This window comes from Narcine bancroftii, chromosome 7 (assembly GCF_036971445.1).
Source record: "Narcine bancroftii isolate sNarBan1 chromosome 7, sNarBan1.hap1, whole genome shotgun sequence".
In the NCBI taxonomy this organism is placed as follows: Eukaryota; Metazoa; Chordata; class Chondrichthyes; order Torpediniformes; family Narcinidae; genus Narcine; species Narcine bancroftii.
Genome location: NC_091475.1, coordinates 58,517,488 through 58,589,576, shown reverse-complemented (window position 1 = coordinate 58,589,576; position 72,089 = coordinate 58,517,488). Strand labels below are relative to the sequence as shown.

At 40.9% G+C, this 72,089-nt stretch overlaps 1 long non-coding RNA gene across 3 annotated transcripts; it reads right to left on the bottom strand.

Moving 5' to 3' along the window:
* Positions 1-46,060: 46,060 nt before the first annotated feature.
* Positions 46,061-63,838, bottom strand: LOC138738962 (uncharacterized). 3 transcript variants are annotated; one of them, XR_011341904.1, is made up of 4 exons: positions 63,680-63,694; positions 59,373-59,515; positions 48,210-48,420; positions 46,061-46,323 (listed from the first exon to the last, which is right to left on the bottom strand). It is a non-coding gene; the product is annotated as an uncharacterized lncRNA (long non-coding RNA). The 3 variants fall into 3 exon arrangements; XR_011341903.1 differs by lacking the exons at positions 59,373-59,515; positions 63,680-63,694 and adding an exon at positions 63,757-63,838; XR_011341905.1 differs by lacking the exon at positions 59,373-59,515 and having other exon boundaries at positions 63,680-63,704.
* Between the last annotated feature and the right edge of the window lie 8,251 nt (positions 63,839-72,089).

Genomic DNA, 72,089 nt, shown 5'->3' with positions numbered 1-72,089 from the left:
TCCACTGGCCACCGTGACAGATGTGCACCAAAGAAGAGGTACAAGGATTGCCTAAAGAAATCTCTTGGTGCCTGCCACATTGACCACCGCCAGTGGGCTGATATCGCCTCAAACCGTGCATCTTGGCGCCTCACAGTTCGGCGGGCAGCAACCTCCTTTGAAGAAGACCGCAGAGCCCACCTCACTGACAAAAGACAAAGGAGGAAAAACCCAACACCCAACCCCAACCAACCAATTTTCCCCTGCAACCGCTGCAACCGTGTCTGCCTGTCCCACATCGGACTTGTCAGCCACAAACGAGCCTGCAGCTGACGTGGACATTTACCCCTCCATAGAGTTAGCAAAACCCCAAAACAGAGGAGCCGATGAGGTCAACACTGCCGTACACTTGTGAAAGTCCTGAATTTCCTGCTACTCAGAGGAGGAAGTTGTTGGTCATTAAATGAAGGGCTGCCATTCTTCACGATATTTTCCTGCCCATCTATTTCAGTAACAATCGTCACCTGACCTATCAATTGGAAACTGCTAGATTAACATTCATCAGGGACATAGTGGACATTTGGAATCATTTAAAATTGCTTGACTCCACCTTTCAATATTTCAATACAGCACTACATAACAGATGGATACTTAATAATTTTTGATTTAATGCTACCATTATCTTATTAATTTTAATGTGACCGTTCAGACATGGATGCAATGACGAAAAATAGACACTTGATTACTTGCTCAAAACAAAACCACAACTTGATTTTGTCATCATATAGTTAATTGTAGTCCTTTTAATAGTGGTGGTACTTAACTTATCTCTTAGCTTTCAGTTTCCATGGGTGAATACTTCAATGAATTAACATTCAGCCTATTCTGTCTGTGGTATAGATTTTCTTTATCCCATTTAAGAAATACATTTCTTAAAGCAAATAAAAACTAAAAGGTAGAAAGATTTTTCATGTTACAATAGGAAAGTCAACTGAGTTGATAATTTTTATAATACATGTGTTAACTGATGCCCTTGTCGACTAGATGGTGAATTATTAGAAAAGTAATCAACAGGGACACATGGTTCTAAAAATATCTTTATTTCAACATGCCAGGTAATTTCACATCTTGTCTTTGGGTTCGTCCCTCATTTAAATTATTGCTAAACAAATCTGAAGCACTTTGAAATGCTGCAGATTGAACAACAAAGAAGAACAGAAAATAATGGAGGAGAAGAGCCTGAGTGTCATCGCTCATTATATTTCTCAGAGTTGGATTTATATCAAGAAAATGGTAGCGTGTGACAGTTCTCATAATTGCATCGGTGAAATGGCCCCGCTTGTCACGTGTGATCAGTAGGGCAGCCGCGGCAAAGATGGTGTCACGGGTCCTTCTCTTCTGGTACAGACCGGAAGTGCATGTAGGCTCTTAAGTCAGTATGGCACGAGTTCCAGTCATGAGGGGCAAGCTCCGGACCGCCTTAAAGGCTGCAGCACAAACTTCAAAGTAAATCAGTGGTGCTAATGAGCTCATAGATTCAGTTCTTTTGCTGTGTTCACTCACTCACAGCCCACTACAAGCACAGCTTTTGAGGCCAAGTAATACTCCTATCACATGACAAATATACTTTTCAGAGAATTTAAACCTGACGTCGGATGGTTGAATAGAAGCTCAGAATGAACTGTCCCATAGCTGGGTATTTGAATTATATTTTTTATTAGATTAGTTCACTCCAAAGAGATACTGGGGTACAGTTGCTGCAGAGAAATGGATTAGAGGTCAAACCATAGGACTATAAGAGAGGCAGAGAGGATCAATGGAGTCTGCCTCCCTTCCATTGACACGATCTACCAGGATCATTGTCTGAAGAGGGTGTGAGATATAATTGAGGATCCCTTCCACCACGCACACAGCATCTTTCAGCTCCTCCTGATGGGGAAGAGGTACAGGAGTATCAGAGCCAGCGCCACTCGTCTGAGAAACAGCTTCTTCCCACGGGCTGAACACCAAAGGAACTGCTCACAATAACCATCTGAGACTCTCATATTTATGAAAAAATGTTAATGAATTTATTTGTGTATTTAAATTTATTTGTTCTGCAGTTGGTATTGTTTGTCTGTATATGTGTTAGGTCTGGCATGTTTTATACCAGTGGTTCTCCACCTTTTTCTTTCCACTCACCTACCACTTTAAGTGTTCCCTATGCCATCGGTGCTCTGTGATTAGTCAGGGATTGCTGAAGTAGGAAGAGAAGGTTGAGAATCACTGCTCCATACCCAATTGTTGCTGAAATATTTTGCAAGAGAAAAATTACCATTGGCCCATTTCCTTTGGAGTTATGCAACAGTGCACATAATGAGTCAATTAGGGACGATTAAAACAGTGTTTTTCAAAAGTTTTTCTTCCCACTCACATACCACCTTAAGCAGTCCCTTACTAATCACAGAGCACTTATGGGATAGGGAATACTAAAGTGAGTGGAAAGAAAAAGTTTGAGAACCACTGTGATCAGAAAACTCTGTTTCATCGGGTTGTACTTGAGCAATCAGAATTTAATAAACTTTGCTCAAAGACTTGAAGACCTGAAATCACCACTGCCCACACAGGAAACTAATATTATGGATTAGCTGCCTTTTTGGCGATATCCCACGCAATAGGATTACACCAATTGGATATTCAAATAAGAAATAAGACAAAATGAGACAAAATTGAAAATAAAATGGACTTCTCAGTGGGGTCAAGTGGGCCCCATAATCGTCAAAGGTCTCTAGACATTTCGTGTTTTTTTGTTTACAAGATCAATAAAGGAAACTCATTCCTTTTCATAAATGTCATCTGTGCTGTATATCTGTCAGTTGAAGGTTCAACAGCTGAAATCTACTTCAGTAAATTGATTGTTTTAGCTTGCAAAGCCAGCAGTACAAATTCAATCCTCATAAAGGTTATACAGAATGATAGATTGTATTTGTCCACCTGATGTTGCTGGATGATGCTGGTTGTGGTCATTCAAAACTCCTGCTCGGATATTCCATTGTCTTTGCTGTGATGGTCTGTGAATAAGGAGGATATATGTTGTATGAATTGCATTAAAGTGAAGTCTCATGTTTTTACACTCTGGCTCAGAAACTCAATTGGATCTTATCAATTTACTGAGTGTCAAACAGGCTCATAAACCTTCACTGTTGTAGAACAGACATTCTCTCATTTTGAGCCTAAAGTCCATTACCTATAATTTTGGACTGAGCTCCTCTGATATCAAGAGTTTATGGCTGAACCGTGAAAATCTCAGATCATCTTTTCATATCTTGCTTGCCATTTCTGAATGCTGATCAACCTGTATGCTTATTGTTTGCTCTATTTTATGTGAAGTGCATGTTTTATTGCAGAGGAGATACTGCTGGTGTTGCTAAAGCACACCAAATGTAAATGTCAAACACAAATGTGTTGGAGAAATTTAGCAGATTATCTTTAAAAAAATAAGAGAGTAACCAATGTTTCAGGCCTGAACAAAGGTGCTGATGAAGGGATCAGACCCAAATATTTAGTTACCCTGTACTTCCTACAGATGTTGCATGACCTGCTAAGTGTCTCCAGCAACTTTGCATATTTTGCTCGACCCCAGCATCTGCAGAGTTTCTTTTTTACATATAAGTATGAAAGACTGAGTACAAGTTATTCCTCTCCAACTTGAGAAGTTTCCACTTCCTCAATACACGGTTTCGCTGTGACCCTTGCAGGTCTGTTCTTACTTGTCACTCTTTCGTACTGCACAAAGATCCTCTCAACTCCAGGCCAATCTGGACAACAATATCCAAGCACAGCCGATGAGTGCTTTCAGGAATCAATACAGGAATGAAGAATTAAAGCCATAGAGTCACAATCAAGTTAAAGTTTATTATCATCTGACTCTACAAATACAACCAGACGAAACAGCACTTCTCTGAATCGTGGTGCATGGATGATACGCACATAATACATTTCTCAAATTGCACAAATGAATCAGATACATCAATAAAATACAATAGAAAATAAATATGCATAAATGTTCTGGAATAATTTACTTTGTTTCATTTATAAGGGAACAAAGGTTGCAGGATACCATTCATCAATCTCACAGCCTGTGGGGAAAAGCTACTGCCCAGCCTGATTTTCATCCTCCTGTACATTTTTTCCTGATCCTGTGTGGATGAAAAGGGTTCTCAATAATTATTGCCTATTTAAGCAATGCTTCCAGTAAATGTTGTCAATAGAAGAAAAGGAGACCCTAATGATCTCAGCTGTTTTGATGATCCTCTGTAATGAATTCTGGTCCAGTGCTTTGCAGTCACTGTACCACACATTGATGCAGCCATGCAGGAGGGGACTCTTAAATCAATAGGGAGCACCATGGTAACCTTGGTTGAATTGCTGCTAATGGAGAATTGAAGGCTATGTAATGGTCAATGTGTGAATATGAAGAAGTTCAATAGAGAACTTTCAGTGATTCCGGGCAAATATAAGAAAGTAGTGGGGAGTGGAGGTGGTGACTAGTGAGTAATGAGGCTTGAGCTGACGGGGATTTGAGCAAAAAAGAACAAGATAGCAGCATTTTTAATTTGGTAAACTGATGAAGAAATTTAACATTTTGCACCTCAGCTTCTGCAATTGACCTCAGCAACATCTTGCCTTTCCTCTTTGCCCACTCTACCACCCCAGCAGTGGAAGATTACTCTTTAGGCTAAGTAGAGTGAAGCCTAGGGGACAGAAGTAAGGGGGCCTGTCTGTGATTTGATTGCTTTCCGAAGAGGCCATTGAAGTGGTGGCATCTGCATGGAGGGCATGATGTACGGTCAATGAAAGTAGAAGTTGGAGGGTGCCATGGGCCGCCATGCTCTGTGTTTACTGCATCCACTTGGTGTATCTGTGCAGTAATAGACTGAGGGAAGGGTTCGTAGTTAGTGTCGGGAGCTCAAATGTGTGACTCTAGCTCAAATGTCGAGGGAATGGTTCGGAGTCAGGCGTAAGGAGCGCTGGTCACCTCCCCTCGGCCTATACCGGAGCTCCCGATGCCTGTGTCCTGATTGTGAACCTTCCCCTCAGCCTAAACTGGAGCTCCCAATGCCCGACTCTGAGCCTTCCACTGTCCTGTCCCCTGTTGGAGCCAGGGCTGAGGAGGGTGTGCACTGAAGGATGAGTTTGAGCATGTGTTTTGGCATCTTCCTGCATCTCTCCTACCGGACGCTCAGCACTGAGAGTCATTGGAGGTAAGAGATGGTGCCCGCAGAGTCAGTGATAGCCACTCAACACTTTTAACTTTGGCCGGTCCACTCCAGCCCAGGGAACACCGCTCACTGCTTTCATTCAGCGAATGCTGGTGTTTGAAGGTTTTTTAAAAATTGAAACGACTGTCATATTTTTTAAGGTGTAGATTATTTTTCAATATTTCAATATATCCAACACAATATTGGATATGAGTATTTTCGGGTTCAACAGCCATAAGGACAAGAAGGGAAGATGAAATGGATGGCGTGGCAGTGGAAAGGGATGGTTGCCGAGTGAAGGGTTGAAGTATATAAGTGTTAACGGGGAAGGAGGTGCAATTTCAATGCTTACCAGAGGTGCTATTTTCCCTAGATACGCCACTATAAGGAGGCTTTACTAAAGGACAGCCTAGGGCCCGGATGGTAGTTAATCTGCCACTGACCCCAGCACCTTCACCCCTCCTCTGACCTCCCTGCTCTTTTTCAATGCTGTAGCATTGTGGACTATTGCCGACCTTTGAACTATACATTTAAGTATTCTAATTTATATAGAGTCTCTGACCCCTCCTGCAGATAGGTTGCCAATGGACAGTTTAAAAAAGTACAGTAAAACCCACTTTCAACTATTCAAGCAATCGGCAATTTCAAGTAACCGGAAAAAAAAAACGGAAAACAAATAAATAGATAAAATAAGAAAACAGAAACATTTTAATAAAAGTTTAAAATTGTAAAATTAAATGTTCTCTTAAATAATAAATGAGCCTTTGGTGAAAATGGGAGCAAATATCCAGCCAGCAGGTTGTCTTGGATGTGGTTTGCTCATAGCAGCTGTTTGAATAAAGTTGTGTTTGAATACAATAGTGTCGCCCAGAATGAAGAGCTGGTTTAGACAATTTTCTTTGACCATGTACTTTTGAATGTATTAATTTCATATTGTCAATTTATTAATTGTTTTAAATATAGTTTATTGTTTAGAATGCAAATAAACTCAATGCTATTGGAATAGGCCTTTTTATTAATGAGTCAAAACAATGGGCTACATGTTCTCAAGTGATTATAAAGGAAAACGGTCGCAATATCATATATATTTTTTAACAGATGGTGCCTTTTCCAGGATGTACAACAAAGTTATTGGAAGAAGTCAAGTTTTCAGCCAGCATATCCTGTGAGTGATGAAATCGCCAGTGGCTTGTACCACGTGCTCAATATTTATGTGTTGCTGAAGCCTTACCAATAGATTTATTTTGTTAAAGTAATGGATAAGATCAGAGCTCTTTTAGATTTTGCAACATGAAATATATAATACACAGCTGTTTCTTATATTTTAACCTGGACAAAGTTATCAACAACTGAGAGAAAACGGATTGCCTTTCCAAAAATAAAATAGAGCCTAAAGGGTGTTTACAGTGCCTGCACTATACTTCCTCAAACCATGATATTTATCCTAAGTATGAGCAGAAAAATCAAAACTCACTCTCCATGGTCCCACATGGATTTGCAGTTCAGAAAGCTATACCCAATGGTGGCCTCAGACATTTCAGGTCCTCACATCATTCCTTATTTCACAGCAGTGATCTCTTCAAATCAGAAGTCTCTACCATTTGGTCAGAATACAATGTCCATTAATGAAATGTTGAAGACTGGGGGGCTTGCTGTGCTTGGGAAAATTGTTGTTTGGGGACTGTGCAGCAGTTTCAAGGTATAACACCAAAAAAAACCCATGTAAGTGTTGTTTTCCAATTCATGCCCCCACCACAGCAACAAAGCTGCTAAAACAACTGCATCTGAAAGTTTGAAATGGTAGAAAGTTGGAAATAGATTCAAAAAATATATTTAATTGAAAATGAACATGTGCTTTTTTTATCCATGAAGTCTTTTCTGAACTTATTCTAAAGTTAATTTTCCTCACTTGGTAGCATTTATCATTGGGTTGGAAAGTTTCTAGTTTAAGCTGAGTTCTTGCGGCTGAGTGGATAACAGAGCTATGCTGAAGGTTGCATCTTTCTTTGCACGATGGTCAAAAGGAACCTTTAATGTCTATTCTTATTTAGGATCATATAAAGATGTTTGACGCAAGATCAATTGCACAAAGACTGAAGTAATCGAAACTGAAGGCCTTTATTTCCGAGTGATTGACAGCATCCCCTGTGTTGCTCACTCACACTGACCTGGACTCAAACTGGGGGCAGCCTTTATGGGGGAGGAATCATGAACTGGCCAGCGAGAGCAGGGTCAACCAGGAAAGGCCAGGTCATTTACATATGACAAATATGTACAATAGTGGTTTCACCACATAGCCCTTCCATTCTTTTCAGTGGATATTTTCCTGAAGTTTCCAAACAATTTCTACACAATAACACTAGAAAGAACCGCCCTGGCCATTTATTTCAAACTGGTATGGGACTATCCCAGCTAAAAAGTAGCTGCTACATTTTCCCAGTAGTTTTAGTAAATGTCTCAGAGATGAGGTAAGTTGTGATTTAAATGCAAGTCCTTGTTTGTTTTTCATTCTCTAAATGCTCCCTCTTGAATCACAATTATTTGTTACTCTATCACATTTTTGGAAATAAGGAAGAGCTACTGCCAAAACTGGAGATGTATACTCCCATATGTAATCAAAAAACACAGTATTAGACCAATTTACTGCAGGGGAAAAATGATTCTATTATTACTGCAGAAATTCTGAAACTGTTTACTTCTTATTTCATTTCCAGACAATACCTATGAAAAACAATTTTTCCAAATTGCCAAAGAATCTCATAATAGTGATATTAACACACTTTTATTGAAAGGCAGGACTCCTACTGTGAAAGGAAATGAATTGGTCTTGGTCTGGACAAGAAAATTTTAATTACTATGTCAAATATGGTTGGATTTTTTATTGCAAAATCTTTCTGTGCAACAAAATTCACAGGAAAGCTTGATGTGTACAATTCCATGGAAGATAGGTTGGAGGAGATGAATGAGGATGTAGAAGAGTGACCAAAATCAGTTTCAGAACTATTAGACATAATCTGAAATGAAAAGATGTGAGGGAAATCTAACAAGTAAGACAGCATCTATGGAGAGGGAGAACATTTAGTTCCCATTGATGGACAGTCCTGCCATACATTGGAAAGACAAGCTCTCTGAAATTATTGAATTTATTATTTGGCTCTGAGTATTGTGATTTCCCTGGGCAGAAGATAGAACCACAGAACACCAGAGCCCAGAAGCAAGCCTTTCAGCCCATCTAGTCCATGCCAAACTAGTCACAAGAAGCAATGTTTGAGCTCTCATTGGCCATTGCAGGACTTTCAAACACCTACATCATGATGTCACCACCACATATGTCTTCTCACTCCCTCCCCATTCTGAATTCTGAAGGGATGTACCCTTCTGTTATGTCATGCTCCCATTTCCATCTCCACCACCATTCCCTTGTTCATGGTACTGTTATGAGCCCAAAGGACTCCAAAACCCAGCAGCAAAAGAAATTTGTCAAGACAAATGGTCACTTAAACAAAAGTTGCTTTTAAATATTTTTAAACAAGAAAGCAGGATCAAACTTTAACTTATCATGATTAACTTAACTTAATCTAACTTAACCCCATTCTAATTCTAAGTGCACATGTTCTTAATGAAAAAAGTTCTTTGATTCACAGTCCAATCTTACTTCTCATTCCTCCGAGTTCACTGGTTGCAGGCAATTCTTATACTCTGCACGGAATTTAACATTTATAAAGTTCACCAGGCTTTGGTGCTTGAAAAGTAAATAGTTACTTCTGAGGAAGGTTTTTGTCAGTTTTCAGAGATAAATTTGTTGCTCGTTGGACACCCACAACTGATTCCTTTAGATCAGCCACTTCAGTGTCTTGCCGAAGAAACTTGCCCTCTCAGGGTTCTCCAAATGATAACCTCTTTCTTTCAGCTCCTTGAATTCCTTTCTGTTTCCCTTATTTCAAGTGAAACATTATGTAGCCAGTCCTCTTCTCTTGTACAGACCACAAAGGCTGAACTAAGAACTCACAACCTTCAAAATGGGGTTTTTCCACAAGTTTGCCAGCTTGTCCTGTTCCAGTCCCAGCTGCTGCTGCTGAACTGCAGAACTGAGTTCTCTCTCTTTCTCTCTTTCTCAGAGAAAACCCCTCATGACCCTTTTAGAACAGCCAACTGCACTCAGACAGATTGCGGCTCCGGACCTAATCTTCCGAGTTCATTCATCTGTTGCTTTCCAAGACAATTACTCCATTACTCTTACCTATCATCTCAGCTTTTTTATTTCTATTCCAAATTCCCTCCTACGATCTCTTACCTGTTAGCCTGTACACCTCCCACTACCCCTCCTCTTCTCTTCCCACCTTTTCATTCACACCCCTGCCTGCTTTTTGCTTACACCTTGACCAAGGGCTCAGGCTCAGAATGTTGATCACCCTTTCCTTGCTATGGATGTGGCGGGACCTGCTGAGCTTCTCATGCATTTTAATGTATTGCACTACAATCACCACATCCCTGTTTAACACCTGGAAGCTCCACAGCTCACAGATGCCTCCTGGTCTCCTGCATATTTCGAAGCTTGTCTTTTATTTGGATTTTCCAGAGTGTGCATGTTTTATATCTCACCATTCCAGTCTTAATATCTTTTTTTTTTTACCTCTCACGCAATTCCTTTCATTTCTATCTCCCAGACAAACCAGATACAATGACAGGTCATCACTTCCCTCTCACAGCTGACATCACCACTTTTTATGACATTTGGTCCCTCAAGATCACCAACTGAACACAGAGATCTGCTCGCTTCCCTCCACTTACACTGCAGCTTCAGTCACTCAATTTCCATCATGCTTTGCTTCAGTGAACGGTTTATTCATCTGAAACATCAACTGTGTATTGCTGTCGGACGTGATGGTCCAGAATGCTACAGAATCTCCAGCTTTTATTTCATGTCGCTGCTGACAATTACGTAGTGGTAAGTCACTTTCCAATTAAGGTCTAAATTAAAGTTTGGAGTTACCCTAATTCCTGGACAATTTTGTAATTTTACACAATGCCACACCGTAGGTCAGATTTACAAAGGCTCGTGGAAGTGACTGCAGAAATACTAAATCTGAGAAGATAAAAGAATTCACTTGTTTAATTCAGGAATTCATATAATGAATTAACATTATTCAAAATTGTAAGGTTTGCATTTTTTTTTACCTTGCCTGAAAAGTCTGAACCACAAATGTCAGTCATTTAAAATACTTGACAGATATTACCAAGGGAATATCCAAAGAATCCAATTGACAAGCAGCACTGGCAGGAGAAATTCCTGCTTCTGACTCTTGGAGATGCAGAAATGAGAGAAAAATATTTTGATTTCCATGCAAGCAAAAGCAGAGGAAGCAAATAGAATGCCGAAAAGATCACTTTGTTTTTCTTTATATAAAAGCTAAGATAATTACAGCAGCATGCAAAAAGAGGTTGAAGTGGGTGGACAGCTTTGGTGCTTGGAAGCTCCTGTCTGTCATAGTGAAACATCCTTTTTTGCCAACCCACCTGCTTTGTATGAGGACAAGGAGAAGCAATAAAATAAAAGCAAAAGAATATTTTCACCCTCATTTTCTAACATCGTTTACAGGAGTGAAAACAGGATGTAGAATATGCAAAATCTGGGAGCACTTGAATAAAACCCAGGTCCACGATGCAGCCAAACCCAGGCCTGAAATCGTTGGTATGATTTCAGGGACCATTCAGGGCACACCATGCTTCTGATTGCTGCAACACCTAACAAGGTTTCTGAGTTGCTGGCATGGGTTTCATCTGATTCATATTGATTGAGACTAGTGTGACCTTCAAAAAGTGATTAAGGTGGCAGATGGTGCAAATCATTGGAGAAGTCAATGCAGCTTGCTGAAGACCTGGCAAAAAACACAGCAAGAGTGGACACATTGATTTCTTTTTGGCATTGTGCTTGGTTGACAAGAGGGAAAGGGGAAGTGCGCAGGTGAAAGCCTAGAAGAAATTCAGTGACCATATTAACATAACCACTTTCAAAGTCAACGAACACATCTTCAAAAAACATCACTTGCACTCTGCACCATCCGCCATACACAGTATTTCAGTGCTTCACATGCCCAACAGTCATCTGTAAACAACCTCCTTGCTCACACACAAAGCCTCGTACTGGTATCCCTAGCTTGAATATCTTTTCTTCTCTTTGGCTTGGCTTCGCGGATGAAGATTTATGGAGGGGTAATGTCCACGTCAGCTGCAGGCTCATTTGTGGCTGACAAGTCTGATGCGGGACAGGCAGACACGGATGCAGTGGTTGTAAGGGAAAATTGGTTGGTTGGGGTTGGGTGTTGGGTTTTTCCTCCTTTGTCTTTTGTCAGTGAGGTGGGTTCTGCGGTCTTCTTCCAAGGAGGTTGCTGCCCGCCGAACTGTGAGACACAAAGATGCACGGTTTGAGGCGATATCAGCCCACTGGTGGTGGTCAATGTGGCAGGCACCAAGAGCTTTCTTTAGGCAGTCCTTGTACCTCTTGTTTGGTGCACCTCTGTCTCGGTGGCCAGTGGAGAGCTCGCCATGTAACGCGATCTTGGGAAGGCGATGGTCCTCCATTCTGGAGACGTGAACTACCCAGTGCATTGGATCTTCAGCAGCGTGGATTCGATGCTGTCGGCCTCTGCCATCTCGAGTACTTCGATGTTGGAGATGAAGTCGCTCCAATGAATGTTGAGGATGGAGCGGAGACAACGCTGGTGGAAGCATTCTAGGAGCTGTAGGTGATGCCGGTAGAGGACTCATGATTCGGAGCAGAACAGGAGTGTGGGTATGACAACGGCTCTGTATACGCTAATCTTTGTGAGGTTTTTCAGTTGGCTGTTTTTCCAGACTCTTTTGTGTAGTCTTCCAAAGGCACTATTTGCCTTGGCGAGTCTGTTGTCTATCTCGTTGTCGATCCTTGCATCCGATGAAATGGTGCAGCCGAGATAGGTAAACTGGTTGACTGTTTTGAGTTTTGTGTGCCCGATGGAGATGTGGGGGGGCTGATAGTCATGGTGGGGAGCTGGCTGTTGGAGGACCTCGGTTTTCTTCAGGCTGACTTCCAGGCCAAACATTTTGGCAGTTTCCGCAAAACAGGACATCAAGCGCTGAAGAGCTGGTTCTGAATGGGCAACTAAAGCGGCATCGTCTGCAAAGAGTAGTTCACGGACAAGTTGCTCTTGTGTCTTGGTGTGAGCTTGCAGGTGCCTCAGATTAAAGAGACTGACATCCGTGCGGTACCGGATGTAAACAGCATCTTCATTGTTGAGGTCTTTCATGGCTTGTTTCAGCATCATGCTGAAGAAGATTGAAAAGAGTGTTGGTGCGAGAACGCAGCCTTGCTTCACGCCATTGTTAATGGAGAAGGAACTGTATCTTTTAACATCCACGCAACGCGTACATAGTAGCCGTCTAATATTAGTATACTGTTTGACTCTCAATGCCCCAGCTCTGCATATGGGACATATACTCTGCCTGGTAAAGAGAAATACTTTTTATAATCCTAAACTGTCCAAAAAAGGTAAATTACCTCAGTACAGACCAGTATCTTCCTTCTTGCTGCCTTTGTAACATATTTAGAAGAACAAAGAGACCCCAGTTCAATTCCCACAGATGGTGAATTTAAAACTTTGCCTTCATGCAGTTTGATGTACCTGCACACTTCAGAAGATGAGAAGGACAAAATTACCCTTTGGGGGTGAAGCTTGTGTATTGTCTTCTGAGCTCTAGATTAAGTCGCTGAAGCTGAGTCATTCAATTCTGATGAGTACATGGAACATGAGGTGACCTGCAGCTATCTCTGAACATGGCACAGGCAGGACAGCCCAGTTGGTGAGGCTGTTAGTGCAATTCTGGTACAGTGCCAGCAATCGGGACTGGGATTCAAATCATGTGCTCTCTGTAAGAAGTTTGTACACTCTCCCCGTGTCTGGATGAGGTTTCTTTGGGGACTATTACATCCTCTTGTTTCATATTCAATTGAGTGGGAGTGCACGTTAAGAGAACAAATCAAGCTGCAAATTTGGGAGTTTGACTCTAAGCTGGCAGGCTGAAGACAGCGTGTTCCTAAATTGGATATATCTGAAGAGAGAGGAAGGGGCCCTGGAAAACCCAGGTGCAGAGACCCTGTGACCAACAGAATCAAGAGACAGGACACAGTTTTGCTCGGGGGGGGGGGGATTTTTCAGGGAGCAGCACAGGACCAACAGCTATTCGAATTATATTGGGCTGAAGTGGCTTCCTGTGGCCAAAGGAAAGGTCACTTTGAAGGAGACTTGTTAAATCCCATCGTGGCTAAAGGGAACTTGTTGAATCCCATCATGGCCAAGGAAAAGTCACTTCTGAAGGGGCCATTTTGGAGAGAGCAGTGCTGTGGAGCAGAGCTCTTGGAAGTAACACAGTACTGAAGTGACCTCGTATGTGGTTATAGACAATCTGTCTGATTTCCCCATGTTATCGGGGAATGAGTAGTGGCCATTTTAAGGAGTCAGCACTTGGAGAAGCATCCTTTGAAGGGATACCATGCTGAATGTGGTCTCGTATGGGGATATACAGTTTGCCTGATTTCTCCGCGTTTTAGAGGAATGAGAATACCACGCTGTGACTCTGATCTTGCTGACCCACAGAAAGGGTTCTGGAATCACTTCATGTCCCCTATGCCAAAGAAGAGAAGAGTTTTGGTTGCCACTCATCTAAAAAGGACATTGCTATTGAAGTACCTTGACAAGGATTTTGTGAGTTTATAAACAATCTGTCATCCCGGTCTACTGCGTGAATTTCTTCACATCCATCTAAAACTTTGGTGTCGTATCCATCTGAAACCATCTAAATCAGCGGTTTTCAAACTGCCTCCCTAAACTCACATTTCAGCTTCAATAATCCCTGTGCCATTGGTGCTCTGTGATTAGTAAGGGATTGCTGATAGTGGGATGTGAGTGGGAAGAGAAGGTTGAGAACCACTGCTCTAGATCTAATTGTGACTGAAATATTTTGCTTGAGAAAAATTGTCATTGACCCATTTCCTTTGGAGTTCTGAACCCATGCACATAATGAGTCAATGAGGGATAATTAAAACAGTGGTTTTCAATCTTTTTCTCTCCACTCACATATCACCTTAATCCCTTACTGAACACATATGGCATAGGGATACTTAAAGTTGGATGTGAGTTTAGGGGGCAGTTTGAAAACCACTGATCTAAACCCTGCATGTTGCAACCATCTAACACATGCATATTGCATCCATAAAAAGCCTGTGTGTCTCATCGATTTGAAATCTACGTGTCAACATTAGAAGTTTGTGAAATGTGTGCAAGATAGTTTTTTACAACAATATGTAGAGGTGCCAACCAGAGAAGGAGCAGTGTTAGATCTACTGTTGGCAAATGGGATGGGTCAAGTGACGGAGGTTAGTGTTGGCGAGCACTTCGGGTCCAGGAAAAAGGCGGTCAGCGACACCCAGTGGCTTTCCATTCCAAAATGATGGACCCAGTGTCTCGCGGATGGCCGACGTGTATCCAGGGAGTAGCGGCTGCTGCTCTGTTGGTAGAGGAAGCACGTAAACTTACTTTTGGAGGAAAGATGACTGTGTACACCTCCCATTCTGTGAGTGTTTTATTAACACAAACTGCCCATCGATGGCTAACTGATTCTCGCATATTAAAGTATGAAACCATTTTAATGGTCGGAGAAGATCTACAGTTTGCAAAGATTAATAGCTGCAACCCAGCTCAGTTTTTATACGGCAGTGAAACAGAGAGGGAGGTGGAGCACGACTGTGTCGAGTTGACAGATCTTCAGACCAAGACCTGAGAAGACCTTTGCGATACTCCGCTGGGAGAAGGATATGAATTCTACATTGACGGCTCCGCCAGATGTGTTGACGGAATGAGAAGAAGTGGGTATGCTATAATAGAAGGAAATACTTGGAAAGTAGTAGAATCCACGAGACTACCCGGAAGCTGGTCAGCACAATCCTGTGAACTATATGCCTTGCAGAGAGCCCTCAGAATACTGGCAAAGAAAATTGGAACGATTTACACTGATTCCAAATACGCATACGGGGTAGTGCATACCTTTGGTAAGATCTGGAAGGAGCGTGGTCTAATTGCATCAAGAGGAAAGGAATTGGCACACAAACAGATGATTACTCTGACTTTAGAAGCCTTGACATTACCCCAGGAAATAGCAGTGGTCTACATACCAAGCCATCAAAGGGGAGATACCCCGACAGCAATTGGAAACAGACTGGCTGATGAAGAAGCCAAAAGGGCAACCATGCAACAAGAAGTCCGTTTGCTGACCTTAATCCCAATAAGACAAGGCATAAAGAAGGCTCCCATTTTCACTGCTAAGGAAGAAAAGGACATGGCTCAGCTGGGCGCAAGCCAGCTGCCTGATGGAACATGGAAGACACCAGATGGAAGAATGGTTCTAAATAAAGAAATAACTCGCAATATTTTAAAACACCTGCATCATCAGAGCCACTGGGGCACCCAAGCCTTATGTGACAAAGTGCTTCGAGAATATGTGTGTAAGGGAATCTACACCTTGGCCCAACAGGAGGTGCAGAATTGTCACCTATGCACAAAAATTAATAAAAAGGTGATGAGGACAGGGACCATGGGAGGTCAACCATTAGCCATACGCCCTTTTCAAAGTATCCAGATCGACTTCACAGAGTTACCTCAAGTCCAAAGATGGAAGTATCTGTTGGTGGTAATAGATCACTTTACCCGATGGGTGGAAGCCTTCCCAACAGTAAATGCTACAGCCTCTACAGTAGCTCGCCTCCTCCTAGAGCAGATAATCCCCAGATATGGTATAATGGATTCTATAGACTCAGACAGGGGTCCACATTTTTCTTCAAAAATCCAGCAATTGATTTGTAATACATTACAGGTCTCTTGGAAATTGCATACCCCTTGGCATCCACAAAGCTCAGGGAGGGTTGAACGTATGAATGGAACCCTAAAAATGCAATTGACAAAATTAATGGTGGAAACTAAAATGCCTTGGATAAAGTGTCTGCCCCTGGCTTTATTGAGAATTCGTACTGCCCCACGAAAAGATGTAGGGTTGTCCCCTTATGAAATGATGTTTGGGCTTCCCTTCTGGAGTACAGTTGAGGGGTGTCCCACCTTGGGGGAAGGGGATATATTTGTTAGGAACTATTTACAGGCACTGTCACGCTCTCTTGCAGATTTACGAAAGAGAGGACTATTGGCACAAACACCGCCTCTAGACTTTTCTTTACACAAAGTGGAACCAGGAGATTGGATTCTCATCAAGACCTGGAAAACTGAAAAACTCCAGCCCCAGTGGGAAGGTCCATACCAAGTTCTCTTAACTACAGAGGCTGCAGCACGAACAAGAGAGAAGGGGTGGACGCACGCATCCAGATTTAAGGGACCTGTAGAGGCGCCTCAGGACCCTGATACGAACTCAGATTGGACTTGTGTTCCTGGAGAAAAACCTCTTACCTTGCGATTTCGCAGAAAGACTTGATTCACAATGTTATTGTTATGTTCTTTGATTTTTCTTAGTTTGCCTATGTCTTTATCAGGTGTGAAATGTAAGAAATGCAGAGACACAGTGGTCCTGTTTCAGGACCACATTTGGGGAAGAAAGGAGGGTAATTTTATTTCCCATACCTCAGTTCCTGAGAAATGCTGGGCAGAAAATACCACCCAACATCCATATACCCCTTGTGTGGAAAAAGAAGGAAATAATATGGGTCATTATATACAGATTCCTAATACCACTCCTTTCCCTCTTAACGGTTGGAAGGGTGACTCAGGCCCACCATGCCCTGATGGACTCTGGTTTTGCATACACACATTTTAAAGAGAGAAAGGGGTGGATTGTTATATATAGAGAATTTAGGTTAAAATGGCTTAAGTTAAAATGTGATGATTAATCATAAAAAGGGAAGCCAGAACGGACAGGGAGCTTACTAGCAGCCAAGGACAAAAGGTTCAGCTGGATATGTTTTTTTAAACATATCTTTCCATGGTCATAGTGAGAGACATGCAGGAGACAAAAGATTGATAAGAAGGGTGAGAAACAGAATTTAGTGTATGTAGAGTTCGCAGCGTACGTAACGAACGTGATAATTAAAAATGCAGTTGTACTTAGAATGCTTTTGCAATAGTAACCAATTAAAACAGTATTAATAAGTAGGGGAAGGGCAAACAACAAGGGTATAAAAATCAATGCACTGTATGTATCGGGGCTTAACTGGTGAGAAGCCAGTTGAGTCCAACTCTGCAGACTTGTAAATAAAGCTTGTCGTGTCATCAGTTTTAAAGAGACTCATGTGTGAGAAGTTTTATTTCTGACAAGTGGTACACTCCTGCAGGTACAGAGTTTGCCCCTGCAGAAGGCTGGTGGTGTACCACCACAGGGCAAATGACAGAAGATATCAGTATCCGTTAGAAACTTAGGATAGAAGTTGCAATGATTGGTAGAAAAAATCCTTAAGTATCTCTCCACCAGGAAGTCACAGTTTTCCTTTACAGTGCTTTTGAATGAACATGAATATATTAAAATTTTTAAATTAAATTTAATTTTTAAAGTTGTTTAAATTTAGACATACAACATGGTAACAGGCACTTTCTGCCTACAAGCCATGCCATCCAAATACACCCAATTAACCCATATTTTGAAGGGTGTGAGTAAACCTGAGCCCCCCCCCCCCGGGAAAGACCCACACAGACATGGGGAGAACATGCAGACTCTTTACAGATAGCATGGGATTCGAACTCCAGTGCTGATCACTGGTGCTGCAACAGGTTTGCGCTAATCGTGAAGCTAATTGGTTTGCCCAGTTATGGTTTTATCTCATATTCCACTGAAAAAGAATATTCTAGGAATACCCATCAGGTCAGGCAGAATCTGTAAAAAGAGAAAGCGAGTTTAGATGATGGAGCTTTGTCTTGTTCTCTGTTCCTCTTTCCACAGATGCTGTCTGATCTGTTGAGTATTTCCAACATTTTCTGCTTTGACTTAAGAATTGGAAATATTGTAATTGGAGCTCAGTTTTCGTGGATTGAATTTAAAAAAAAGAAACATAATGAACATCCGGCCAGGCAAAGACCACTGAAAAGATTTAGAAATCTAGAAGGCCATTGCATGAAGTTAAACAAGAAAATCTACATATCATGGGATCCAGTGCAATACACAAGAATGCTGAAGAAACTGAGCAGGTCACGCAGAATCAATAGGAATAACCAACGTTTTGTTCCAAGACTCTTTGTCAGGTGCATTCAATACACAAACATGCTGGACAAACTCAGCAGGTATCATAGCATCCATAGCTCAAGCCGGAAATGTTGGTTACCCTTACCTTCCTTTGGATTCTGTGTGACCTGCCAAGTTTCTCCAGCACATTTGTGCATTGCAGATCATTTCAGGTCATTTGTTGATGACTAGTGAGACCAGGAGCAGCAGGAGTTCTCTTTATGTTCCCGCAGAAAGGTGAGTGTTTCACTGCCAAAGCCACATCTTCTGTAGTCTCCTCATCAGCCTTTAAAATATCTCTTGCTTCTTGAAGTTAAACAATTTCCACTTTATATCCAATCTCAGTGTGCCTCCGAGGGATCAAAATGTTAATGAAGCCTGATGATTTAATTTTTTAAATAAAGTTAGACCTGCCCTCTGGCCCACAAGCCTGTGCCCTCCAAATTAACCGACAATCCCCGTGTGATGCTACCACTATGTGTACGGATGTACATATGTGCTGTATGGGCTGACCCACCCCCTGAACCTGTGACTCCTCCCTCCCAGATATCCCCATAGAGGCTGTTATGCCAAAACCACTCCCTCAGTACCTGCCTAGGTACCACGCCAGCAGCATGCAAGCGGTGCTGGCACTTTAAGGTGATTAAAGCCTATTAATCGCGACTATCTGTCTGACTGTGGTTGATTGGTAGTACGCCTCGTACATTTTTGAAGGGTGGGATAAATCCGATGCAGTCTTGGGGAGAATGTACAAACTCCTTTCAGACAGCGCCTGATCGATCCTGGGTCTCTGATGCTGTCATTCTACCCAGGTTGGCAGAAACTTAAACTAATTGGAATTAAACGCTGCAATTTCTGAAGATTTGAAAGAAAAAAAATGGAAATGCTGGAAAACTCAGCAGATTAAGCAGTGTATTTTCACAAAGAAGCAGAGTCAATGTTTCAGGTCATCATCCGAACTGTGAAAGAGAGAGAAAAAAATGAGCATCTTATAAGCTGTGGAGGAAAGGGAAGAACTATTTTTTTAAAATTTAGACATACAGCAGAGTACCTGGCAATTTCAGCCCATGAGCCCGTTCCACCCAATTGACGAACAAAATCGGTACTTTTCAAATAGTGGGAGGAAACCATAACCCCCGGGGGAAACCCACGTACAAACTCCTGATCGTCAGTGCAGGATTCTTGCCTCGGTCCCGATCGCTGGCGCTGTAACAAGGTGGCACTAACTGCTGCACCAACCGTGATGAGAGCAGGTCAACAGCTTTGAGACGAAAAGAAGGAAACAAAAATGGAACTGGGAAGTGCAACCACCCCTGTTTGGAGATAACAGAAAGGTGGTGCCTGAAATTGTAAACTTCCTCAGATAGTTCTGAGGGCTGTGACATGCCTGGGTGGAAGATGAGATGCTCTACCTCAAGCTGACATTGGAAATAATTGGAGAAAGACAAGTGACTGTGACAGGCAGGACACATAGATTAAAATCCCTTAAACCAGTGGTTCTCAATCTTTTTCTTTCCACTCACCTACCACTTTAAGTAATCCCTATGTCATTGGTGCTCTGTGATTAATAAGGGATTGCTTAAGGTGGTAGGTGGGTGGAAAGAAAAAGGTTGAAAAACACTGTTTTAATTGTATGTCATTGACTCGTTATGTGCACGGTTTCAGAATTCCAAATGAAATGGGCCAATGGCAATTTTCTTCAAAATATTTCAGTAACAATTGGGTCTAAAGCAGTGATTCTCAACATTCCCTTCCCACTCACCTACCATCTTAAGCAACCCCTTACTAATCACAGAGCACCAATGGCATAGGGATTACTTAAAGTGGTAGGTGAGTGAAAAGAAAAAGGTTGAGAACCACTGCCTTGAACTGAATAAAGGTGCACACTCGATTTGCATTTGGTTTCTCCAATTCAGAGAAAACCACATTGATGAAAATGCCCAGTTAATTCCATCTCATCTGATAGGATGCTTTGAGTCCCTGGATGGCAAGAAAAGAAGGGATAAAACAGCGGGAGTTGTAGCATCTATGGCCCACTTTCAGTCCACAGAATTGACCGTGAGCTTCCAGTCACCTGCCATGTTAATTCTTCATTCTGATCTCTCTCTCCAATGTCTCTCACTTTGGCCTCCTGTAGTACTTCACTGATGCCCCCTATTAAGGAGGATCATCACTGTATATTTCAATCCAAGCCCGCTGCAAGCCTCGAGTTGGTGCTATATTTAGGAGTTATTTTTGCCTCTGTAAATGTTACTCTCAAGAACAATTCATTTTTTTTTAGTTTCCGTGCTGCTTCTAAATGCCATAAAAACATTTTAACCTAAATCATTTTGGTCTGTGTCCCAGCACAGGCATTCTATTTGCTCTCACCACGTCCTCCCTCTCTGCAACTTAAATCAACCTTTTCTCATCTTTTTGCCAGTCCTGATGAAGGATTATTGATCAGAATCATAGACACGGTGCTCTCTCCTCATGGCCGCTGCTTCAACTCGAAACAAACCATTTCCTCGTGATGACCATCCTTCCATCTTTGGATTTGAATTGTGTAGTTTGGTTCCTTCTTCAGGAATGCCACCTGGACACAAAGAGTAACCTAAAAATCATGCATCAAGTGAATCTGAAGCATAATTACCAAGTGTGAAGCTATTTCCAATTCTTTACTTAATGCAGCTAATTAAAGAAGTCAAAGGCAAGGTAAAACAGAAAAATATAATCAATTTTTTTGTCACACTCCTGTGGTGATTGTAATTGAACTGCCACAATGACTAGAATTAAAGTTCATTGCCATTGGTTTCTATAATGGAATTTAAAATAATGACATTCCAATGAATGCAACTCATGGAATCTCTTATTGCCATGCATTCTTTTCTATTAGTGAGGGGACAAGAGGATGCTTATGTAGACCTGAAATCTATTAGAGGTACTCCAGCAATGGTGTGTATAAATGGAAAACCGCTGTTGGGCAAATTTGAACGATAATCATGAACAATAAGCTTACATTTAAAAAGTGCCGTCTTCATGCCACAGTTATAAAATCCCCATTGTTTACATACCAAAGGCACAAAGACATCTTTCCCCAGATGTAGAAAATGAGATGAATCTACCTACATTAAATATTAAAAACTTTCAAGTGACTTCTTTGATTTTTGTTGCAACTCCTTGGTTCAATATATTAGAATATATGTTCTTTAAAAAATAGTTCCAATACAACCTTTTGCATATAATTAAAACAAATTCCAATGGCCCCGTGTAATGTATCAAATACATAAATGTTTAATGCCAATTAAAATTGTCAACCTGTCTCATTGTTAATTTCCTTTAATGCTTACCCTGAAAAACTTTATCTTCCGAAGTGAATGTCTTAACTGTCCAAATTATTAATGAGTGGATCCCATTGTGTCTCTATTTAATTCTTTCCAATTAATTAAATCCCATAGTTCAAAGGCAGCCTCTAGTTACAGTATCATTTAGTGCGCGTGGAGCTGACATTAGTAACTGGAGCTGCAATTCTTTACTGTTTGAAATGATTGATTCACAATACTTCTTTTCACTTGTGCTGTGTTTTCTTTCTCTTCATCCTTTTCTCTTCCTGATGACCCTCTTATTTTTTCTGACCCTTATTTTCTCTCTCTTTCTCATTAGGCTCCCTCGTGACTGATCCCATGAATTAAACTCTCTCAAGTCATCCAATTTCCTTCTGAATCTTCTTCATTGACAGATAGCCTGTCCCATGGCTCCTTTATTCAAAGACTGATTACTGAGTTCCACACTATTTTTTGTCATTTATTGAGAAGCAGGATTTTGAACCTTATGAGGGAAATGACAATCTTTTGAGGCATCTGCAGCTTGTCGATTAATATTTGACTAGTTCTAGAATTGGGGTACATTTCGCATCTCCCACATAAAGCTCATTATTTCTCCAAAAAAATCTTTATTGAATCAGTTTTGAATAATAATAATATTAAACTTTCACTAATAACAATGCTTTTTGTATATTTTAGGCACAATTGATGTATGAAATATTAATTAAATGACACACACCCCATCCATTATTGACTATATTTGGCTCCTGATTCATACATTCAAGTTGAATTGACATGAAATAGTTGTCTAATTTTCATTTTTTTCTGCTTACTTTATTAAAAGTTATAAAATCATTTGTTTATATTATTCATTTTCTGTATCACACAATTTCAGTAATAAAATATATATATATTTTGTGTCAGTCCCTATGTTCTGGACAACTCTGCTATAAATTTGCATAAAAATCTCCCAAAGCCTTCACATAAAAAAACTGTGACCTGCACCAGGTGATGTCACTTCCCCTGGCCAGAAAACTATGGAAGGCAGTAAGGTAGGGCATGCTGCTTCTCTCATTATTTTGTACAAAATGTTGAGGATACACCAAAAATAGATTAATTATTTGTCAACTCTGTTATTGTAATATTGCAGTGAATCTCTCATTCAATCTAAAAAATACAACAATATGATGAAAATTCTTTTTAATGTAAAGGGTACATTTGCAGAATACCATTCCAGGTTAAAGAAATTGAATAATTTCTGTTCTAGGTCGATGAAGCTGTCAGCAGCAGAAAGGCAATGACAATACAGGGCAGAAAATTTGCAAAAAGATAAAAGTAGATGGCACAAAAGGAGAAATGCAGGGCAGACAAGCACAGTGGATGATCTGGGTGAAAGGGAGATAAGGTACAAGCACAGGTATTGGAGAGAGGTGCAGAGCAAGAAGGAAGTGGCTTGTAGAGATGACACAAGCATAAACTCATGAACCAGACCTTGAACCACAAACATCCAGGTTAGAAGAGTGCATATGACCATGAGTCTATAATTATGTAGAGTAACCGTACAGTAAGTCATTGGTAGATTGAGAAAAATGTGGTTCTGTAGCCGCACGCAACTCAAAAGAAGACACACACACAAAGAGTAATCAGGTTAAGCTCTGAGTTTTATTACGGCTCAGGCCCCACTTTTATACTTGTACCGTTCCCACTGTGGTCCCCCTTGGAAGACGTCACAACCTGCATAACAAAAGCAGATTTCCCACATGCGGGTACTTTCCTGCACAACAATGCTTTTCTTCCTCACGCGCTGTCCTCGTCTGTTGGCTGTGCAGCAAGGCCAACACCATTTTGGGGCCACTAGCCTTAAGGTGTCCTTGCTGTTCACCTGCCAGTTCGCTTGTTGGGGCCAAGGCCACTGCATGGGCTGCTGGCCTTTGGTTGTGCTCGCTGCCCGGACTGCCGGCTTGATCCCTGCCATGGTGGGGTACCCCTAACGCTCTATTTTTCTTCCATCCATGTGCCTGTCTAAGAGTCTCTTAAATGCCCCCACTGTTTCAGCCTCCACCACCATCCCTGGCAAGGCATTCCAGGGATTCACAATTACCCCTGATGTCTCTCCTAAACTTTCCTCCTTTAACTTTGTACACACGTCCTTTGGTGTTTGCTGATCCTGCCCTGGGAAACAAGTGCTGGATGTCCATCCTATTTTCTTTAAGGTTTTGCTTTAAAAATGATAATTAGATATGTTTTATTGTTAACGAATTAATCAGAAGCTCCCCTTGATAAACGTTTGGACCCGCCTTTGTAATGCTTAACCCCGCAAAGCTTTCTTCCCTCCACCTTACAGATATTCCCCATTGATGTATTTAAAATTTTATGTATCTATGTGTTTATTATGTGATGTGCATTGAGTTTGTGTGTGTGTGCACTGTGGTCTGGAGAAACGGGAGCCATTTTCAGGTGCACGGACACAGATAATATGCTGGCAGACGCAGCTGGGGAGTGCAGCTGGGATGTTCAGGTGGCCACGGAGAAGACTCCTTTCTGTCACCTGAATGTGCCAGCTGATGGAGAACCGCATCTGAGCAAATGCCGACTCCTCAAGACTGTGGCCTAGTCCCGCCCATGCTGCCTTGACGTCATTTTCAGCGCGTAGCGGCTGAGAAACCTCCTGAAGCCATCTCCCAAAAGGGATGGATGAGAGGCTGGAGACAAAATTGTAGCCGTTCTTAAGCCCACGAAGGAAAGCTGAGAATGACTAGATAGGAAGACAAGCGGGATGGATTTGAACGAGTTCATTGAGAAATAAAAATATGACCCCTACTCTGCACTTATGTTTTTTTGCCCTTGAACATCAGAGTGAGTCTAGCTCCAATCGGGCGCAGCCTGGGCTGTTGGCCCGCCTACTCCAGCCCGGATCAGCTGCCCGGGCCTGAGGGGAAGTTTAAGACAAACCATACTGAGCCAACGAGGAGACCTTTCTTCTTGCCCCCAGTACACACTGCTTACTTACCATATACCAGGGAAAGTGGGTGAAATTGAGTATTTAATATCAGGATCATATTTCCTGTGCACATGTGTTTTAACCTCTGCGGGAAAGCTCTGGCTGTTCCAATCTTATGTTGAGGTGTTCCGTGGGGAGCAGCGACCCACTTGTCTCCCCCCCCCACACCCCCAGATTTCAAACTTGCGTCCTAAAGGCAAGGAGCGCAGAAGGTAGAGTCTTGTGAAAAATTACAAACTTAATTCTGACAAAGCAACCAAGAAGCACCTGGCTCCCTTTGGGCACAGAATGTATTATAGTGGCCAGGTATTTTTGTTTCAACTACACGTCTGCACTTCCATTCAGCACCTCCATTAAATACTAATGCATTAAAATTAAAGCTTTAAAGTAATATTGTTTCTGCAGACTTTCTTGTCTGCACATATAGGTGTGCTGTGCATTTTTTTAAAAATCCCTCAGAAACCTTGGTTATCTTTGATTTTTTAACAGTTCCACTGATATCATTAACTTGCAGTATAATGCAGGCCAGAGTTGATGACTGATGACATCACTGCGATGTCATCAGCCAGCTCCCGGTGCCACGGGTGATTCTCGGAGATTATACCTACAGGAGAAGGGTTATGTAGCTGTTCATCCTGGCCGGGTTCTCCACATTCAGGTGGCCACCCGACAGCCACATTAGAGTATAATAGGCGGCTTTACATCAGGTTATTGTGGACACCTGAAAGTGGCTGGGGTTTCATTGGGTCAGAAGTTGATTCTTTCAGATGCTCTCCTGCATACTTTTCAGTACTTGCAGTGAAAAGCCTTCCTAACAATAACTCAGTGTGCATGGGCTTAGATCCAAAAGTCTGTCACATGCTCAGTGACCTCTGTGCTTTACACCAGAAAGGAAATATTGGAGCATGTGCAGAATTTTGCCTCTATAAGCACTGTTCCTCCAAAAATATAGCTTGCAAATTAAGCTGGAATAGCAGACATGTGTATCAGTCTTGCAGGACAGTCTCAAAGTTTCCTGAAAGTTGTTCTGTAAGAGATCCTTGGAGCCATTTAGATTTTCAGTATTGCCTGCAGTATGTAGTGGACAGAAATAGATGCAGAATACCTTTTTGCAAAGAAACAAGCACCATCGATTGCAGTAGATTTTGCAAGTGATGCAAAGATGTGGGCATCATGGTTGACCAAGGGGTAGCTGAGAACTGTCACATTGGGTGGAAGGAGAAGCACGTGCCAGCTGCTGGAAGAATCTGATGTGACCGTTGTGTCATCGTGCGGCCAATATAGTAACGCCTTTCTCATTATGAAATTGGGCAGTTTATTCCCAGGACCTGCTTGTCATCAGTTTCACAAATAAATTTGATGTAGGTGTCCCTGCATGGTATGTGAGAAATGACCAGCATGTACAGTGAATACTTTCTTCCATTGCTGAGGTTGAGGATAGGACTGAATGTAAAACTTGTCGCTGCGCCAATCAGAGAGTGGGGAAAAGAGCCCTGGTTTTGGAAGAACCTCTCATAGTAGAATGTCTATTATGAGAGTTGGAGGTATTTAGTCTGCGCCTGTTCTGCTTCTGGGATTGTCATTTTCAACTGGTGTTCTGCTGAGGAAAAAATCTTTTTCATAATCTTCGAGAGCCCCAAGACAATATCTGAAGCACAGAGGAAGAGTTAATCCGAGTGTTTTCCCTCCCATGCCATCAGAAAGACAGGCTATTCAAGGCAGTAAATGCTCTGTACCTGGGTCATTTTCTTATGGTGTAAATACAGACATGCAGAGGGAAAATACAGCTACACAGTATTGAGCACAATTACATAAAATAATCTGCCATCTCATCGCTGGAGGGAAATCAAAATGCCCAAGGCGAATTCAGAAAGAAGGATAATCTGGGAAATTCCCCTTTTATCTCAGCAGGCAATGAAAATGGGAACAGTACCCACAATTCTCTCTGTGCAGTGAAATGAGCATCAAATTGAATTTTAGCCAAAAGAGTGCAGCATTCTTTACAAAATCACAACCAGACACACCACGTTACAGACCATCTGTGAAAAGAACATCCCTGGGGCGGCACGGTTAGTGTAGCAGTTAGGGCAATGCTGTTACATCATCAGTGATCAGGACTGGGGTTCAAATCCCATGTAGTCTGAAAGGAGTTTGTACGTTCTCCCCATGCCTGCATGGGTTTTCCCTTACCCATTTCAGCGAAACCACCTTCATCAAAATCCCGTCATTGTTTTAAATAGTTCTGTAAAATTGCACCTCGCTGGCCATGGAATGACTTTGGCACATTGCTTTTACCTTTCCCAAAGTGCAGGACAAGGGAGGATTCAATTTTCATTGACTTCTGTCATGCCTTTTCAAGGTTCTAATCCCTTTGTGATCTTGATGTTCTGCTTTCCACCTGCTCCCTGCTCTCAAAAGTTTTCACTTTTGGTGATAGCAAAGCTTGATTTCCACCCCCCCCCCCCTTGTAGGGAGCATTCCCCTTTGTCATATGGATTATATTTATTTCTGAACAATAGATTTGAATTTTCTGCTGCTAAATAATGCAAGTCATTGAGCAGTAATGGGTCCCTGCTTGTGAAAGTCATTACATTTCTGCTTGAGGGTATTGAGCGAGAGTTTGGAGTGGTGACTTATCTTTGAAATCCACTTGTCTTTATGGCATCATTTTATTGGGGTGGGTGGGCTTACATTTTGGTTCATGTTTAATTTAACTGATACATTGGGTGGCACGGTTGGTGCAGTGCTTTTACAGCACCAGTGATCGGAACCAGGCTTCGAATCCCGCACCGTCTGTAAGGAGTTTGCACATTCTCCCTTTGTCTGCGTGGGTTTCCTCCGGGTGCTCCGGTTTCCTCTCACCGTTCGAAACGTACCAGGGGTTGTAGATTAATTGGTTGTAATTGGGCTGAAAGGGCCTGTTACCCTGTTGAATGTCTCGATTTTAAAAAAAATTAAAAAAATTGAGAAAACCTTTCTTGTGCTAGTGCAAATTTTTCAATTCATCAGATCAAAAAGTACTCGTCTCAACTGACGATGAGCTTTGATTGTTGTAAAATAGTTTATGCTCCAGCTGTACATGAGCAAAGTTACAGAAAATCCATTGGCATATGTGTGTGCTCATGAATAGTGTGTTGGGTTTTACTCTTGCAAAGTACAATGAATAATACCTTCAATTTATCAGGACTTGCATTGCTTGTGTCATGCCATGTGCAAGCTGTCTCCACTGCCTGATTTAAACTATTGATAGAAATATTTATTGTGTGTGCTGATTCCTTTGTGTACTTTATATAAGAAATAATAACAATGGAAAATGTTCTGACCATAACATTATAGTTACTGCATGTACTATTAAGGCATTAACAAAATTACTTCAAATGTATTTTGAAAGTTCTTCCAAAGTCCTTTATATTGCAAAGACTTACAGCATTTCTGGGATTGTGATCCCTTTCAATGTAATTTGCAGTAAGATCTAAAGGTTATAATTAGTTTGTAGATGGTCTTCAATTTAGTTCTGGTCCTGTTTGACCTCTCGCATAAGACCTTGGTCGGATTGCCCAACCAAAGTGATAGATTGCATTGCAAGCTTCCATGGACAATGACATTAAACACAAGATGTTAAGTCCCTTATATTTACTGCAAAAGAGGTTGAAATAAAAAAATAAATATTCTTGCACAATTAGAATTCCTAAAGACTTCAGAAAAATCTGGATGAAAGTACAGAGTTTACAATAAATATTGCTTTTGGCTCATTTGGACAAACTGTAACTTGAAGCAGTACAATAGGAAAATAAAACTAATCAAGATCAATAATTCCAGCAGTAGAATCCTTTCAAAGATCATGAGGAAATCCTCTGTAGTTTGAAACTATATGGTCATATTTTGTAAATGCTATATTACATAAGTAACACATATGCTCACAGATGTTTCCACCAGGATTAAATATGGAATTAAATTCAGGTATGTGAAATTGATGTCAAGTGCTTAGATTATTTTTTTCCCTATGGTGAAGGCATTATGTTCCAAAACCTCTTGGCAAGTTCCATGGTTTAGAAGTGTAGAACTATAGAAAACTATAACACAGAAACAGGCCCTTCAGGACATCTAGTCTGTGTCAAACTATGACGCTGCCTAATTCCACTTACCTGCACCCAGACTTTTTTTTTCTTTGGCTTGGCTTCGCGGACAAAGATTTATGGAGGGGTAATGTCCATGTCAGCTGCAGGCTCGTTTGTGGCTGACAAGTCCGATGCGGGACAGGCGGACACGGCAGACATCCCATCCATGTACCAGTCCAATGGTTTCTCCATCTCTCTCACTCCTTTTGAGCCTCTCTTTATGCAAATGTTTCAAATGTATTTTTTCCCATTTCAACCAATTTTCATCTTCAAACCTTGCATTTCTACTTCATTCCCTTTCTCTCAGAATCACAATAGTTTTCCTCAATGCATATCGACTATCACACTCGCATGTTGCCATCGCCAAACCTTGGCTATGAACTCTTCTTTCTCCTGCCTACAGGCAGAAGGTACAGTACATGAACATGAAGTCCAACACCTCGCATAACTACCCTAACTCTAAACTACTTCAAGTCCACCAAAACCATTGAGGGATCATTTTTTTTTTCACAAACGGCCATCATGATTTTTTTAATATTCAGTTTTGCTTTTTCCATCTTGGTGCATTATAGTAATTTAATTTATATTGTTGTTACTGTGTCTTGAAAACCTGTGTGACTGAAGCAAGTAAGAATTTCAGTGGGTCGCTATATTGAACTTATTTACATGACAATAAACTGGAATGTCTCATATTAAGCAATATCAAGCAAAGCCGAATGATGTCTTTTGAATGCATAAAGAGGAAGAGAATAGTCATAGAATGGGACCTATTTAGAACAATAGAATTCTACCCACCCCCTCAATTTCAGCATTTCAAATTGCCACATCCTAGGTTCAAAAAACCTTCCTCTTCACACCATCCCATCCTCGGCAACAGCTTGACATAATGATGAGAGGTCGGAACCTCAGCAGGTCAGACATCATTCATGTGTCATCGCTGCAGCTCCGGATTCCAGCATCTGCGGGTTTTTGTGTTTTCCCCCCAGCAGCCTATTGAAATTGTGGACACAGAATGACACTTCGCAGACAATGTATCGGCCACCTCCATCATAAACCCTGGCACGCTTATAGAAATCTATAGTTAACAAGAAGTTGAATGGAATGAGCAGTGGAACAAAAAAAGAAACAAATTTACTCCTGGTATATGATTGACCTCCAAACATTCAAAAGGAAGTAGAAGTCAAATAACATAGTACATTTCTAAGAAGTGTAAGGCAACAGGTCAGTAAAACTAGGGGTTTCAACTACCTAACTTTAATTCGGGACTGGAATAGTGTGTATATAAAAAAAAAAGACAAGAGAGGTGAGAGTTTTAAACATCTGTTTTGGAGAACTGTGTCAATCTGGAACTGTTATTGGAATTAAGTTTCAGAAAATTAAGCTTTGGAGAAAGAAGAATTATCAAATGGGTTTATTCATAATTTTCTTAGTTTCGGTGTGCTTATGGCCAAAGGTAGATTACTGAGAGTTTGGATTCAGCTACGTGAAGAAAAATCAATGACACTGAAGAGAGGAAACAAGGCTTAGGTAATGTAAGGTCAATGTAAACATTCTCCGATAATTAGACGGATCTCCTGAATCTAGTGCTTGCTGAGTGTCAATGTGCAGGCTGGTTTGGGTAAATGGAAAGCATGTTTCGGGGCATGAATGCAAAAAAGTGCGTGAAAAATATCGGTAGGCAATATCACTAAGACGGTCTCTAACCTTGGCTACAAACTCATCTTTCTGCTATCTACAGGCAGAAGGTACAGAACATGAACATGAAGTCCAACACCTCGCATAACTACCCTAACTCTAAACTACTCTAAGTCCACCAAAACCTCTGTCTTCACCACTGAGGCATCATTATTTTTTTCACAAATGGCCATCATGATATTTTTAATATTCAGTTTTGCTTTTTCCATCTTGGTGCATTATGGTAATTTAATTTATATTATTAATGCTGTGTCTTGCAAACCTGTGTGACTGAAGGAAGTAAGAATTTCAGTGGGTCACTATATTGAACTTATTTACATGACAAGAAAATGAAATATCTCATATTAAGCAATATCAAGCAAAGCCGAATGATATCTTTTAAATGCATAAAGAGGAAGAGAACAGTCATAGAATGGGACCTATTTAGAACCATAAAATGCCATAGCAAGTAAAAAAAGGACTTTCAGCCCTTCGAGTCTGTGCCAATTATTATTTCACTCGTCCTGACCTGATCCCATTACATAACCCTCCAGACTTCTCCCATCTATGTATCTATCCAATTTATTCCCAAAGCACAAGATCGAGACTGCAACCACCACATCAGATGGCAGCTCATTCCATACTCCCACCACTCTCTGAGTGAAGAACTCACTCCCCCTAAACCTTTCTCCTTCCAGCTCAAAACTATGACCTCCCACATTTATCTCCCCCAATCTCAGTGGAAAAAACCTACTCACATCCACTCTGTCTATAACTCTTATAATCTTGTAAACATCTATCAAATCTCCCCTCATTCATCTTCGCTCCAAAGAGTAAAGTCCGATCCTCTTTAATCATACCCTGTATCTCAACTCCTGAAGACCTGGCAACACCCGAGTAAATCATCTTTGCACTCTTTCAATCTTATTGATATCCTTCCTGTAGTTGGATGACCAGAACTGCACACAATATTCCAAATTTGGTCTCACAAATGCCTTAAACAACATCAACATTACTCCTATACTCAATACTTTGATCTATAAGGGCCAAGATGCCAAACGCTTTCTTCACAAGTCATAAGGTTAAGCATTGATTTGAGATATTTGGACTTGAAATGATTTATTTTCCACTAAGAAGGTGGTGGGAGTCTAGAGCTCACAAAATGGTGCAAGGGTCAGAACACCCGCAAGACAAAGTATGTGACAGGGACAATATCATATAATCTTCAAGCTGAGAACTGGAAAGTGGGATTGTTTTGAATTGTTCCTTCTCAGTCCTCATGGGTTCATTCTCCGTCTGCTCTGTGACTTCCTGTGCACATTATGCATTTTGCTGAATTTTCTTTGTTTGGTATTTCAATCCATCATCCTTTCACCCACAATTGCAAACACCAAACCTAACACAAAGCCTTACTCTGTTCCACACATCCTCCCAGCAAAATCAGATACCTTCCACTCAAATTGTTTTCCTCTATTAATAGTTCTGCTAGAGGTACAATCTGACCTCCACCACATTCTGCAGACCAAGCAGTGGGAGATCTCTGCTGTACATTATTCAACTGTGTTAACATGACACCATAGCACAAGAGAAGATTATCTGAAGAGTATCCTTTAGCCTTTTTAATCTCATTTTCCAGACTAACCTACATAGGCATACTTCATACAAATGGTCTGTTTGCATTGTAATTCAAACAGAAGCATTCTGGCTGGTTGCATCCCTCGTGGGTACTGAGGTGCCAATGCTCAGAGCAAGAAAAAAAAGCTCTAGAATGTTGTTAACTTGGCCTGTGACATCACGGGCACCAGACTTCACTCCACCGAGGATATTTACGAGAGGTAGTGTCTTAAGAAAGCAGCCTCTGTCCTCAAAGACCCCCACCACCCAGGCTACCATCAGGAAAAGGGTACAGGACAAGCACTCAACAGCACAAGGACAGCTTCTTCCCAACTGCCATCAGATTCATGAATAATCAATGAACCAAAGACACTACCTTACATTTTGTGCACTATTTTTTTTAAGGTGGTTTACACTGTGATACTGCCACAGAACAACAAATTTCATGACTTGTTCATGAAAAATACTAATTCGGAAAACAATGTTTGTAGTAACCCCAGTGACTCTACAGGACATATATCATCAGTATATGCTTCTATTTCTCCAAATAGTGAGTAATGTCCCATTCCTAGATTGTAGGAATACATAGTCCAAAATCCCCAATATGCAGTTTACCCACCCTTTATAGTACCTGGAATTTCACTTCATAATCTGGATTCCAGTGAATGACTCATCTACATAAATCCAGGAATATGTACGGAATCTTTAAAGGGCTTATTAAATGAAATAATTTCAGAGATTAGCGACTTATTATGATGACAGATCTAAACAGGATAAATATATGGTCAAAATGTAATTGAATGGGCACAAAACTATAAACAGAGAAAAATGTATTTTTGAACCTAATAGTTCCTGATCAGTTCAGCTAAGAAGGATAAAAATTGCTTGAGAATAATTTAATGTTTTAATTTATTTAGAAAAACTTTAGAAGTACAGCACGGTAACAGACCTTTCTGTCCAATGAATCTGTGATGTCCAAAATACACCCATGTGAACAACTAACCCGCTAACCCCGTATACCTTTTGGAATGTGGGAGGACACCAGGGCACCTGGAGGATATCCACACACTTCATAGAAAGTGCAGAGGTTTGAATGCGAGTTGCTGGTGCAGATTTGGCATTGCTCGAACCCCTATACAACCATGTGCAAATAACAGAATGTGAGCACTTCAGGTACCGTACCTTGAATTTTGAGGCATGACATGGAAACATTTTAATGACCTTTTACATAAAGATTAAATATGGTTTTTTTTTGCTTTGTAATTCTCCTTATTTGTACTCACTCCTCGACATTCAGGGAATGTGGAGGCGAGAGTGAGACAGGAAGATGCTAAAAGCATGATTAACAGGCTGTTTTGCAAACTTATGCAACCACCTACATATTCTAAGCTAATCATCTGGATGTGAAAACTGTGTTCGTTGATACACAGACATCTTAAGATGTTCCTGATTACAGGGGAGCAATAAAATGATTTGTGTGTACAGCGACTCCACTGTCCTTTATCCAGAACACATTGTTAGTTCTGCTCAGAGTCCACATCTCGCAAAGTAAGAGGTAGAGAACTTTTCTTTTGATGATGCACCTGCAGGTGTTCACAGCATTCGTGATGTTTGAAAACACCAGTCGTTCAAATTTTGTAGTCCTTTACTATATTGTTAACAGCCTGTCACAGTCTAGCACATGTTTAAATATTTATTTCAAGACATAATTTCTTTCCCTTTTCGGATTGGAAAATTCAAGTATTTTAATTAATATGTCAACAATTACTACAAAAATTGCATTCATCGGAGGTGAATGGAAATAAATTGGGGAAATGGAGAAAGTAAGAAAAATGTAATAATATCTAGTCAGTTATGAAGATGTTCACAAATCAACAGCTCATGGCAAGAGTACAAAAATCAGCTATCTTAAACAAAACCAGGGAATAGCACACTGCTGATAAATTATCTTGATTGGTGAAATCAATAATAATAAAGATTAATTTGAATAGCCTGCAGAGTTTTTAGAAGTCCATTCTCAATTTTGTTTTGTCTGGATTTATTTCATCATGAAACATTTCTTTTCATTCAGATTAACTCCTGTATTTCAAAATTGACAGGCGACAGGGTTCCTTTTCGTGCAAATCTTTCCACACTGATCTTTCATTGTCATGGGGTAAAATAACTTTCAGACCAAAGGAAGTAAAAAAAAATGGTAATAGTTTTTTTTTGTATGGTGCATGTGAGTTCAAAGCAGACAAGCAATGGGTGTACATTCTTTTCTCGCTGGCCATTAAATGCGGACTGGGTATAAGATGGAATAACAGGAGTGAGAAAATAAAGATACTGATATTCGGTGTTTAAATTTCATTTCTCACACTGGGGAATGCAAAGCAACAGCAGTGGCCAAGGCTCTCAGGTTAGCAAAGTTGTCCCATGAGACTCTGGCAATATACAGTCAGGAGCATGAAGCCTGGTGTTGAAATGAATTGAGGAGATGAGGTGTGGCCATTATGGATGAAATAGGAAAATACATATACATGAAAATGTGCATTTTCTGTCAACAAAGGTAAAAAAAAACATTTTTCAAATGTTTTATCTTGCCACTTGCAGGAATGCTAGAGTGATATAGCAGCTTCCTTGAATAACATGGGAATTCTGCAATCCTCTTCTTGTGCTGTGGTGAAGCTGAACAGCGATAGTGATGTGTAGAGGCCTTACCAAGAACAGGAGGGGCTTCAAAACTCCCTCCCATTACATAATTGTAATTGTATGTTTACTATTAAAATCTTGGCCTGGAAGTCAGCCTGAAGAAAACTGAGGTCCTCCATCAGCCAGCTCCCCACCATGACTACCAGCCCCCCCACATCTCCATCGGGCACACAGAACTCAAAACGGTCAACCAGTTTACCTACCTCGGCTGCACCATTTCATCTGATGCAAGGATCGACAAAGAGATAGACAACAGACTCGCCAAGGCAAATAGCGCCTTTGGAAGACTACACAAAAGAGACTGGAAAAACAACCACCTGAAGAAACACACAAAGATCAGCATGTACAGAGCCGTTGTCATACCCATGCTCCTGTTCGGCTCCGAATCATGGGTCCTCTACCGGCATCACCTATGACTCCTAGAATGCTTCCATCAGTGTTGTCTCCGCTCCATCCTCAGCATTCATTGGAGTGACTTCATCACCAACATCGAAGTACTCGAGCTGGCAGAGTCCGCAAGCATCGAATCCATGCTGCTGAAGACCCAACTGCGCTGGGTGGGTCACGTCTCCAGAATGGAGGACCATCACCTTCCCAAGATCGTGTTATATGGCGAGCTCTCCACTGGCCACCAAGTCAGAGATGCACCAAAGAAGAGGTACAAGGACTACTTAAAGAAATCTCTTGGTGCCTGCCACATTGACCACCGCCAGTGGACTGATATTCCCTCCAACTGTGCATCTTGGCGCCTCACAGTTCGGCGGGCTGCAACCTCCTTTGAAGAAGACCGCAGAGCCCACCTCACTGTCAAAATACAAAGGAGGAAAAACCCAACACCCAACCCCAACCAAACAATTTTCCCTTGCAACCGCTGCAGCCGTGCCTGCCTGTCCCGCATCGGACTTGTCAGTCACCAACGAGCCTGCAGCAGACGTGGACGTACCCCTCCATCCGCGAAGCCAAGCCAAAGAAAGAAGAAAAAAAGGATAGTATGGTGATACGACCACCAGCCAACTGCAGGGGGAGATCTCTGTATCTGCAGGAAGACCACCTAAGGGGCTGACTCCACCTGGCCAGCTGTCAATCAGCTGACCTGAATATAGAGCTGAGCTGGCCCCTCCTGAGCCAGTGACATAGGGAACCACCAAGGTATAAACTGGTGTTCTGACTTTTAATGGAATAAAAGTCTTTCGAGTTTTGTGCTTGCTTGCTGTTACCTCAGCGCACCACAGATAGATACATGGATGGGAGAAGTCTGGAGGGTTATTGAATAGGAGCAGGTCAATGGGACTAGCAAAATGATGGTTGGCACAGCCAGGAAAGGCTGAATGGGCTGTTTTTTGGTACAGTAGCATCCTTTTATTCTATTTCCTCATCAGCTCATTTCAGTCTGGTCATCTCATTACAGGAAGGATGTGGATGTGAAGGGAGAAGAGGAGATTTACCAGGATGTTGCCTGGATTGGAAAATAAGTCTTGTGAGGCAAGGTTAGCAGATCTGGGATATTTTTCTTTGGAGCGTAGAAGGATGAGAGAAGATTTAATAGACACCTACAAGTTTTTGAAAGCCATAGATAGGGAGAACAGCCAGCATCTGTTTCCAAGTGAATGAATAGCCAACCCCAGAAGACATCTGTACAAAGTGAAGGGAGGGAAGTTTAGGATAGACATCAGGGGTAACTTTTTTTTAAAAACACAGAGTTGTGGGTGCCTGAAAGGCCTTGCCAGGATGGTGGTGGAGACTGAAACATTAGAGGCATTTAAGAAACTCTTAGACATGCACATTGATGGATGAAAAGTAGAGGGTTATAGGGGAAGGGAGGGTTTAGTTTTTTTTTAACGAATAAAGGGATTGGCACAACATTCAGGACCAAAAGGCCTGTATTGTCCGATGGTCTTTGTTTTAAGTGGGATGAAGGAGAGACCAATCCTGTAAAACTGGGGGGAAAACTGCAACCATAAAAATGCAACCATAAAAATGCAAATGCAACCATAAAAATAAATTATAAAGCTAACACCTTTGCTTCATAGTTAACTACCAGGTACAATTTGAAGTAAGCCCCATAAATGGCCGCATGAACGGCAGGATGTGGGATGCACAGAGAGGGAGAGATTTTTTAAAAAGGGAGGTGGGTATAGTGGGCGAGGCCATTTATGTGTGCTAGAGGTCAGGGAGCTGTTGTGGAATTAATCCGGTGGACTTCAATGAGGCCAAAGCCTCGGTGAGTAGTGATGAGGTAAGGTGATTTTTACTTTGTTTCTCAGCAGAAAGGACAAGGGAGAAAATAGATAAAAATAGGGCAGTGGTACACTCATCCATCAGGGATGCTGAAAATGTCTTTGGTCTGCAATATCCAATGTCCCTTGGTGATTGCACCTGTGGGAAGTGTGTCCAGTGGCAGAGTTGGGACGCTACTCAAACTTGTTTGAGTTAGATCAAACTGAATGGGTAGTGGATCAATTGGTTGTGGGACACTTTGGGAGTGGTGATCACTTAATTCTGTTAAGTTTCAAGTCAGTTACAGAAAGAGATAAGGTTGGATTTCAAGGTAAGGACCTAAAGTGGAGAGATGACTGTTTTCAAAAGTGTAAGGGAGGACCTGTGGAGAGTGCATACATGAAGGTAAAATTGCTTCTTATAAGTGAGAGACTTTTAAAGGAGTGTTAGTGAGAGATTTTAGTCAGCATGTTTTGATATGGTGAAAGACAAAGATGGCAAAACTGGGGAACCTTAGATCAGTGGTACTCATCCCTTTTCTTTCCACTCACATATCACTTTAAGTCATCCCTATGCCATCGATGCTCTGTGATTAGAAAGGGATTGCTTAAGGTGATCTGTGGGTGGAAGAAAAAGTTTGAAAACCACTGTTTTAATCGTCCCTCATTGACTCGTTATGTGCATGGTTTCAGAACTCTAAAGGAAATGGGCCAATGACAATTTTTCTCAAGCAAAATATTTCAGTCACGGTTCGGACCAGAGCAGTGATTCTCAACCTTCCCTTTCCACCCACATACTAATCCCAGAGCACTGATGGCATAGGGAATATTTAAAGAGGGATGTGAGTGAAAAGAAAAAGGTTGAGAATGACTGGATTAAATGATGAAGGACATTGAAGGTTTGATTAGGAATTGAAAGGAAGTCTGTGAGATGCATAGGCAAGTGGAATTTAATGAGTTTCTTGAGGAATAGAAGGTATACACTATGTACTTTATGAATTATATTTAAATACTTCTACATTTATCTCATGTTAGGCTGGACCAGTAGGTTAAGGCACTTAGGATCCAAAGTTAGCTGGCCAATTGGGTTATCAGGTGCAGAGAGTGAGTGGAAAGGATGCCTTTTTGATTGGAAGTTGGTGAGCCCTGGTGTATCATAGGAACCAGTGCTAGCATTCTTGGATGTGAGTGTTGGAGGAATGATTAAGTTTGCAGTTGATGAAAAAATGGTGGTATCATGGATAGTGAAAAGAGTTGTTTAAAGCTTGAAAAGGATGCAGATCAGTTGGAAAGCTGGGCAGATAGAATTCACTTCTCTCAAGGGTGGGGTAATGAATTTGGAAAGTCCATTAGGGAAAGGGAGCATGCAGAAAATGGCCTTGAAGAATATGAATCAAGGGACCTTGTCATTCAAGTATGTCATTCCCTATAAGTGTCAACAAAGACAGAACGGCGACTGGTGTGCTTGCCTTCATAGTTAGGGCCAAGAATATAAGAGTAGGAATATTGTGATGCAACTTTACAAAACAGCAGTTAAATCACACTTACAACACAGAGAGCAGTTCTCCACACTGCAGGAAGGATGTTTCTGCACTGGTGAGAGTGAAGATTTACCAGGATGTTGAAGGACTTCATTTATGGGAAGAGCTTGGATTGACTGGGTTTGCTTTCTCTAGAACGAAGGAGGCTGAGTGGTGTCTTGCAAAGGCTTTATAAAATAATGAGGTGCAGATAGGGAGGACAGTTAGAATCTCTTTCCCATGACAGGGTTAACAAAAATAAGAGGACATCGGTTTCAGGGAGAGGGAGGAATTTTAAAGGGGATTCAAAGAGTAAGATTTTGATCAAAATGTGATATCTGCAATTTGCTTCAAGTGTATGTGTTTTTACACATACACTCCTCCTCAGCGACACAGGTTATATATCACACCACAAAATATTTTTTTTTAAAAAATGGGATCCAACATTATCAGATAGATGCTTTCACTGTAAGTAGGAAATAGGAACAACAGTGCATGCAATTTGGGCATGTGAGAAAGTGAAAAAGTTTTGGGAAGATCTAAATCAGGTATTAAATAAAATCACAAAAAGCCACATACCAAAAAATTCAGAGATCTTTCTTTTAAGTAATATAAGAAGTAAAGAATTAGGGCTTAAAATGGATGAAGTGCAAAAAATATTTATTATGATATCCTTAGCTGTAGCAAAAAAATGTATGTCAACCTGGAAATCAGAAGAGAGCCTGAGAGTACAGCAATGGTACATGGAAATGAATAAATGTATTCCATTGGAAAAAATAACATGTAATTTAAAAAATAAAGTCACATTATTTGAACAAATTTGGCGACCGTACATGGAGCATAACAGAGAAGGCTTGCCTTGGACCTCCACCCCCTTTTATGATAAAATGATAAGAAGACAAAATGACTTGATCCAGTGTGTAAAAGTAGATGACACAATTTTCTTGTTTATTTTCATTGTGTGATGACATTGTTTAATGGTTTTATTGTATTATATATGTTGAACATTAAATGGGTTTGGAGGGGGTTGGCAAGGTAGGGGGAAAAAAGGGGAGAAAATGCCACTGTGAATATTTGAGAGGGAAATGTTTGTATGTATTTTGATTGATATGGTTCACAGTGTGAAAAATTTTTTAAAAATTTTAAAAAGAGTATGTGTTTGAGTCCCATAAAATCAGGGACATACATGAGACAAATGTAATGCACATATGTGCTGGAGAAACTCAGCAGGGCATCCATAAGAAGCAAATGGTAACCAACATTTTGGGCCTTGGCCCTTCATTAGGAATAAGAAAAAAAATATGCCCCCACCTCTTTATTCAGACTTTCCCTGTTTTATTTTTCTTCTTCCTGATGAAAGGCCCAATCCCGAAATGTTGGTTATGGATGCTGCATGACCTGATGAAATTCTCCACCACATTGGCACATTACACTCGATCCCAGCATCTGTAGACTTTTTTTGTCTAACATTTAAGAGTCATTTAGGCAAGTATTTGAATAGCCAAGCATATCGTCCTAAAAAATGCAAGCAGACTTAGTACGGATGAGCAAACAGGTAAGCAAAGACATTCTGCGATGTGCCTTAATCTTCCATGTGGAACCTTGCCAAATATATCTAGAGACAACATCTATATTCCCATAGACAACATCTACCACTTCATCACTCTTACTCACTATCTTCTAAAACTCACACCTCTAAAACTCGCTAAATTCAGCATCTGTGTGATAACTTCAAGGTTTTCTCTGCATCGTTTCTGCAAAAAAAAACCAAGTTGTGATCCCGTTTCCATTAGTGTCGTGAAGAAGGTAAACAAAAAAGTCTGCAGATGCTAGGGTCTGGTACAGTGCGCAAAAGTACAGGAGAAACTCAGCAGGTGGTGCAGCAAAAAAAAAGTTGATGGTTTGGGTCTGCACCCTTTAATGGGAAAGGCTCCGTTCTGAAATGTTGAGTCTTTTGCTTCCTATGGATGCTGTTGAGTTTCTGTAGTGCTTTTCCGCACTAAAATGCTCTTTCAGGAGAGGAGTGATGTCACATTGGAAGGTGTGTCTTACTGTTGATGTCATGATCCCCCTCTGAAATAAGTGGTGGAGAGCAAGCAGCATTTCCTGCCAGGGATGACCAGTCTAGGCTCTTGAATCGAGAAGAAAGGAAAACAAAAATCTCTAGCTTTTGATGTATGTTGGAGCGTTATATTGCAAATGTTTTAAGACAGGCAGGGATGGCTCACAGTACGATAACATTTTATGAATTTGATGATAGGAAGTATAAACAAGTCCCTTGCCTCCTCTGAGAGCAATAATAATTTTATTTGATATTGAATTGCATTTTGTTGATCACTGAAAACTCAGGAAAGATCATTCTCATTGGCCTTACCCAGCAGATTTTATGATGCTGTGAATGAAGACTTGTTTGACTCAATCTGAAAAGATCATCATCCTACATTTGCGAGACTGTCATTTGGTCTGCAGATTTTTTTTTTAAAACAATGTGACACCAATATGAGTGTTTGTTATTTGGCAAAAACCAAAGGAAATTTAATGCTCTTTCCTTGGCAACAATTTGAGATCAGAATTCTTGGCTGATGCAACCAATGGAAACTGGCAGGGCTTTTGTCGATTTGACACGGAAGACATAATTGCTTCCAGTTGAAGCTTTGCCATGTGCAGAAAATAATTGGGGCTTTCTCATCAAATCAGGTAGAGGACCTGGAATGAGAAGAGAACTAAGGAATTAGATTCGTAATTTCCTCATTTTACTGATGTAATGATTCCTCGGGCCAATGAAGAATGTTTGGCTCTCCTTCCATTGGGGTTCTTTCTTTCACCGTTCCCTGATACCTTTTGAAATTCCCCTTTCTACATTGCTACACATCATTGAATTAAAAAAGGCATAAGGAGGAGGGATAATGTCCGTTTCCCATGGAAATGAGAAGGCATGGGTTTAATGTGAGAGGGAAGAAAATTTGAAGCTTAAAGTTTATGCAAAAGGAGTAGTTGGTCTCTGGAATGAAGTGCAGAGAAGGTGGAAGCAGGAACAGTTACATTTATATGACACCTTAAATTATACTTTAATGGGCACAGAAGGATATGGAATTAATTCAGACAAGTGGGATTAGAATATCTGGATATTTTGGTCAGCATAGATGTGATGGGCCAAATAGCCTGTTTCTATGCCATCCAACGTTATCCCTGGAGGCCATTTTCAATGATTTGAGATTGCCTCATTGTAATGTGTGGCAGAATTGCCCAGGATCATACAGACGAGGTCGAGGATCGGCCCTTAGGCCATCAGTTGACACATTCTGCCTGATTTTCAATTTCATATTTGAAAATAAAGATTTTATGAACTTTTTCCAATTAGGAATATATTATCTGTCATGTTTTGTTTTGTTGCTGCTATTAAGTGTGAAATGGAAAGTTTTGCCTAATACCTGACATCCCTGCCCATTTCAGGCAGGAGGATGCAGGAGGTGGTGTCATTTAAAGACTGCCTACTTTATGTTATGGGGCAAAGAATGGATTGCTCTCATGAGATGAATAAAGGTAAGGAAGGAACAGAAAACAAGTGTCCTTGTGGATCCTGAGAGTGATAACAGCTGTTTAATTGCAAAATCAACATTGTGAGCCTTGTCTTCCCTTCTCTTGCGGAGGAACAGATTACATTCACTGGGTTTCATGGCCAACAAAGAAATATGTTGCTTCTCAGATGAAGGTTAATCTCTCCATTTCCTTCTTCCCATGCAACTGTGTAAAGTGGAGCAACTCTGGACATTTTCCCTGCATATTCTACAATTGATATTCAACTCTGGGAGAAAACAGAGGTGATGAGGGATTGTCTGTTTTTAACAGAATACAGTTCGGTTGATATCAGGAGATTTTTCCTTTTTTTCCACGTTTATCGTAGATATTTGAAGAATTGATTATTTTTGGGTTGACAATTGTCTGGTCCCATGGTTACTTATTGTGTGTATGATGCACCTTTGAAATTAGTAATAAAGTTCTCTGATTCCTCACTGTGGAGATTTAATGTTACATTGTTGCAGGATCTAAAGTTTGTAAATTTTATTAAAGAACAGTCTCACAAGTTTTCAAATTAAATGTTGCAGAGGGAATGTCAAGTTTGATTATGTGGGACACGATGAAATCTTAGGGGGTCAAGTAATTTCACACTCAGCCGGTTTGAGAAAGAAAGCCAAAGTAGAACTTGTGTTGATAACTAACAGAATTAAAGAAAAAGATCATGTTTATTCAGTGACTTCTAATGAGGATCTTTATAACGTAAGAACTCCAAATGCAGCCTGACTTGCTCTTGACCCAGCCTATTGAGAGTCAGCTTCTTAAATCTAAACCAGTTTTACATACACAGAGATGCATCAGGTAAATTGTTGGCTGCTCAACTAAAAGCAAATATCGTTAGAAGACAAATTGTGAAAATACATAAAGTTGATGGAAATGTAACTTTAGATTATAATGAAATTAATAATACATTTTTAGGTTTTTATTCTAATTTGTATAAATCCAGATAACTACTGTTATGAATCAATTTTTACAAAAATTGAACATGCCAAAAATCTCTATTCAAGATATGAATTTATTGGATGTACCTATTAAGTACGAGGAAATAGAAAGGCCAATATCTTCCCTTCAGTCAAGTAAGGCTTAGAGGTTTTTTTTAAAGTCTTTCATTTAGGTAAAGTCTGCACTAACTCTAGATCCTCTGGGACCTTGCCTAACATATTTTATGAGGCATCTATTTCATTAATTCCTAAAAGAGATAAATACCTAACTGCTTGTGCCATTATTAAATGTAGATTATAAATTCCTTTCTAAAATTTTAGCTAATTGACTTGAGATTATTCTGAGGATCAAACTGGTTTCATTAAGAATAAATATTCTCCTTTTAAAATTCAAAGATTATTTAAAATTATTTACTCTTCTCCTGGAAAAACCTGAATGTGTTTTATCCCTTGATGCTGAAAAAAGCTTTCAATAGAGTGGAATGGCCCTATTTATTTGAGATTATAAAATGATTTAATTTTGGTCCTGGATTTATTTCTTGGATTAAAAAGATTTATCAAGCTCTAATGGCTGCAGTTATTACTGATAATCAAAGTCTCTTTATTTTAGGCTGTACAGGGCCACTCAGCAGGTTGCCCTTTTCGTCCTTAATTTGACCTTGGAGCATTTAGCTATTGCCCTTCGAGACTCCACAGTGACATTCAAAGTATCAAGAGGGGTGATATGATGCATAAGGTTTCAATATATGTAGATGATTTATCTGTTTATATTTCTGATCCTAAGAAATCTATTCCTTTTATGCAGTCCCTACATTATGAATTTATTAGTTTTTCAGGATATAAATTGGATCTTTATAAGAATGAACTTTTTCCTATTAATAGTCAGATGATCAAATACCCTTTAAAGTTGTTAAGAACTAATTTAATTATTTGAGTATTAAAATTACAAGAAATTTTAAGAATCTGCATAAATATTATTTTCTCCCCTTGAAAGAATATACAAAACAAACACTTTCCAGATGGTCCCCAATGGCAGTATCATTAGTTAGTAATTATAACGCAATTAAAATGATAATTTTACCAAAGTTTTTATATAATTTTCAAGCAGTACCTTCCTTCATCCATAAAATATATATATGTATGTATTTTTTTTTTGACGGCACACTCTTAATTTTGGAATAATAAAAATCCTAGATTGAGCAAACCTTTATTGCAGAAACAAAAGAAAGATGGACGAATGGGTCTCCCTAATTTTAGATGTTGTTATTTGGCTATTAATATCTGATATATTATCTTTTGTATCTATTATTCAGACGTACATGAATGTCCTTTATGGGTAGATTTGGAGAGGAATTCAATTGGGGGGAGGGGAGGGTACTCGGCCTCACAATTAGGAGCTTCTCTACCCTTTGCGTCATCCAAAATTAATAGACAAGATTTTTGCCCAGTTCTTAAGCATACAATAAGGATTTGGTTCAAGTTTTGTAAATTTTTTGAGATTTATCTTTTAAAATACATCTTAATTTCCTTTTTGAAGCATCATTAATTGATCAATATCGAAAACTAAAGGAGTAATAACCTTTTCAGACCTATTTGCAGGAGACTGTTTAATACATTTCAATCAGTTAGCAGACAAGTATGTTTTGAGAAATGCGCAATTTTAAAGGCATTTACAAATTAGGGATTTTCTGCGTACTTCCAAACTATCCTTCTGCTTACCCATCTAATATGATAGAGTCCCTTTTTCAGGTGTATCCACTTCAAAAAGGGTTCATAGTTACAATGTATAATTATTTACTTGCAACTGATATCCAATGATAAAATTAAAGAAGTATTTGGGATTTGGAATTTCAAGAATTGCTTCGATCAAAGGGATCATTTTTTTGACTAGAAAATATTCCAATTTGTGCCGTCATTCCTTACTTCAGTTCAAGGTGATACATCAGGCACATGTCTAAAAATAAGTTGGCCCATATTTTTCCCAATGTAAACCCTACTTGTGATAGATGCAAAGGTGAGGAAGCCACTTTTTTCTGGTCATGTTCAAAGCTAGATAATTTCTGAAAAGGTGTCTTTGAAGCCCTAGCAAAAGTTCTAGCATTAGAATTGCAACCAAATCTATTAACAGCTATTTTTGGAATCATACCAGAGGAGACTGGGCCTGTCTCCACATAGCGAATAATTGCCTTTTCAACATTATTGGCTAGAAAACCCATATTACTTAAATGGAAGGATCTGAACCCACCTACTCTACTTCACTGGCTCTCAGCTGTCACATCATGTTTAAGTTTGGCGAATGTTTATTCAATATTTCCATATAGTTGAAGAATCTTAATTTTATATTGGATACTCTCCTAGTTCCTTACAGTAAATTTGATTTTAACCAGGACCCTCAGAATGGACAGCCCAGTCCCTCTCTTTTTTTTTTTCATTTCCTTTTTTTTCCTTTTGGTTTTACAAGAGGAGAAGAAATTTATGCTTAATATATATTTGTTAAATACTAAATATATTTTTCCTTACACACTTGTACATACATGAATATATATGTTCGATATAACTCAAACAAATTGAAAAGACTTTGTTTCTTTGTTGCAAATCCCTCTTGGATTTTTTTTCTTTCCAATGTCTCATTTGGAAAGGACAATTGGACAGAATATTTAACTTACTACCTCAGTCCTTTGTTCCTACCAAGGCTAGCACAAGTATTAAAAGTTTGGTAAAAATGTTAATGAGTCACACACTTGTCAGTTTGTTGATTGGCTGCCCCTTTTCATCAGTGATGTGAAGAGTCAATAAAAGCAATTTCTGATTGCTAGAAAATGCAATTTAATCTTAAGAGTTCTATATGTTGATTCCTATTGGTTCCTGATCATCCTGCATTTCATGTGATGCAATGCTATGTCATTTCATATCCTGTTCACACCCATCTTGCTCTGAGTCAAGTTTTCTGGTCACCAGCACAGCTTGCAATGCATTTATTTTGCACAGGAAAAATTTCAGAGAATTATGAAGCTGTTAAGGCATCATTCACAACTCCATAGTTTCCAGAGTTTTTACTATCTCCCATCAATAACCATGCTAACAGTATTATGGAACTTTGATTTTTATAACTCTGGTCTGGCAATAGAATGCAGCTTTGGAGAAATGGCTGTTGAAGGTTCACCAGCATTTATGCTGTCAAATCAGCTTTTAGATCCTGTGGAAATCTGAAATGGAAAGCAAAAAGAAAATTAAATGGGTTATTGTGGGATATTTTAGACCTGAAATCTTTATTAAAATTGTAAAATATTTCTGCTAAATTGGAAATAGGCATCATCATATTGTAATTGTCCTGATTTAGAATAAAGTGTAGAAGCCCATCAGAATGCAAATAATTTTTTTTTCTCTCAATATCAATATTAAAAAAAACCCAAAATATAGCACAAAAGAAGGCCCCTCTGTGAAACCTATACAACCTAATTTCACCCAATTAACTTACCAACCCTGCACAGTTTTATTTGGAAGATGGGAGGAAACCGAGCACCCAGGGAAAAACTACATAGATCACTGGGAGATGGAACATACTCCTTGCAGACAGGGCCGGGTTCGATCACGGGTTGTTGGCACTGTAATAATATTGCACTAACTGCTATGCTCACCGAACTGCCCAGCAGAGATTTTATTTTGACTCAAAATAGTATCAATTCTCTGACACTTTTGAAGACTCTTAGATCTGAAACATTAACACTACTATTTTGCACATATTGCCTGTTCTGCTGAGAGTCTCCACCTGCTTCATCTGCATTTGTGTACCTTAAATCATGCATGCATTATTGATTCTTTTCTTTTCATATCTCATCTGTTGAGGTTCTATCCCTATAAATATGGCATCAACATAAAAAGCTATTTTATTAGGTTAAGTACATATAAAAACAGAGCACAAGTATGCATTTCAAGATTTAATAGGGAATCACGAAGAAGGCTCGCCAGCGGCTATACTTCATGAGGAGCTTGAGGAGATTCGGTACATCTCCAAAGACTCTCCAATTTCTACAGGTTTACCATGGAAGCCATATTGACTAGTTGCATCACTGTCTGATACTGAGGTGCCAATGCACAAGAGAGTAAAAAATATTCCAGTGAGTTGTTAACTCGGCCAGCGACATCACGGACCTCAATCTTCACTCCATTAAGGGCATCTACAAGAGGCGGTGTTCTTAAGCAAGCAACCTCTATCTTCAAGGACTCCCACCACCCAGGTCATGCCCTCTTCTCACTGCTACCATCAGGAAGGAGGTACAGGAGCATGAAGACAAATACCCAGTGGCAAAAGGGCAGCTTCATTCCCCTTTGCCATCAGATTTCTGAATGGACAATGAACCACAGACACAACCTCACTTTCTCCTATTTTCTTGCACTATTTATCTAGTTTTGAAATTTAATTTATAGCAATATTGGAACTGTAGCATTGCCACAAGCAATGAATTTCATGCCATGTTCATGACAATAAATTCTGTATCTGAAACCCATTTTGGATTTTCAGTTCAAATTAAAATATACACCACCTATTTTTATAAGAATTCATTTTTTTTTAATTCATTGTTTCTGGTTCATGAATATGTTTTATAACAACCTATTTTAATCCCCATGTCTAATTAATACCATTAATTAGAAGACTTAAATTGTTGACTATCCAGGTTTTGGAAATATCAAGGGGTGCCACGTCCCCTCACTATACAGTTAGCAGGACACTTGAAAGGCTTGCCTGATATTAATTCAGGACAAACATTCCAACAATCCTCATAATCTCTGATTGTTTGCTTCATAATTTTCTACTCTGCATCCAGCACCACTAATCGTCACAGAGGCTGAATTAGGCTTTATTCTTTTACTGGCCAATTAGCTCTGTTGTGAAAATGAGGGATCAGTGTGTCTGTGCAAGAATCCCTTTGCAGAGCAAAAGATGGATGGAAATTATTGTTCGAGTCTCCATTCTATATATATATAGCGTAATTTTAAGAAACCTGAAAAATCACATCACTCTGATTAATTCTAATGTAATATCACTTAACCAATATTAACATGTGATCATAATTAATTTAAGCATATTTACTTTTGTTGCTGTGATGGAATATCTTTATTTCAGTTCCTTGAGAGTGCTTTCTAAATCTTGATATTATGAGCTGTAATTTTTTCCTCCATGGAGTTCATATCTTTTCCTTGTTTGACAATGCTGTGCACTGTTACTCAGTAGTTACATCACATGGTATCACAATGTCTTGCAATAGTGCAGCATCTTGAATGAAGAACTGCATTTTTCAGAACTGCAATTAGACATAAATAAATCCCGGACTGAGGATGATATGAGAAAATAGGCCCAACAATTTGGTAGAGTACATCAGTTTTAAGGAGGATTGTTAAAAAGATGTGCAGAAGCTGAGAGATCAGAGCGTATGATTTTTGATGTTTGTACACATGCACACCGCCAAATTCATCTTCAGATCGACCAGGGAGTTGTTGGAAGTGTGAGGAAAGAAATATGAAATTAATGAAGGATTATTGTTAATGAATGCTGGATATTTGGCATAGAGTCAATGGTCCATCTGGCCTATTTCTATGCTGTGGGATTCAACAATATCCAAATACCACTGGAATATGGTATCGCTGACCCAAGCCCGGGTGGGTAGTCTAGTATATCCACAAATCTGGAACCACTTAAGAGGGAACACCATCAAAACGCATTACATGGAATTGTTCATCTTTGCTGTGGTCCCAGCACAAATCCTCACCAGAAATAGAGGTGTCAATTAAGAGCAAGAATAATTTATCTTAGCTGAGGGAACAAAATGTTTCACTGATGATAGAGTTAATTTGCAGCTTCGTAACCCAGTAATAAAATTTGTCCAGGTCTAGCGCTCGGTTGCAGGGTGGCCACTGTTTGCGCACTTCGTCTTTTAATCCTTCATCTGCAACCTCTAATGATACTATTTCAAGTCAATATAATCTCACTCTGGAAGGGCAAGGTATCCACCTGCTTCACAGGCCTCAAGAAGAGTGAGGTAACCTGTGCAGATGACTACCAACCAGTGCCACATCAACAGTGATGCAGCGTTTGGAAAGGCTGGTGTTGAAGCAGATCAGCTCCTCTTTGAGTGGAGACATGGATCCATTCCAAGTTGTCTACTGTAGCAACAAGTCTACAGCAGATGCCATCTCACTGGCTATAGACAAAGCCCTGGAACTCCTGGACAGCAAAGATGCATACATCAGGATGCAATTTTTATCAAGTCCAGTTTGCAATTTAACACCATCATCCCCTAAAAACTGATCAGCAAACTCCAAGACCTGGACTCAACATCGCACTGTGAAATTAGATCCAGGATTTCATCACTTCCAGACCACAATCTCTATCATGTGGTTGTATTTTTATCCCCCTGCTCTACTCACTTCACATCTCCAACTGTGTAGCTTGGTATGACAACAACACATCATTTACAATAGTGGCTTGTATAAAAAGGGATGATGTAGCAGCATACAGCATGGAGACTGAAAATTTGGCTGAATGGTGCACCAACAACAATCTCGCACTCAGTGTCACCAAAGCCAAACAGCTGACTGTTGACTTCCGGAAGGGAAAACCAGAGATATACGATCCAGTGATCATTGGGGGACCAGAGGTGCAAAAAGTGAGCAAATTTAAGATCTTGAAGTCACTATCTTGGAGGATCTTTCTTGGACCCACCACACTAATGGCATTGTGAAGAAAGCAGGTCAGTGCCTCTATTTCCAAAGAAGTTGGTGGCAAATTTCTAGAGATGTTTGGTGGAAAGTGTGCTGACTGACTCCATCACGGTCTCCTATGGGGATACCAATACTCTTGACCATAAAGCCCCCCAAAAGGTGGTGAACACAGCCCAGAACTTGACAGGAAAATCCTTCCCCCACCATCAAGAACCTGGGGAACACTGCCATTGGAGAGGAGCAGCAATCATCAAGGATCCATACTGCCCAGCACAGGCTCTGTTCTCATTGCTACCAGCAGGAAAGAGGTATAGATCCCACAAGACTCGAACCACCGGGGGGCGTGGCAAGATGGCGTAGAGGACAGACGTGTGGTCCTACTCCTCCCCAGCCAGTATTTTTAAATACCCATTTTTAAACTTTAATCTAAGCATATAAATGCTTTATTTCTACTTCTTAGTACATTATTTGTCTATAATGGTGGCTAATATTAAAAAAAAGACTCAACTACAGAAAAAAAAACTTTTTAAAAGTGTTGAAGAACCAGAGTTGCCATCGGAACTTCCAAGCCACAGAGTACTCTGGCTAGGTTAAGTATTACGCTGGTGCCGGTCTTGTCTCCGCAAGCTGGTGCCGGCTTGTTGATGAAATTGTCTCACATTGACCCACACTTTCTTGATGTCAAGCATGCAGACAACCCAACTGAACAAAGAGCCCTTGTTCTGCGCTACCATCAGGGAGATGATGACACACAGGAGGGCATTGGAGATCGCCCCTGCGTGGCATGTGGCCCTGCTGGGCATACGTGGTGCCTCCAGGGTTCACAACTTACTGGAGTATGTGTGGTCTGTTGGGGGGGGGGGGGGTGTGCAGACCCGCAGCCACACGGGAAAAGGCCTGACAATGGTGGCACAAGACGAAGAATTTCCTTTAACAACTAATTCACAGGAACAACTGGAAGAGGAGTTTATAGAAGGTGGGTCCCAAGATGTGGTACTGGAATATGGACTGAACTCTATTTTTACTGTTTTGGAAGGGATTGCCTACCATATAGATAATATGTCTCACCAAATGACCCAAATGCAAACTACAATGTTTAATGTGTCTGAAGATATATCCACACTTAAGAGAGATGTTAATAAATGCCTTACTTCAGTGGATGTAGTACAGGAAAATTTAAAAAAAACTTGAGACAGCTTTCTCTGAATTTAAAGAGCAAGTCATACGTAATAAGGATAAAATAGAGAAAGTGGAAGATTCATTCGTGGATTGGGGAATTCAGAAGAGAGATTTATTGAAAAAGATTGATTCATTGGAAAGTCAAAGTCAGAGAAATAATATAAAAATTGTGGGCCTTCCAGAAGATATTGAAGGAGCAGATCCAATAATTTTTTTTAAGAACTGGATCCCCGAGATGTTGGGTAAAGAGTTCTTTCCGGGTGGTTTAGTATTGGAGAGGACACATAGAGCACAAAGGAAGAAACAATAAGGAAGACAGCCATCACGAGCAGTTTTAATTTGGTGCCTGAATTATCAGGATAGAGAAATGATTCTACGGTTGGCGGTACAGAAGGCAAGACAAAGTCAATCTCCAATGATGAGTCAGAATAATAGAGATTTTTTTCTATGCAGATTTGAGTCAAGAAATTATTAGACGTCGACGGGAGTTCAATTCGGCCAAAGATGTGTTGTGGCAGAAAGGATATAAATTTGCTTTTTGATACACTGCTGTGTTGAAGGATTTTTATGGCAATTATCAATCCCAATTTTTTGAGAATGATCATGATGCATTGGTTTTTGCTAACTCATTATTGGATTTACATGGTCAGGGAACAATCCCACCATTGTTGCCTAAAAGAAGGGCCAATGGAAATGGAAATGGACAGAATGGGAAGAATGGGAAAGATGGAAAGAAGGAGGTTTTGACACACAGTCTTATTGATGCTGAAGATTCAAACCAGTCATTGAGACTGGAGTCGCTGGACCTAATATTTTTATGATGTTGAATTACATTATTATATATATTATATTTCTGGCTGGGGGGAGGTGGATGGCATTGATATCTTTGATAGTCATCTGCCACTGGTGGGGTTTACCACACCCAGTTTTTTAGGGATTTACTACCTTTGGGTGTTTTTTTTTTAATTTGGGGAACTAATTGTATTCCTTTTTATATAAACTTTTTCTATAATATTAGGGGAGGGAGAGTGAATTTCATTTATTAGTAGGAGTGATTTTTTTGTATTAAGTGATTATATTGTTAGTTTGTTAAAATGATAAGATTAAAATTTGCAACTTTTAATGTTCAGGGATTAAATAATCCAATTAAGAGAAAGAGGTTTTTATCTTAGATCAAGAAAATGAAAATTGATATTGCTTTTTTACAAGAAATGCATTTGACCGAAAAAGAGCATTTGAAATTGAAAAGAGATTGGGTTGGTCATGTGTTTTTTTTTTCTTCATTTAATTCTGAGGAAAAAGGCTTAGTGATTTTAGTTCATAAGAATTTATCTTTTGAGTTGCATACTGTAGAGGGGAATGCTTGGAGGGTTTTAAAAGTGGACTGTAAAATATTTAATGAACTTTGGACTTGATTTAATATCTCTGCACCTAATGTAGATGATGAATGTTTTATTTCAGATGCTTTTTTGTTATTAAGTCAAGCTAAGGAAAATATTTTATTTTAGGGGGGATTTTAATTTTGTTTTGGATCCTTTGATGGACAAATCCCTAAAATGTATTAGGGAATCAAAGATGGCGATAAAAATTGGGGCTTTAATGAAAGATTTAAATTTGGTAGATATTTGGAGAAAGATTAATCCTTCCGAGAAAGATTTTTCTTTTCATTCTTCTTGACATGATTCCTTTTCTAGACTAGATTTTTTTTATATCGGCACATTTACAAAGAAAGTTATTGCAGGCAGAATATAAGATTAGAATTATATCAGATCATTCTTTATTATTTTTTTCTTATGAAAGTTCAGAGGTAGTACGTTCATCCTATAGATGGAGATTTAATACAATGGTGTTGAAAAACATGAGTTTGTTACTTTTGTTAAAGAACAGATTTAATTTTTTCTTAACTGAAAATGCTAATTTAGTTAAAAGTCATTTTGTATTATTGTGATAGTACAGATCTATCACCAATGTCCATAGTGTATATAGTTACTGTATCTAGACTGTGCTTACAGCGATTGGCTGAGAGCTAAGCCACGCCTATTGTCTGGGCCTTAAAGGGTTGTGTCCCTAGCCAGGTTGGATCATTCCGGACTGGTCGGCCACCTGTGAAGAGCTCCTGTCTTTTGCTAATAAAAGCCTTGGTTTGGATCAACAAGTCTTTGATTCTTTCGACAAGCTCTACTATTTTATTAGCAAAAATAATTTTTTTTGAAAGGGAAGGAGCATTTAACTTGGCCAGAAAAACTTGATATCGACCCACAGTCAGCTACAGCCTTCAAAGCCTTTAAGTTCTGGCTGCTGAACTTTGAAAACTTCCTGAGATTCATCATTCAGGTAGAGGAAGATAACCAGCGTCTAACAGCATTGCTGTCTATGTTGTCCTTGAGAGTCTACGAGAACATCCAGGATGAGACCACTTATACCGCAGCCATAAAGGTACTGAAAGAACTGTATGATCAACTGGTGAACAGAGTTCATGCCCGGCTCGTGCTTGCATCGAGGAAGCAACAGCCCAGCGAGTCCAGCAGGGCATATTTACAAGTATTAGAGGCGTTGGGCAAGGACTGTAACTGTGTGGACAAAACTGCTGCTGAGATCACAAACGATCTCGTCCGGGATGCCAATGTGGCCGGGCTCCGATCGAACGAAGTGAGGCTGCGCTTGCTCGAGCAAGGGGTAGAAAAACTAGAGGACGTGGCCCGGATTGCAATCACAATGGAGGATGCAGCCTTAAAGTCCACCGAGTTCTCTAGGGACTGGACCCCTCGTTCTGATGTGAGTAGAGTGCCCTTCTACCCTACCATCCCCCGATATACTGACGGCCTGTTGGCTGCTGCTACACTGACCCGTGCAAACCTAATTTCTGCGGGAGGGACAAGCACAGCAGGTCCTAGTGCCCAGCAAGAAAAGCCAGGTGCAAGAAGTGCCTTAAAAAAGGCCACTTTGCTGCAGTCTGTAGGTATAAAATGGCCGCCGGCAAACACAGTGCCTCGTGTGAAGCCCAACCGCCACTATCCCATTCAAACTCTTCTTCCCCAGAGCTCTCGTCCAATGAGAGCGAGGGCTCCCCTGCACGTCAACGCCTGACGTCACGGAGACACTGAACCCGGAAGGTGCAGACCACCCTCGCAAACATGGTGTTGGCCCGCCTCTTGCCCCCGTGCGGAACACTCGACCTGGCCTCGGTCCCGACTGTGGCTACCGCAGCTGCTCCCGCTGCCACAGACGCCCCCGGGGCCGACGCTACCACTGCTGCTGCCGCCGCCACAGCCACCCCTGCGGCCAACCAGGTACTCACCCTAGCGTCCATCGCTGACGACCGCCAAGGCCTGACCGCCGCGACCGACGACCTACCCACCGCCAACCGCGAGCAACTACAAACCCCACTACTTACCTTTCATTCACCAACGCTGCCACAACAGCACTTCCGGGAGTTCCTCCAACCTGCTCCTCCAGCGTTGACTACGTCTATTACGTCATCCCGATGTGTGACGTCATCACGCGAAACTCCCCTGTCAACTGCTTCACTAACACTAAATCAGCAATGCTCTCATCCCCTCACCAGAGCAATGGAACTGATTAAAGTGCATGGACACTACACCAATTGCTTATTTGACTCTGGATCAACTGACAGCTTTATCCAGCCAGATCTGGCCCTCCATTGGGGATTTGACATTATCCCGACTACCCAGAGGATCTCATTAGCGACGAGGTCGCACTCGACCGAGATAAAGGGGTATTGCATCACCACGCTGGAAGTACAGGGCGTAATGGTCACCCACTTCAAATTATTCGTCCTTCCCCAATTGTGCGCCCCAGTGTTGCTGGGATTAGACTTTCAGTGTCAGTTCCAAACGGTGTCCCTACACTTTGGGGGACCCCACGCCCCCCTCTCGGTCTGCCATCGCCCCACCCCCGAAGCACCCGAGCAACCCGCCCCCTTGCCCCGGGGCCAATCCTGCGGCCTTTCCACACTCTGGATTGCCCCGCCAGCACTCTTAGCAAACCTCACCCCTGGCTGGAAGCCTGTGGCCACCAAAAGTCGACAATATAGTTATGAAAACAGGCAATTTATTAGGAGTGAGGTGCGTAGATTGCTGGATGAGGGCATCATCGAACCCAGTTCAAGCCGCTGGAGAGCCCAGGTGGTGGTTGTCAAGAACGGGGAAAAACTACGGATGGTGGTCGACTATAGCCAGACCATTAACCGCTTCATGCTCCTGGATGTGTACCCACTGCCACGCATCATGGATGTGGTGAACCAGATCGCCCAATACCGCATATTCTCCACCATTGACCTACGTTCGGCATACCACCAGCTCCCGATCCGCTGTGAGGACCGACCATTCATGGCCTTTGAAGCGACTATATCAATTTCTCAGGGTACCATTCGGGGTCACGAATGGTGTCGCGGTCTTCCAGCGGGAAATGGACCAGATGGTGGACCAGAACGGGCTAACCGCTACCTTCCTGTATCTGGACAATATCACCATCTACGGCCACGACACGCAGGACCACGACGCCAACCTAGACAAAATTCTTCAAACTGCCCATCGGCTGAACCTGTCTTACAATTTGGACAAATGTGTTTTCCGGACCACACGACTCGCTATTCTAGGTTGCGTGGTGGAGAACGGGATAGTCATGCCAGATCCTAACTGCATGCGCCCCCTAATGCCCAGAAAGCGCTCAAACGCTGCCTGGGCCTTTTCTCGTATTACGCCCAATGGGTTCCACACTACGCCGACAAGGCGCGTCCTCTTATCAAGACGACTTCCTTTTCCCTCTCGACCGAAGCCAGAGCGGCTTTCAATTGAATCAAATCCGACATCGCCGCTGCGACGCTGCATGCGATCGATGTGTCTGTCCCGTTTCAAGTCGAGAGCGATGCATCCGACTTCGCCCTGGCAGCCACCTTGAACCAGGCCGGTCGGCCTGTAGTCTTCTTCTCCAGAACCCTCCAGGGTCCATAGAGTAGACACTCCTCAATCGAAAAGGAGGCGCAGGCCATAGTTAAAGCGGTGCATCGTTGGAGACATTACCTCGCTGGGAGGCGCTTTACACTGTTGACTGATCAACGTGCGGTCTCCTTCATGTTCAGCAACACCCAGCGTGGTAAGATAAAAAACGACAAAATCGCCAGATGGAGAATCGAACTCTCCACCTTTAACTATGACATCCTGTGCCGGCCTGGTAAGCTCAACGACCCGCCTGACACGCTCTCCAGGGGGACGTGCGCCAGCATACAGATGGACAGACTACGGAAACTCCATGAGGCGCTCTGTCATCCAGGGGTCACTAGGTTTGCCCACTTTGTGAAGGCGCGCAACCTACCCTACACAGTCGAGGAGATCCGCTCTATGACCCGAGCCTGTTCGGTATGCGCTGAATGCAAGTCCCACTTCTTCCGTCCGGATAACTCCCACGTTATCAAAGCCACCCGCCCCTTCGAGCGTCTTAGCGTAGACTTTAAGGGGCCCCTACTGTCGACCAACCATAATAACTACATCCTTACGGCCATCGACGAGTACTCCCGCTTCCCGTTCTCTGTCCCCTGCCCAGACACCATTGCCACCTCAGTGATACAGGCCCTTCACAGTATTTTCGCCATCTTCGGGTACCCCAATTCCATCCACAGTGATAGGAGGTCCTCATTCATGAGCGCAGAGCTGCAACAGTACCTTCTGGAGTGTGGTATCGCTTCAAGCAGGACCACGAACTATAACCCACGCGGTAATGGCCAGGTCAAGAGGGAGAATGCCACCATATGGAGAGCGGTTACACTGGCTCTCCGGTCTAAAGGTCTCCCCACCTCTTACTGGCAGGAGGTTCTCACTAGTGCCTTACACTCCATCCGCTCCCTCCTATGTACCGCAACAAATGCCACCCCCCACGAAAGGATGTTCCTTTTCCCGAGGAAATCCGAATCAGGAACCACTGTACCGGCATGGCTCACCGTCCCTGGCCCCGTCCTTTTGCGACGCCACATCTGGCACTCAAAGAATGACCCCTTGGTCGACCGAGTGACTCTACTCCACGCGAACACATATTACGCCTACGTTGAGTTCCCAGATGGGCGGGAGGACACTGTTTTGGTGCGGGACCTAGCTCAGGACGCGGTAGACCCAGCAAACCCCCCAACCCAATCTTCCCCAACTCTTTCTTCCCCAGGCCCCGTGCCGCAACAGAAAGACCAACAGCACCCCAATGACCCGGGCCGCCCTGCCGACAACACGACTGGGGAATTGAGCGAAGGAGCGGTCGCACCCGACGAGCCCACTGGCGACACCACTCCAGCGACCCCAATCCTGGCACCATGGCGTTCACGCCGGATGGTCAGACCCCCTGACCGCTACAGTCCTTAACCTACCCCTTCCTTTCATTCTCTCCCTCGTTTTTTTGTTTTTTTTTCCAGGGTCAGTTCTCCAAGAAGGGGTGAATGTGATAGTACAGATCCATCACCAATGTACATAGTGTATATAGTTACTGTATCTAGACTGTGCTTACAGCGATTGGCTGAGAGCTAAGCCACGCCTATTGTCTTGGCCTTAAAGGTTTGTGTCCCTAGCCAGGTCGGATCATTCTGGACTGGTCGGCCACCTGTGAAGAGCTCCTGTCTTTTGCTAATAAAAGCCTTGGTTTGGATCAACAAGTCTTTGATTCTTTCGACGAGCTCTACAATTATGGGATGCATTAAAAGCTTATTTAAGAGGGCAAATAATTAGTTATACTACTAAATTTAAGAAAGGATATATGGCTGAAAGTCTTAAATTAGAAAAGCAAATTGCTGAACTGAAGAAGGAATTTCAAAAGAGAGTGCAGAAGATCAGAAAATAGCTTTGACTAAATTGAAAATGCGATATATGTTACAGACACAATTTAAATGTTTACTTAATCGGTCTAAGCAACGATATTATGAGTGGGGTGATAAGGCACACAAAGTACTTGCATGGCAGTTAAAGAAGGTACAGACCTTAAAAAGAATTCAACCTCAGAAATCAATGACCAGTTTTATTCATTTTATTTAAAAAAATATACTTCTGAGGGGAGATGGGATAATGGATCTATTCATTCTTTTTTTTTATCTACATTAATGTTATCAGCACTAGAAGAAGAGTATATTATAGATTTGGAAGATCCAATTACAGATCTAGAAATTAAGACTGCTATGTTGGAAATGCCTAATTGTAAGTCACCAGGTGATGATGGGTTTTTGGTGGAATTTTATAAAGTTTTTTTTATGAAGATTTATCCTTGGTGTTTGGAGAGGTACTATAACAAGTGACTGAACATTATGAGTTACCAGAATCTTGTTCTAGTGCTTTAATTACTGTAATTCCAAAGAAAGATAGAAACCTTTTAAAGGTGTCTTCATGTAGACCTATTTCTTTATTGAATGTGGACTATAAAATAATAGCTAAAATGTTAGCAAATTGACTTGCTAAATATTTGCCTAAATTGATACATGTAGACCAAACAGGTTTTATTAAAAATAGACATGCTTCAGATAATATTCTTCGATTAATTAGCTTGGTCAAAACATCCCGACAGCAACCCAATCATCCAATGGTGGTTGCACTTGATGTGGAAAAAGCTTTTGAAAGGGTTGAATGGGATTTTTTATGTAAGGTTTTGGAAAAGTTTAAATTTGGCCCCTTTTTTAATTGGTTGGGTTAAAGCTTTATATACAAACCTGACTGCTAGGGTGGTGACAAATGGACAAGTTTTGTCGTTGTTTTAATTGACACGTTCTACCTGACAAGGTTGTCCATTGTCACCTGCCCTGTTCGTATTGGCCATTGAACTGTTAGCTCAATTGATAAGGCAAAATGAACAGATACAAGGGTTGAGAGTTCTGGATGAAGAGTATAAGATTGATTTATTTGCAGATGATGTTTTGATATATTTAACAAATCCAAAACAATCTTTGACACACTTACAGGAATGTTTATTACAGTACGGATCATTATCTGGATATAAAGTTAATTGAGATAAAAGTGAAATTTTACGGGTTGGTGAAGGAGATTATTCAGTTTATAAAAATGTTACTAATTTGAAATGGTTGGGTAAATTTAAATATTTAGGAATAATTGTGAATACTGAGTATCAATCTTTATATAAATTATGTTCCATTATTGAAAAAGATTTAAGCAGTTTTAATTAAGTGGAAGGACCTTCTGTTAACTCTAATTGGCTGCGTTAATTGTATTAAAATGAATATTTTTCCACCTATTCAATATTTGTTTCAATCAATACCATGTTTTCTTACAAAGAACTTTTTTCAGGACTTAAATAAAATCACTAGGGATTTTTTATGGAAAGGTAAACTACCAAGGGTAGCATTAAATAAACTTACCTGGAAGTATGCACTAGGAGGATTACAATTACCTCACTTTCAGAATTATTATGAAGCAGCCCAACTTAAATTTAGTAGTGGTTTGATGGATTTGGATCGGCCTCCAAGTTGGGCTAAAGTTGAGATGGCATGTACTTCTGAAACTGTAATACATCAATTTATATTTTGGTGGAATATAAATTTATTACGGGAGTATAATATGCCGATATTAAAACATTTATTGATGTTATGGACAAAGAAAAATAAGATTTTAGGATCAAAAGGTAAATTATCTATTTTAACACCATTATATAACAATCAGCTTATTCCTTTTTCATTATTTAATTGTCATTTAAAGAATTGGGATTTTAAGGGTATAAAAACATTACAGGATTGCTTTGTAGAAAGACAATTCCTTTATTTTAATCAATTGAAAGAACGTTTTGATATCGCAGAAAATTCTGTTTGTTTACTATCAACTTTGATCATTGGTAAAAAAAATATGTATGGTAGAGAGATGATTTTACATGTATTGTTGGAATTTGAGTCTTTGATTTCTTCTATACCAAAAAAGGGCTATATTTCTGTTATGTATCAAATACTACAAGATATTATGGATAAGCCAGAATGGGAGAAATCTTAGCTTAAATGGAAAAATGACAACTTATTGGATGGATATGTGTTATGATAGTGTTACTAGATTGACAAATGTACGATATGTAATGGTTAATTACAATTTTTTGCATCAGTTATATTTAACTCCTGACAAATTGAAAAAAATGTGCCTTTAGTAATTCAGATTCCTGTTTTAGATGTGGTACATATGTTGGTGTATTGGAGGATTTAAACCATGCTTTTGCTTCTGCAAGACTGAGAATCAGTAACCTGCTTTGAGACTCAGCAGACATAAGCTAAATTCTACCATGGGGCCCAGAGATGCAGTTATCTGACAAAAAAGACATCTGTGTACCAAGAATGTTAAATCTTCCTGCTTGTTTGAGATTGATGGGATTTTGTTGGTCGCAGACTGTTAAGCGAGACCTCGCAGCTAAGTAAATCATTGTATTCAAAGTGATAAGCTAGAAAGTTATGGTATTTGATATAAGCCTAGGTTGCTCGGTTATATTTTTTGTGCTGGGAATAGGTGCTTGGGTAAGCAGTTTTTGGTAATATAAGCCATGGTCCCACTGCTGAAGTTTCAGACTCTCTGAAGGGTGGCAACATCTCTCAGCAAGAAGAACAACTTATAGAGTCCAACCAACATCCCGGTTGGGGGAGGTGGAGAAACTGCTACCAGTGCCCCGACAACCTACTACAAGTGTGCGGTCATTGGCTCACTTTGGCAGTTGGGACCAGTCCAGGTGTTGATAAGTATAATTGGGAAGGGCTTGCATATTGTAGTTTGAAATCAGCTTAAGGTTTTGTAATAAAGATTTGTAAAAACTGAAATGCTCTCGGTGTGTGTGTCTGTTTTCTTTCGGTAGCTCAAACACTGTGACCAATCTAAAATGAACAAAGTGAGAGGTATAAGTTTACCCAGGACATTTGGAACTTTTTTATATGCTGTTTGGTCCTATATGTATGTACAACTATTTTGGGAAGAAATTAAGTTAATTTTGGAAAAATTGTATAAGTTTAAGTTACCATTAGATCCATCCATTTTTTCATTGCGTTATGTGATTCCTTTAAAGGGATTGGGGTTTGATAAATTTCAAATTGCATTTGTATATTTAGCATTGACATAGCTCGAAAATGTAAGGCAAGTACATGGAAAGATAATACAGTGATTAATATAATGCGATGGCATAATAAAATGAAAGCATGTATTGTTATGGAAAAAATTACATATGTTTTGCATGATAATTACTCTTTTTTTGTTAATAAGTGGTTACCATATTTGGATTATATGCATTTAGATGTACTTTAATTTATTTTATTTTTAGTTTTTCTTTATTTTTTTGGCTCTCCTTAAAAGAGCTGGCTGAAGGGGTGGGGAGGGTGGGAATTTAATATATAAATGTTGTTACTGTCTGTATTTTGTATGATTACCAATAATTTTTCAAATAAATAAAGTTTGAAAAAGAAAGACTCGAAACACCAGGTTCAGAGAACAGCTGCTCCCCCCTCCACCATCAGACTCCTCAACAACAAACTCAATCAGGGACTCATTTAAGGACTCTTACTTGTGCACTTTATTTTTTTTCTCTCTTTATTGCACATTTTTTCACTTCTTTGCTTACACTGTGCACAGTTTTTATTGCACTTCCAATCGTGGTAATTATGCCTGGCCCGCAGGAAAAACAATCTCAAAGTTGTATGTGATGTCATGAATGTACTCTGACAATAAATCTGAATCTGAATCAATCATCTAATTCAGATAAATCAATATTTTTTGCCACAATGACAAACGTCACAAGCCTCTCTATTCTCAATGCCAATCATTCTAATTTTGTTGCATATACAGTATTTTACTTAGCACATTCATTCAAAATATTTTTTTTAAATGTAGACATTTAGCACAGTAAACAAGCCAATTCGGCCATACTAATCCATGCCATCCAATTTACACCCCATTAACCTACACCCCCGGTATGTATTTTTTTTTGAAGGGTGGGTTCAAATTGAAGTCCTTGGAGTAAACCCAAGCAGAAAATCTGTTTTTATTTTAAAAGATTCATTGTGGTAAAGTAATTATGAAAATATTGAATTAAAATTATCTGCTGTTAGTATTTTCACAGTTGAAAATCTGTTGTTATGTGTTCATTTCTTTTGACAGTGTTATGAGCACAAAGGACTCCAAAACATCCAGCAGCAATAGAAATTCACCAAGACGATGGTTACTTTAGCAAAAATGTTTTTAATTTTCTTAATACATAATAATAAGATCAATATTTAACTTATTCTTTGGCTTGGCTTCGCGGACGAAGATTTATGGAGGGGGTAAATGTCCACGTCAGCTGCAGGCTTGTTTGTGGCTGACAAGTCCGATGCGGGACAGGCAGACATGGTTGCAGCGGTTGCAGGGGAAAATTGGTTGGTTGGGGTTGGGTGTTGGGTTTTTCCTCCTTTGCCTTTTGTCAGTGAGGTGGGCTCTGCGGTCTTCTTCAAAGGAGGTTGCTGCCCGCCGAACTGTGAGGCGCCAAGATGCACGGTTTGAGGCGTTATCAGCCCACTGGCGGTGGTCAATGTGGCAGGCACCAAGAGATTTCTTTAGGCAGTCCTTGAACCTTTTCTTTGGTGCACCTCTGTCACGGTGGCCAGTGGAGAGCTCGCCATATAACACGATCTTGGGAAGGCGATGGTCCTCCATTCTGGAGATGTGACCCACCCAGCGCAGCTGGATCTTCAACCCCCTTCTAATCCTAAGTGCATGTGTATGTAATGTGTATGTGTTCAGGAAAGTTCTTTGTTTCACTGTGCAATCATTCACTTTTCACTTCTCCAAGTTCACAGGTATTAGGTAATTTTCCATACTGTCCACATAATTAAACAGTCATTATCTTCACCAGGCTCCAGTGCTTTAACTTAAATTGTTACCACATAGGAAGGTTTTCATTGGTTTCAGAGAGAAATATTCATTCAACACACAAACTGATCTCCTTCCATCAGCCACTTCAGTGTCTTGCCAAAGAAATGCCCACCCTCATGGGTTTTTCCTAAAGATAACCTCTTCTTCCAGGTTATCACAGAGTTTTTCATTTTCCCCTACTCCAGGAGAAACACAATAGCCAGACAAAGCCTCTTGAAATTGACTACAAGGGTTGAGAATAGGATGAACTCAGAGCTCAAAACCCATCTTGAAATGGAGTTTTGCAGCGGGACTGCAAAACCTGAAGTCTTCAACACCAACTGCTGTAGTCAACTGATTCTCTCTCTCTCTCTCTCTCTCTCTCTCTCTCTCTCTCTCTCTCTCTCTCTCTCTCTCTCTCTCTTTCTCTCTCTTTCCCCCCTCCTCAAAGAAAGGCACATCTTTTTCTCTGTTTTCAAAACCACCTGGCCCCTCCTAGAACAACAGACTTCAACTAGAAATGTAGATCACTGGCACCAGTTTAGCAATAAAAGTTTAATCTGTTTCTGAGCCAGGACATATGTTCAAACATACTATCCCTTAAAAGACAATAGTCCATTTCAATTCTACAACATCAGTCCAATTAACATCTATTGGTGAAGTTTCTACAGGCACTGTTCACAGTTTCTGTAAAGTCACTGTAGACTTGAAGTCCACACTGAGTCATAGCTTGTGCATTTAAAATGAGATGCCTTTTTATGAAATGTTGTCTCTTGTGGAAATGTAAACTAATACCTAAACCCCTACAATCTAACCTTACCCTTAAGATGTAACGCCTTATTGTTTTCTATGCTCGTTTGGTGGGACTACCTGCAGATCTCAAAAAACACAGCTTACCAGAGAAGAGTCAACTGCCAACTGGTTTATATTTTAAACAATCGCCTGCCTCACAATGGGGTGAGATGTCAGTGCGCTCCATAAAGGGGAGTCATGTCAATGCGACTCATAAAGGGGATTGATGTCAGCGCGCCTCATAAAGGGGAGTGATGTCAGTGCGCTTCACAAAGGGGAGTGAGGTTAGCATTGCCAGCAGGGAAGCAACATGCTCCATCAACCCATGCTGGTCTGTAAACGTGGGCTTCTCCTGGGCAAAGAAGGAGAGCCCATGCCATTATGTGCCAGCCACTTGCTGCAGCAATTCTGTCTGTCCAACTGTGCAGCCGCTCGGTCCGCCACATCACCCTCCCCCGCCCCCTAGAATCATTTCACGGCTGCAACGTCACAACTTTGGGTATTTTAGGATGGCGTCTCTTGTGCTTGGGAGATGGGACATGCACAGGTTCAGCAATGCCCATGTGTGCAAGCTTCAGTCTGTATCATGTAAAAAGTTTTGGTCAACCACCAATGTCCAATAACACCGTAGATCCGTTGTGCTGCAGCACTTTGTAAGGCCCCTCGTACAGTTACAGCAGGAGTGTTGCATGGGATGGATGTTGAACAAAGACACAAGAAGTAGAGTCAAGAGCAGCAGGAATGTGTGTAGGTGGTGATCCATGACAAGTTGCTGGAACCGGAGCCAGGGAACCCATCTTGTTTCTTAGCTCTTGTAATCCCTCTGTATCCGAGGATTTATCTTTGGCTGGAGAAGGAGTGATGTCTGCTAGTACTAGGAGTGGAGCACCATAATCTAATTCTGCTGAAGGGGTCTGCAGATCATACATAGGTGCCATTCTAATACCCAACAGCACCCATGTAACTCATCTGCCCACTGAGGCCCGTGAAGTCTTGCCCGCAAGGCTTGTTTCAGATGCCGGTGGAAATGTTCCATTAGCCCATTAGCCTGTGGGTGGTATGCCGTAGAATGATGTAATTGTGTACTGCAAAGTCTTGCCAGGTTTGCCCACAAGGTTGAAGTAAACTGAGTTCCCTTGTCAGAGGTTAGATACACTGGTACTCTGAATCGAACAATGCAGATCGAGAGAAAAGTCCAAGCATGCAATTCAGCCGTGAAGTCCATCATTGGTGTAGTTTCCAGCCAGTGGATAAAATGGTTACCCGTTGTTAGTATATACCGTTGACCTCTGGACATGGGAAACGAGCCCACAATGTCTATGTGTACATGCTGAAACCTTTGAGTTGTATGTGGAAATTGTTGAAGTGGTTCTTGGGTGTGCCGTGGACCTTAGCTGCCTGGAAGGAGAGTCATGTTCATGCCCAGTGAATGACCTGCTTCCTTAAACCATGCCAGACATATTTTAAGAACATAAGCTTGACATATGAATGGGACAGGCCGTGAATGTGGTCGAGAAGTTTCCTCTGTGTTGATCTGCCAAGACAGTGGGATGATTGGTTGTGGGTGGCAGGTTGAAGTTTCACAAAGTATGTTCACCTGGTTGGAGCCCAATGGAACGTCAGCTAAGAGCAGGTCCATAATAGCTTGTACCTCCTGGTCCTCTTGTTGGCTATTGCGAGATCTCCAAGATTCAGCCCTCCTGTAATCGCATTGACCTCTGTCCTAGACAAGGCATCAGCTACAACATTATCTTTACCAGATAAATGCTGCGCTTTAGAGGCAAGTTCAGAAATATAGGCTAGATGCCTCTGTTGACACATTGACCAGGGATCTGTAATCTAGGCAAGGGCAAACATTAAAGGCTTATGGTCAGTAAACACAGTAAAATGCCTACCTTTGAGAAAATATCTGAAATGTTTGATGGCCAGATAAAGCACTAACAACTCCTGATCGAAAACTTTGTACTTTAATTTGGGTAGGCGTAGGTGGCAGCTGAAAAACGCCAGGGCTTGCCAGTGACCGTTGATTTTCTGTTCCGATGTGTCTGATGTGAGCAAAAGCGAGGCATGCACATGGGGGTGGGCCAACGTGGTTACTTTTGAAAGCGCCTTTGTCAAATGCTTTTGTGGCCTTTGTAGTCCAGAAGTTTTTTTTTAGGTTTGCCGGTGAGGATGTGGAACAAGGGCTTCATGATCCTGGCAGCTGCTGGGATGAACCTGCTATGAAAGTTAACCATTCCCAGGAATTCTTCTAGCCCTTTAGTTGTCGTAGGTTTTGGGAAGGCCTAAATGGCTGATTCTTTGTCTGGAAGTAGGGTTGCGCCTGCGTTGAAAATCCTATGTCCTAAAAAGTCAATTGTGTGTTGGCTAGCATAAAGGTGAGTGATGTAAGCGTGTCTCACAAAGGGGATTGAAGTCAGTGCGCATCACAAAGGGGAGGGATGTCAGTGTGCCTCACAAAGGGAAGTGAAGTTAACGTGCTGAAGAGACATGTTCCACAGGAGCCTGGGGTATTTCACGTCTGGCCCCAGAGATGTCAATCTTGATGTTTTTAAGAAGATTCAACACTTCCTCTTCCTTAACCCGAACACCGTCCAGTGCACAAGCTGGTTCTATTCTGACCTCTCCCTGATCAAGGTCCTTTTCTCTTGTGAATACTGATGCAAAGTATTCATTTAGGACCTCCCAATCTCCTCCACCTCCAAGCATATGTTGTCTCCTTTAGCAGCCCACCCTTCATTCTCATCATCCTTCTGTTCTTCACTTACACATAGATCACCTGGGGGTTCTCCTTAATCCTACATGCCACGGCCTTCTCATGCCCCCTTTGAACTCCAAGTCCTTTCATAAGCTCATATATTTCTAATGAGCCCTTCCTGTTTTCTATATCTTATGTCTGTTTCCATCTTCCTCTTGACGAGCTTCCTCACCTGGTAAGTCAACCATGGTCGCCTTTTCTTATCATCTTTTCCTTGTCCCAGTTGGACAAATCTATCTTGAACCCAACAATGCTTTGACAACATTTTTGACAGAACAAAACATCCTATTTGACTGGATCTTTTCCATCACCATGAACTCTTCTGCCCTTCACCCTGATGCACCACTCAAATCAGATGATCTGGAATGTATTGCAGCCAGTTCCATTTTGGCCATGACCAGCCAAACTTATGACGTGAGTAGGAAAATCATGTACATCAGGCATATGTGAACATCCCACACCTACAAGCTACTATTTCAGAAATATTTCTGCATTCCTTCCTGTTGTTTCCATGGCAAGCATCTTCAACACCAAACCTAGTCAAACTGATTGAATTAAACTCCATCTGCCTTTTACCTATAACTGATCTATATTGTCCACAGCTCCACCAATCTTTGTGTCATCTGCAAGCATACTAATTCACCCACCTACTTTTTCATCTAAGTCATTTATACATATCACAAACAAGGGTCCAACCACCAATCCCCTGGAACACCAGTGGTCACGGGCCTCCAACCAGTTCAACACCCTTCCACCACTACCTTCTCTCTTTAATAGGCCAGCCAATTCTGTATCCATGCTATTAATTTTCCATGGATCTTGAGCATCTGTACCTTATGGATCAGCTTACCATGATGGACCTCATCAACCACCTTTATAATTTCCACAAAAGACTCAGTTGGATTGGTATGATGAGCAGCCCTTGTTGACTTTTTCTAGTCTGATCATGAATTTCTATATGTGTGCACACCCTATCTTTCCAGTCATCTCCCTGTTCATTATTGTGCTTAAAATAATGAGTCAAGTCAGCAGATGCAGTGAACCAAAACAAATACTCTACTAACAAGATAAATACATTCGCATTACTGAGAAGCGGGGGGGTGGGGAGCTTGCAGCATGCATTCACAGCCTTCCATATTCTCCTTACTAAGTAACTAGGTCCCCCCACATGTGCAGCACACAACTGTAAATACGGAGGCTGAAGCAAGAGTAGAACAACTATAACATCAGCTGCCTACACTCGCTACCACTGATGTGACGCTTATCACCCTAGAATTTCCTGGAGTATCCTTATTTCCCTTCTGGAACTAAGGTATAATATTGGCTACACTCCAGTCCTCTGGGACCTTGCCTGTTGCTAGTAATATTGCAAAGATCTTTGTCAAGACCCCATTAACAACTTCACTTGTGTCTTTCAAAACCTGGGATATATCCTGTCAAGCCCAGGGTTATTTTCTTTAATGCATCTCAAAAAACCCAACAGTGTCCTTTCTTGATCTAAAAGTGCCCTGACACGTGATGTCTCTTTTATACTCTCAGACACTATCCTCCATGTTCTTCTCTTTATTCAGTACTTCACTCAATTTCAGAGATTCCAAGCATAAATTCCCGCTTTTGTCGTTCAGCGACCATCTCTTCTTTCTGATCATCCTCTTGTTTTTGATGTAAGTATAAAGTTAAAAAGGATGCAATCAATTTTAAATGACCATCCCCTTGTTTTGTCAGCATGCCTTCCCGTTCTTCTGGACTAACACTAGTCGCTGTTATGTTTGTTTGTTTTTTTCAAAATTTTTTTATTGAATTTTATACACAACAAATGTGTAAGAATGAGAAAAATATGCTGTACAGGTTCAGAGGACTCACAATGTATCCTAGAATAAAAATGAATGTCACAACTTATAATGAATAAACAGACAGAATTCAATATTATATCTCTTGACCCTGCAGAAGAAAAAAAAGAGACAAAAACTGTAATTAACTAATCCTAAATCTAACCTTTAAATGCAGCACAGTAACAGGCCCTTCCAGCCCACGAGCCCGTGTGGCACAATTGCTCCCAATTAACCTACAACTCTGCTACCTTTTGAAGGGTGGGGGGGGGTGGAACCGGAGCACTTAGAGGAAACTCACGCAGAGACAGAGAGAAAGTACAAACTCCTTACAGACAACGTGGGATTCGAACCCAGGTCACTGGTGCTCTAACAGTGTTGCGCTATCTGCTACTCTGGTCTGTTCTACTTTTCAGTTTCAGATTATCCTTGATCTCCTTTGGAAACTACAGTATGTGCCTCTTTTTCTTTTAATCCTTCATATCCCCTCTGCTGTAGGTGCTCTGTGATTACGTGGGTGGGAAGAGAAGTTTGAAAACCATTGTTTTAATAGTTTCTAATTGACTCGTTCTATGCACAGTTTCAGAACTCCAAAGGAAATGGGCCAAGGACAATTTTTCTCAAGCAAAATATTTCAGTAACAATTGGGTCCAGAGCAATGACTCTCAACCTTCCCTTCCCGTCCACATCCCAACTGAAACAACCCCTTACTAATCACAGAGCACCAATGCCACAGGGATAACTTAAAGTGGGACGTGAGTGAAAAGATAAAGATTGAGATGCACTGAGCTAGAACCTGAGAAACAGAGTCAATGTATCAGCTCCGTCATGAAAATTGGGATAGAAAGAGAAAAAGAAAGCAATTTTAACCGGTGAAGAGAGTGGAGTGGGTTTGACAGAACAAATGAAACATCTTTGATAGGATGCCAAGATGGCTTGGATGATTCCCATGATTCTGTAGTTAATGTGGGAACCCAGAGGGACAGAAAGTGAGCAAAGGGGTATTTTAAAGGTTTGAAATGCAGATCAGAGATTTTGTTGAAATTGAAACCAAATGGAGTGTGCTGGAATACTGAAGAAATCATACAGAGGAAAGAAAAAGCTCAATTAATATTGCAGACCAATGGCCTTCCAGGGTTCCAGGGGCAGTATGGTTAGCGCAACAGTGTTACAGCACCAGCGATCGAGACCAGGGTTTGAATCCCACGCTGTCTGAAAGGAGTTTGCATGTTCTCCTTGTGTCTGTGTGGGCTTCCTCCGGGCCCTCCATCTTCCTCCCACCATCAAAGCATGCCAGCCATGGATTAATTGTGTGGCACAGACTCGAGGACGAAATATCCTGTTACTGTGCTGCATGTCTAAATTTTTAAAAAATAACAATAGAAAAGAAGTGGTCAGTTCTGATACAAAGATTTTTTAAAAAGCAAGTAGCCTGGAATTAATTGATTTTGAGACATGAAGTTTTCAATCTGTTGATATGAAATGTGAGGTTCTGCTCCCTCGGATTACATTCGTCTTCTTTGAACTGAGCAGGAGGACAAATTAGGAGTGGAATGAGAACTGAAAGTTCAGGCTTGCCCTTAAATATTGATTGGAGTGATCACTGCCTGAGCATTCCCAAAATTCTTTTTTTAGGTTTCTGGTTTTACAATGAATGCTGATATGCATTCATGTCTTTAACATGAACCTTTTTATTTCATCTTCCTCTAGTTTTCCTCATAAATCTATTGATCTGACCATTTCAGAAACCTTGGAATCACCACGGCAATATACTAACCAGGCTCTGTAGGACCATTTCATAGATGTGAACTTTACATTCCTCCTACTCATAGCACATCCCTAAATTTGGTCCACACTTCTTGTGGGGATTTCAGATATTTAGCAAGAATGCTGGCACCTACCTCCAGCTGTAATTTGGATCAAGGTTGAACCCATGAATCTCATTGAGAAAAGGGAGAGTCCTTTTGAATCTGAATTATTTCATTGTGGGTCACTGAAAGACGTGAAAATCTGTAGACACCATGGTTGAAAATACCTGAAATGTCCGTTATGTATTTGTACTCAGCTGAGTTTCTCCAATATTGTGTTTTCACTGAAAGACTAATCAGCATGTTAGCTAATTTCCTTTCTTTGCCCCAGAATTTTTTTAATGGTGTAATATGGAGGATTCTCCTTGTGGTCCTGTTTCTGATCATATATTTCTTAAAAATGGATTGTTTCTCATCTGAAATTTCTGTGGTGTCCCTTGTGAATCTCTCCTGTACCCACTCTGTGGTTTGCCACAGCAATTGATTGGCAACTAAATCTTAAGGACTATCTGGTATGATCGGAAATGGACTTCCCAGCCAACCAAAGTTCAGATCATCCCTGACTATTAATGGCCCCCACGCTTGTATAACATGTTGGAACATATAACATGAAAATATTCATCCTAACTATTTTTTGTACAAGAAATCTACAAATTAAAATAAAGTGAAAAAAACCATCCCTGTTTCAGAATTATTTTGCTGCTTCAATTGATTGTATCTTTGTATGATAAATGTACATAATTTCAAGTGACCTCCGAGCAAATATTATTTGTGAATCTTACAGTCAAAAATCAAAAAAGAGAAAGATCACAACTTTCCTCAATGAGGTCACAACTGATGTTAATAGAACAATGACTGATTTAATGAGTGATTCAACCTCAAGTGGCAAGGCAAATGAAGTTGTTCATTAAAGCATTTGCCAATTAAGGAACTGTTGTCATACAGGTAGTGTTTTATGTGGATTGTGGAGGAACACGGGGCCTTCCTGTCTGGACCATTGTGAATTGTGAAGGATCACGTGACCTCCTTTTCTGAAAACTGTTCGTAAGTCACATCACCTGCCAATCATCATTCGAGTCCGGCCACTGATTAGTGCACACCTTACCATTGGCTCATTTAAATGACTCACTGGCATCATTGCCCCACACCAGGTCATTACTGTAGACATTGCTGGAGAAGTCATGGGGAAGTTCTGCACTGAGTTGAGTCAGAGTACTGCAATAGGTTAGTGCTTAAAGGGAGAAACAGGGAGAGTGTTTGTAAGTCCCTGTCTGTGAAGTATGTACATGTGCAGGAGAGTGTGGAGGGGTAAGCAGACATTGGTATCGGAGTCCCTTGTGCCTTGTGTGCCTGCTTGCACTGTTATAGTTTTTGTCTCGTACCATGTAGCAGATAGGTAGCCACTGATATCAGAATCCAACCTGAGTTCCATGTGAATGTCTGCATTACTATTCAGTAGCAGAATAATTAATTATCATTTGAAGTCCTCTCCTGTGTGCTCAATAAAGTTACTTTTGAATGTAATGCTAGTGTCCAAACTTGTCTCTTTGTGAACTCTCTGAACCCAATACTTTCCAAACACAACAGGTGGCCACTATGTTAAAGCATCAGCCAAGGAACAATCATGAGACTGAAGTGCTAGATCAAAAACAGAACATTAGTCGTGCCGTAGGATTTATCCACTTTGATGTCATTCCCATTTACTATTGTATGATACCCATCCCATCGAGTGCCATGGAGATTATGACACATGGTGATGAAGCATCTAGAAATGGATCCTGAGGTGGCCAAAAGTGTGTAAAGAATTTACTTGTTAGGTTGGTGTCTCTTTGGTATCTGCATGGTCTCCGGAGACATCCCACGTTCATTATTCCTTTTTGCGGTCATACGCATGGGCGGTTCCAGGACCATGCACAGTGCGTTAGATGTCGGAGTGCCATTCGGAGCATACGTGGTGGGGAGAGGACACATCGAGGTTTTTCAATGAAATGTTTTAAAGCATAGCGGTGGCGTAAAGAAGGGCGAGTGAGATTGCCATAAACT